The following is a 70026-nucleotide window of genomic DNA, read 5'->3' as shown; positions in this document are numbered from 1 at the left end:
CAGCCATAGTGTGATGCATCCTGTCTGTGCCCCCAGCAGAGCCGTCCCTTAGGTAGGGCAAATCACAGATGTGATTAGAGATCCTGGAATCATGGGAGGCTCCCAGTAGATTACAGAGAATCCAAAATCCTCCTGTCCAGTGATTCAACTCTTCACACCCTGTCTCCTTGCAGAGCCCCCTCCCTCCTAACGATTAGCCAGCTGAGCAACAGAAAAACTGCTTTTATAGAGACATCACTGGCCCCCCCAGGACTGTGTGTAGCTGCGGGGTGGGTGAGGACACCGCACACTTACTGAATGGCTGCTCGTCTTGTGCTGGTCTATCGGGGACTTTCCAAACCCCACACTGCTGGCCCCAAGGCCATGCAATGGCTAATACAATATTGCCAACTTCAAGAGATCAAATCTCATGAGATTGGCCCAACAATCATGACATTTTAAAAAGGATTCTATTGTGGTTTTTAGGCCAGTCTCTTGATTTTTGAACTCCCCTGGCCCCTCCCAAGGGTGTGCGCATGTGACAATTAGTGTTGTCCACTCTCCCACATGTACGATATAAGGTGATTTTGGCTCCTGCTGCAGGAGCTCTCACCGCCACATCTGCCCATCTCCTGCCCAGCAATTAATCCTGTTCCCCAGCCCCGCTCAGTTCTGTCCCCATCCAACCCCCTGCAATTCAGTCCCCCAGCCCCCATCATCACCCCCCATTAGTTCAGCACCCCTACCTCACCGCCCTCAGTTCACCCTCCCAGCACTCAATCTATCTGCTCAGAACCCACCATCAATACAGCCCCCCCAGCCCATCAGCCCCCTGCTCACTTCAGGCCCCCTGCAGCCCCCAGGCCATAATAAATCCCTCCCAGCCTCACCTTTGCTCCTCCTGGGGTTCTTCACCCTCCCTAGGCCTGGGGGCTACAGTGGGGTCCCCTCTCCCACTTCCCAGGGGAGCAGCCGCACTGGGGTGGTGACAGTGGGAGCTCCAGCCATGCCCAGGGCAGTTGACAGGATTTCTAAGTAAAATTAAGCCTCATTTTTGGAACTCTCAAATGTCGGGATTTTTTTTCAGACACAGCTCTATGGTGAGATCATGAGTGAGGCTTAATTTAAATTCTAATAGAGAAAAGAATCTACTTTTCTGTTTTTAGGAAAGATCTCTGTAGCCACCAGTAACACGGTGTTCAGCTCCTGTCAAATGCAAAATTGAAACAAAACCTGAACTACGGTGCTGCCAATGAGCCACCATGATTCATATGAAAGCTTTTGCTCCCTCTTTGATCCCAGAAATTTACCTTTCTCCACCCGCAGTCTCAACGACAGTGAGTCTAGAGGAAGAAAAGGGTGAAAAAGACAAAATGTTATGTTGTCATGGTTAGAGATATATTCATATTGTTAATGTTCTAACACAAAAGCAAAATGAAAAGAAAACAAACTTTATTCAGTTATAGTTAAGGAGGCCAAGTGCAATTCAGACCAATACAAACCATTACACACCTCACTAAAAAATAACCACAGGTGCTTAATTGCTGTGTAGACAAACCCTTTGAAAGCAACACATAATTCACAGACAGACCAATACACAGAAACCGTTTCACTCATTAGCATTCAATCAACTTTAAATCTGCCCCTGTACCACTAGTACAGGGGTCAGCAACCTACGGCACGCGTGCCAAACATGGCACGTGAGCCGATTTTGATTGGAACACTGCTGCCTGCCGCGGTCCCGGCCCCCAGCCCCACTCAGCCCCCCCGCCCACCGCTCTCCCCTGCGGGGGCAGGAGGCAGAAGCTTGGTCCTGCGGCAGCCAAGCTTCTCCCCTCCCCCACTTCTTCCCCCAGCGTGGTGCTTTCCTGCCCCTCCCCCCCTCCTCCCTCTCCCTGCTGCCGATCAGCTGATGGCCCTTGCGAGGGGGAGGGGGAGGAGCAGCAGCGTGCTCCCTGCTCCGTAGAGGAAGCAGAGAAGAGGTAGGGTCGGGGCCTTGGGGGAAAGGGATGGAACAGGGCATATCCCTTCCAGCGCCCTGCCATGAGCCGCTCAGGGCAGAGGGCAGGGGGCTGGGAGCACCCCAGCCCTCTGCCCTGACCCCCCCACACACACACCCAGCCTTCTGCCCTGCACCTCCACACACCCCCAGCCCTCTGCCCTGACCCCTGAACTCCCCCCCACACCCAGCCTTCTGCCCTGCACCCCCACGCCCCCCTGCCCTGACCCCTGAACTCCCCCCCACACCCAGCCTTCTGCCCTGCACCCCCACACCTCCCAGCCCTCTGCCCTGACCCCTGAACTCCCCCCCACACCCAGCCTTCTGCCCTGCACCCCCACACCTCCCAGCCCTCTGCCCTGACCCCTGAACTCCCCCCCAAACCCAGCCTTCTGCCCTGCAACCCCACAACCCCCAGCCCTCTGCCCTGACCCCTGAACCCCCCCCAGGTCTGTGGTCCCAGCTGCCAGCCCCTTGCCAGCCGGCGTCCTGGCCACAGGCCCCGTTCAGCCCGCTGCTGGCCTAGATAAACAGAACCCCAGGCTGGCAGCGAGCTGAGCAGGCTGGCGGTGTAAGATCTGCATTTTAATTTAATTTTAAATGAAGCTTCTTAAACATTTTGAAAACCTTGTTTACTTTACATACAACAATAGCTTAGTTATATAATATAGACTTAGAGAGAGAGACGTTCTAAAAAACGTTAACATGTATTACCGGCACACAAAACCTTAAATTAAAGTGAATAAATGAAGACTCGGCACACCACTTCTGAAAGGTTGCCTACCCCTGCACTAGTACTTAGTAAAACTGGCTCATCCTTCCTGACAGACCTGATGGTCTCATTATCTCCAGCTCAAGAGGATAAAAAGTGGAGAATCTCTAAAGCAGGGGTGGGAAACCTACGGCTCGCAGGTAAGATCCGGCCTGTTGCTCAATTTCATCTGACCCGCAGCACCGCTCCCCTCCCCCGCCGTGGGGTTGGAGCCGCGAGTGCTGACTCGCCCTGCCGCGTGGGCGGGGGGGAAGCCCTGAGCCTCTGCGCAGAGCCACGGAAACTAGGAATGTGGAGAGTGCTGCAGCAGCCCCAGGTTTTGCGCGGGGTCCCGGATGCTGGCCCCACCCCCAGCTGTGGTCTCAGCCCCCTTACCCCGTCCATGTCTTGCCCCTCCTCCCGGAACCACGGCCCAGTCTTGGCACCAGCTCTGGGGAGAGGGGGCACAGATGGGGTAATGGGGGGTGCCAGGTAGAAAGTTTGGGACCACTGGCTTTCAGCATCCCCACTGTAAAATTGTTACAGCTCCACTGCCTCCACACCCCCTATGGGGCTGGAGCTGCGAGCATCAGCTAGGCCTGCTGCGGGAGGAAGCCCCGAGCCCCCACGCCGCCTCTCTGTCCCACCTCGGGTGAGCGGCCCGTGATTGATTTTTTTCCGTGGGTCAATGGCCCATGATAGAGAAAAGGTTCCTCACTCCTGCTGTAAAGCAAGAGAGGGACTATGATGACACAGGAGGCCTTGCAGACAAAAAATCCAAACAAACATACTTCAGAAACAGGTAATACAGCAGGAAGCTCAAGCTCAGGTCAACGTTCATAGCTGCTAAGAAAGGAAACCCCCAGGGAGTGCGAATGTAGGCCCCAAACCCAGTGTGTATGTGCTGTATTGAGAGCTGAGGAGGGAATTCATAGGTTCCAAATGATTACCTGACTATCTCCATCCACAATCATTGTCCCTAAGAGGTTTCCCCAGCTCTGTCAATTATCAGTGTAACATATGTGAGAAAATTACCCGGGTGACTGTTTATTACCTTTGATTTTCTTCATTATGGTCTCCACAGAGGCATTTCTTTGAGAAGATTCCCAGATTCTCCATTTCAGTTCAGAAGAAAAGGCCACTGGGTTCTGAAACTTCTCCCTCTCGCATCTGAAGAACAACCCAGTGTTACTCGTTGTGGAGCTCGTTCATATTTGTGTTTTACTAAAACGTATTTTAATCTAGTGCAGGGATCGGCAACCTGTGGCATGCAGCCTGCCAGGGTAAGCACCCTGGCGGGCTGGGCCGGTTTATTTACCTGCTGCGTCCGCAAGTTCGGCCAGCTGAGGCCTCACAGTGACAAGAAGGGTGGAACAACGTCCTCCTGTGTCTTACATATGACACTCCTGTTAATACATCTGTGGTGGGGTGTTCACCCCACATCAGCCCCCAGAAAGTGTGAAGGAAGCTGAGACAGAGGAGATTAGTGAGACAGGCCACACACGAGGGGATTAGGCCAGAGAAGCAACCCCGGATTGGAAGATGAAGCTCAGCTGAGCAGGTGGGGGCTGGGCTAGTATAAAGCCAGGAAGCTGGCAACAGAAATGGTTACAGTGAGGAAGTATGTAGTCAGCTCCTGTGCATTAGAGAGGGAAGGAGGGAAATCCAAGGAAAGAGTAGGATGCCGGGAGCCTGGCCCTGAGGGAAGGGTGTACTGAGAAGAGAGAAGGTTTGAGAAGAGAGCCTGTGGGAGGCAAGTGGGAAGCACCCTAGGGAGAAAGCAGCAAACATTGGGGACTGAACAGACCTTGCCTGCATGTGGTAGGGTCCCTGGGGTGGAACCTGGACCAGTGAGCGGGCCCGAGTTCCCCTACCAGCCACTGATGGAGTGGCATTGCCTGGACAGTGAGACTAGGGAGACTCTATACCCCAGAAGGGGAAACCATTTGGTGATCTGGCTGGAGGCTGAGTCACGAAGAGCAAGCTGCAGCTCTTGGAGTGAGAGATGAGGCTGCAGAGTGAGAGAGAGACAACGGGGGAGAGACGGCAAGGGGAGGGGTTGGACCTGGAAGAGAGCTAATCCCCAGAACAGCCAGGAGGAGGCACCACCTGCGGTGAATATAGCAACCTGTGACAGTATCCCACAATTACATTTGCCTTTTTCACAAGAGCATCACACAGCTGACTTATTCAATGTGTGATCCACTTGAACTCCCAGATCTTTTTCTGCCGTGCTATTGACGATCCAATTATTCCCCATTTTGTAGTTGTACATTTGATTTTTCCTTCCAAAGTACAGCACTTTGTCTTTATTGAATGTCCCCTTACATTGATTTTAATCCTTCCTCACTCTGCCCTTTGTCTCTTGTGTCTATTTAGACTGTAAACTCCTTGGGGCAGGGACTGTCTCTTACTACGTGTCTGTGCAGCGCCCAGCATGTTGGGACCTGATTTTGTCTTGAGCCTCTAGGCACTGCCATAGTACTACTGATAATAGCACATTATAAACTCCCTAGAGCAGGGAATGTCTCTTCCATCATATCTCTTGCCATGCCCAGCACACTGATAGAGCTCACTGCATAATAAGAAACAACTAACAAACAGCTCATTGAACAGTCATCAGATGGCCCTGACTTTCCATCCCTACCAACCTCGGTCGAGTTTGGAGTCTATGACCTAGAAATGAAAAACGCATTCTCCATCCCCAATCTCCTGAGGTCTCCATTCCACCAGCTACACTATAAATAACACCCCTGTCTGTAGGTAAAAAACTCTTTTCTCAGGTTGCTCTATTCTGGAGTCTAGTCAAAATGACAAGAGCTTCAAGATTAGATTTATCAGTTGGAGATTGGGAACCAGCCCCACACTCTGCACTGCTGGACCATGGGGAGCCAGGTCTCATGTCCAAAATCCCTTCCCTGCACTGGGAAGTGAAAGGGAGAGTGAGAAGGAGCCACCTACCTGCTCAGGGTGCCTTTGATGTCCTAGAGGAGAAAGATAAAAGGAAATTCAGTCTCATTTATCACATACTGGGGATCCCTCCTGCTCTGGAGGGGACTCACTTTGTCTTCACAGTTTGAGGTTCAAAGTGAAATTATTTGTTATTTATTAACAGAAACAAAACCTTTGAATGTGTTGCCTTTGCTTCTTTGGAAAAAAGTTCTGTAAGTGCAGGATCTGGGCCCAGGAAGTTTGTACAGGGAGGCACAGTAGTTCTTTATGTAACAACATTTGAATAACCACCCAGCACATGGAATCAGAGGGCTCAGTCTTATGATATGTTGAACAAAGATCTCCCGAACATTCACAGGTGTGGGGAAGATCCCCTCCTGCAGACTCCAGTGGGTCCAGAGGGAGGGATGCCCCCATGCTGTGCTGCCCCCGTGCTGTAAACTCTCTCCCCCCTCTCCCACAAACATTTTGAAGGCCCGTCATGTGGACTTCTTGACATCCCACAGGAAGTTGGGGCTGGGGGAGAACAATGGGTTTGGGGTACAGAGTAACAGAGGGCCATTCACTATCCTAAGCCCCAGGAAACCTGAGGAGTGAAGAATGCTGCCCAAAGCAGATATTGGTCGCAACAGAGAATCTGACCCTAGATATCAGCTAGAGAAGTCCAGGATGCTACATTTTATTTCTCGCCTTCCTTCTTGTTTGCTACTTAGAGGCATTTTTGAAAATTAAAATCATTAGAAGGCTTTTGGAATTCTAACAACTACTAACACTTTCAGAGTAGCATAAATAATGAACAGCTTCCCTAACTAACTTCAGTTCTGGCAGAAAAAATCACCTCATGTATCAATTTGAAGGCAAAATTTTTCCCTTTTTGTGGTATGTAGGAAGAGTGGCAAAATAAGGCTTTAAATGGAAACTCAGCTTCAATCTTAGCTATTTCCATAATTAAAGACTGGTTCCATCTTTCATCTTTTGGAGTTAGTGTCTGGAACACAGGAAATGCCGGACTGGCTCAGACCTGAGGTCCATCTGGTCAGTATTCTGTCTCCAAAGGTGGACAGTGCCAGATGCTTCAGAGCAACATGTAAGATAATCTGCCCCCCACATTCTCATCCTGCTCTCTAACAGTTAGCGACTGGCTGAAGCAATGAAGCATGAGGTTTAATATCACTCTGCATATTCTTGTTATCCATATAAATATCCGATCACTTTTTGAGTTTTGCTAAATGCTTGGTCTCAACGACATCCGGTGGCAATGAGTTCCACAGTCCAATTACGTGACGTGTGAAAAAGCGTTCATTGCATCCGTTTTGAATTTGTCACCTTCTAATTTTCTTGAATGTCCCTTTGTTCTTGCATTATGAGACAGGGAGAACAGAATTTGGAGTTTGCCATTTTTGGAGGAGCCTTCCCCCACTAGAATTCAAAAGAAGAATTTTTTTCATTTAGTACTTGATCCTATGACCATTGTACTCAAGAAGTATATTTCCATTGACTTTAATGGGCATTTTATCAAGCCCTTAAGGAAAAATAATGTATATTTTAGCAATACTGTATGTTCTCCCTTTTACACTGTGATGCTCTGTACCTCAGGAGAACACCCTGCACCCCTATGTTCATCCTTATACTATGATTGTGTGGTATCCAATGCAAAGTTTGTCATGTCAGGTGTCTTTGGAAGGCTCATGATGCACTGAACATTGTTGTTATAGTGATGTTAGAGGCTGTAATTTCATGTATATAGTTATGAGGCTGAAAATGTGTCCTCCTGGCTTAAAACAAGCCCAGGCAAAACTCTCCAGGAGTAGAAGGGCAGTTCACACCTCATCAGGGCATGTGTGGGACAAACCCAGCCCAGCTGGACTCTCAAGTGAGTCACCCCCCTTCCCTTGGTCATTTTGGGACTATGATGAGGTAATGCTCACCTAACTCTGAAGGGGGGAGGGGGAGTGGCAAAGCCAAGAGGGAAGAAAGAACATGATAAAAGGGAGAGACGTTTGCCATGCCCGCTCTCTTCCACCTCCATCTACAGACACCACCACCAAGCGACTGGAGCGCTGATCAAAGGGGAGAGCCTGGCTGAAGGGCAACCAGCCAGCCTGTGGCGTGAAGCATCTAAGTTTGTAAGGGCACTGAAAGTGTTAAGATCAGCTTAGAATGCGATTTGCTTTTGTTTCATTTGACCAAATCTGATTTGTTGTGCTTTGACTTATAATCACTTAAAATCTATCATTTGTAGTTAATAAAGCTGTGTGTTTATTCTACCTGAAGCAGTGTGTTTGGTTTGAAGCGTGTCAGAGACTCCCCTGGGGATAACAAGCCTGGTACATATCAATTTCTTTGTTAAATTGACGAACTCATATAAGCTTGCAGCGTCCATTGGGCATAACTGGACAGTGCAAGACGGAAGTTCCTGGGGTTGTGTATGGGACCGGAGATATTGGCTAATGTCATTCAGTTGCGCAATCCAAGCAGCAGCTGGCCAAAAGTGCTCACTCGTGTAGCTGGGAGCAGCTTACATGACAGAGACTATGCGTGAACAGCCCAGGAGTGGGGGTTCTCACAGCAGAGCAGAGTAAGGCTGGCTCCCAGAGTTGAGGATCGGAGTGACCTAGCAGATCACAGGTCCAGATAACACCAGGGAATGTCACACACTCCTACACTCCAAAAGTGAAGGGCTTCTTGCCCTGTGAAAAGTTCTGGGGTGTTTCTAACACCATCTCACCTGCAGGAATTCACTCGCTGGCAGCTGGCACTTCTGCTCCATCTCAGTGATCAGGGAACTGAAAGAGGATAGTTCCTCAGATAGTTTGGCAACATACTCATCCCTCCTCTTTTCAATTTCCTGATTCAGCTCTTCCAGCTGGGCCAGCAGGAGTCGCTCTTGTCTCTTCAGAAACTGGTGTAGTCGCTGAAATTCAGAGACAATCTTTTGCCTCTCCCTTTTTAGCTGTTTCTGAAATGAAGCGATTCAAACAGAGAAAGCACAGGTCAAGAACAGGAACATGGAGTGAGTTATGGAACATTTTATAAAGCCTTATGTATGCACATGGGAGCATGTCATTGCAATCCCCTAGAATTTAACTCCTGATATTTTATGGAGAACAAACTCTATGCTCAGTAGACAAACGATTTTCCAGTGGATTTTCAAGAATCCTAACTGGTGTTTAGAATATGAATGTATCTTGCATTATTAGGATATTCTATTATCAGTGGTGTCTAGAAAACCAGATCCTTCAAATAACAGAAAGTACAGCAGGTGTGGGATCCAGAACTGGACAGGCAAGGATTACTTCTGGGGAGCAAACAGTAGAACCCAAAGTCAGAAGCGCTAGACTTGAATTGGGGAACAGATGCTCTCCACAAAATACACTTAGATGAATAGGGTCATGTTTCTAAAACAAGGTTTAAAATTAGAGCACCAGCAATTGCTCTGAGGAGTGTTAAATGCACAGTTTAGGATATATACATTTTGTCACATCATAAATCTCCAGTTTTAATCCACAGAGGGATTCTGAGCACAAATTGAGTGGCTGGCAAGACACGTATTTGCATATTCAAATCTGAGTTTGCAGAACACTTAGAAACGTGTGTATGTGAACCAGACAGAAGCCCACCAATTCATGCTCTTTCTGGAGCACTCTAGCTCCTAATACCCTAGGAGCAAGAAACTTACATCATATTTAGAACCCAAATCTTCTTCATGGCAATGTCAAGCAGCGATATCACTAGGGCCTGTTCCAAAGCTCACCACAATCAATAGGAGTCTTTCCAATGACTTCAGTAGGATTTGGTTCGGTGTTAAGTGACCAGCCGTCCCTGGGGCAGCAGATTTCTCTAGTGGCTGCCCGCACTATTCTGTTGTGGTTATTGTTAGAGGGCTTTCCCTTAGCCCCGCCCCTGGTTCTTGTCTCACAGACAGAAAGCAGAAGGCCAAAGTCTAAAGTGCAGGCAATGCGATTGTGATGCTGTACCCCATAAGGCTTTATGGGAATATGACATAACTGGAATATGTTTTGTGCTGCCTGTGCCATGTAACATATCTCTGTAAAGGTTTTGGTCTACTATATCTATTCATCCGATTTGTACATATATATCATTTTCTACTTGAGGTTACGAATATTGACTGTATACGTGCTTGATTTCTAAGTAAGCTTTGTGAGGCATTTGGTCAGCTTCTTTAGGAAGGAATTCGCAAGGTTAAGTACCCGATCAGGAAGCACTTGGGGAACAATGCATCTTGGAATGCTCCAATCCACATAAGAAGTCTTCCTGGAGACATACAAGATACCATGTGGGCAATGGCTTCGGACTGTAAAGACTGAGTCATGCAGGGACATGTGACTTGCCCAGGTGACTCCAGAACTCCATCTTGGAGCTGGACTTTGCATAGGAGTGAGTCTCCACCCACAAGAGAAAGTCTATTTAAACCCGTGGGAGAGCCCTCCATTTTGTCTTCAGCGGGCTAAAGCAGTGGTCCCCAACGCGGTGCCCGCGGGAGCCATGGCGCCCGCCGGGGCATCTATGTGCGCCCGCCTACTGGCCACCGGACAAGCAGCCGCCGAAAAGCGGCAACGTCAAGAAGCGCTGCCGCCGAAATGCGGCTGATTTTCGGCGGCATTTCGATGGTGACGCTTTTTGATGACGCTGCTTCCCGGCGGTGACGCTTCTTGGCGTTGCCAATTCTCGGCGACATTTCGGTGGCTTCTTGTCCGGCAGCCACGGTCCTCAGCAGCTAGTCGTCCAGCGCCCGCCACACGGAAAAGGTTGGGGACCACTGGGCTAAAGAGAAAGCCTCTCCATCCCGAAAGAGACCTGAAAGAAACTGCAAGGGGGTGAGTGATTGTTGGACCCGGACTAACAGGAGATTAGTCTGTAAAAGGGAGCATTCTGGAACTGGTGAGGATCTTATCGGTATTCAGTTTGATTAGACACAGATTTGCACATTTTATTTTATTTTGCTTGGTGATTTACTTGGTTCTGTCTGTTACTACTTTGAACCACTTAAATCCTACTGTCTGTATTTAATAAAATCACTTTTTACTTATTGATTAACTCAGAGTATGTATTAATACCTGGGGGAGCAAACAACTGTGCATATCTCTCTATCAGTGTTATAGAGGGCGAACAATTTATGAGTTTGCCCTGCATAAGCTTTATACAGAGTAAAATGGATTTATCTGGGTTTAGACCCCATTGGGAGTTGGGCTTCTGAGTGTTAAAGACAGGAACACTTCTGTGAGCTGCTTTCAGGTAAACCTGCAGCGTTGGGGCAAGTAATTCAGACCCTGGCTCTTTGTTGGAGCAGACGGGAGTGTCTGGCTCAGCAAGACAGGGTGCTGGGGCCCCGAGCCGGCAGGGAAGGCAGGGGTAGAAGTAGTCTTGGCACATCGGGTAGCAGCTCCCAAGAGGGTTTCTGTGATGCCAACCCGTCACAGCGATGTTTATTGGGGTTAGTTCCAAGCAAGCATATCCATAGCTCAACACGCCAGCACAGTCTGTTACGTAGTATCCCCCTTCCCAGTTCTGAGGACGCAAAGCCTTACTCCGGGTCCCCTTCTCCCCAGCCCTGATACCACAGAGCCTTGCCTGTGTCCCTGTTCCCCATTGCCATTTCCTCCTTCTAAGCAGATCCAAATATACCTGCAGTGCCCCTTACACCTTATGGCCATGTTCCGTTTTGGAGGGTCATGAGTTTGGGGTCTTTGTCTCTCCTCTTTTGTACCCCATGGGAGGGGTGAGGAGTCAGGTGGTGTTCTGGCCAAAGCCAGGCTTTTCTTTGGCTTTTAGTGTTTCTTATGCCTCCCCCACGCTCCCCATTCCCCCCTCTGCCCCTCCTAACTGGTTGCTTGACCTTGTCTTGAGAGAGGAGCCAGGAAGCCTTCCAGTGTATGCTCATATATTACACTCCCACCATACCCTGTAACACAGGGGTAGGCAACCTATGGCACGTGTGCCGAAGGCGGCACGCGAACTGATTTTCAGTGGCACTCACACTGCCCGGGTCCTGGCCACCGGTCCGGGGGGGCTCTGCATTTTAATTTAATTTTATATGAAGCTTCATAAACACTTTAAAAACCTTATATACTTTACATACAACAATAGTTTAGTTCTATATTATAGACTTATAGAAAGAGCCCTTCTAAAAACGTTAAAATGTATGACTGGCACGTGAAACCTTAAATTAGAGTGAATAAATGAAGACTTGGCACACCACTTCTGAAAAGTTGCCAACCCCTGCTGTAACACTTTATCTATTCCCATTATACTAACAAACCCATCTGGCCAGGCAGAAACCACACACCATGTCTTTGTCTTTGTTCTTCACACACATTAGTAAGGATGTAAGAGTATCAAAAGTCAAACCCAAAATTCTATCTCAGGTTAACAAACAGGCTTATATGCTAACAGTTCTGCCTGTTGAAAGACAAGCCAAAAAATGGGGGAGGAATTTGCAGAAAAAAAATAATTGAAATTTCAAAGTCGTTTCCATTTTTCAGTGTTCAAAATGGAACAACTTTTAATTTGTATGGAAAATATCCTGAAATAACTTGAAAAAAATTCACGTCTGTTTCCCCTTTTTTCTAAAATGTAATAAAATAATGTCCATTTCTATCACCACCCCATTGTTCCATTCTCTCTGGAACTCTTCAAAAGTTCTCCCATTTTAGAAAAACTGGCAAAAAGAAAAAGGAAAAACTAGGAGAAAAAACCTGGAAATTACTCATGTTATTGTACTCAGTAGCAAAAAGCAGTAAACTGGGAAACAAAGGGATAAAAAAATTGAAATTCTGAAAATTTTTCAGCTTTTTAAAACCAAAATGAAAACTTCAGTTTGAAATGAAAATAAACATTTTTGTTCATTCTGAAATTTCCTTCCAAAAACCTGATTTTTATTTATTATTTATTTATTTGCAAAAGACATTTTCCGATGGAAAAAAATTGTTTTCTACTAAATCCCATTTTGCTACAGGACATTTCTGTGGTTGAAAAATTTCAACCAGCTCTATTTGAAAGACCTAAAGAAGAAACTACTGTTAGCTAAACAAATTACACTCACATTATCAATTGAAATATATGGATTATTAAAACTCTTTCCTTAACATTCCGTTTTCCTGTTTTTACTCAATTCAACCAGAACAGTTATTCTTTACAATGAGAATAAATAACTATCTTTCATGGAAGGGAAGATGTTTCTCACTATTCTTCTTCTGTTAGACTAAGCAGAGTATCAACAATGTCCCTGTGCACATTTGCCTCTGAGTAAGAACAGCACCTACCAGTAGTTCCTGGCTTTTATGTTCCCCACTCGATTTAAATGATAGAATCTCTTCTCTCTCTTTCTTCAAACTCTCCAAATGGCTCTGAATTTGGTCCTAACAAAAGAAAAACTGGTTTAGTTTTGGTTGCTTTTGGAGGTTTTCCCCTCCATTTTATTTATATTTTCAAGAATATTAAATACATAGTAAAATGGGTGAGTGCTCTAACCACCTGGCTATAGAGTCATTCTCATGCTTGCGGCCTCTCTCTCTCTCTCCCACAAATGACTCTCTAAGTATTTATCCCCAGTGGAACAGCTACAACAGGAGAGATGGAGGGAGCCCTACCTCAGAATATCCCAGAGAGAGGTGGCAGATCCCCGTTCAGATCCCTTCTCCTCATCAGGTGGAGGGGAACTTGAACCTGTGGCCTCCTATATCACAGGTGAGTACTCTAAACACTGGGCTAAAAATCATGAGGGAGATCTTTCTGTGTGTGAACTCACCTGAGGGGCCCGAGGCCACCTACCAGATTAGGCCCCACACGAGTTAGGTGGACTAAGGCTGATCTTCCCGGGGTCATGAATCACTCTGGGGTTTAGCTGGGAGATAGGCATCTAGATGCCTTAAGTGAGGCAGCAGTGCACATGGCCAGAAGCAGAAACACAGGTGCTGTGGGAACTAGTTACTGAAAAATACAGATGCCGAGTGAGTTTAGGCACCTACAGGGCTCAGCCGGAGTTTTGTGAATTGCAGTGGAGGCTCCACCTGGGGTTTAGGCACCTAAGTAACTTCTAGCCACCATGGATGTAGAGGCTCTCTACACAAACATCCCACACACAGATAGAATACAAGCTGTCAGGAACAGTATCCCTGATGATGACACAGCACAACTTGTTGCTGAGCTCTGTGACTTTATCCTCACGCACAATTATTTCAAATTTGGTGACAATATATACCTCCAGACCAGTGGCACCGCCATGGGCACCCGCATGGCCCCACAATATGCCAACATTTTTATGGCTGACCTGGAACAACACTTCCTCAGCTCTCGTCCCCTAACGCCTCTACTTGCGCTACATTGATGACATCTTCATCATCTGGACCCATGGGAAGGAGACCCTGGAAGAATTCTCTCAACAGCTCTCTCATGCTCTCAACAGCTTCCACCCCACCATCAACCTCAGCCTGAGCCAATCTATACAGGAGGTCCACTTCCTAGACACCACATTACAAATAAGCGATGGTCACATTAACACCACCCTATACCGAAAACCCACCGACCGCTACACCTACCTTCATGTCTCCAGCTTCCACTCCGGACACACCACACGATCCATCGTCTACAGCCATGCGCTGAGGTACAACCGCATCTGCTCCAACCCCTCAGACAGAGACCAACACCTACAAGGTCTTCACCATACATTTTCAAAACTATGATACCCGCACGAGGAAATAAGGAAACAAATCAACAGAGCCAGACGTGTACCCAGAAGCCTCCTGCTACAAGACAAGCCCAAAAATGAAACCAACAGAACTCCACTGGCCACCACCTACAGTCCTCAGCTTAAACCTCTCCAACGCATCATCAGTGATCTACAACCCATCCTGGACAATGATCCCTCGCTTTCACAGACCTTGGGAGGCAGGCCAGTCCTCGCCCACAGACAACCCGCCAACCTTAAGCATATTCTCACCAGCAACCATGCACCGCATCATAACAACTCTAACTCAGGAACCAATCCATGCAACAAACCTCGATGCCAACTCTACCCACATATCTACACCAGCAACACCATCACAGGACCTAATCAGATCAGCTACAACATCACCAGTTCATTCACCTGCACGTTCACCAATGTGATATATGCCATCATGTGCCAGCAATGCCCCTCTGCTATGTACACTGGCCAAACTGGACAGTCACTACGCAAGAGGATAAATGGACACAAGTCAGATATCAGGAATGGCAATATACAAAAACCTGTAGGAGAACACTTCAACCTCCCTGGCCACACAATAGCAGATGTAAAGGTAGCCATCTTACAGCAAAAAAACTTCAGGACCAGACTCCAAAGGGAAACTGCTGAGCTCCATCTGAAGAGTCTTGCATCTGAAGAAGTGAGGTTCTTACCCACGAAAGCTTATGCTCCCAATACTTCTGTTAGTCTCAAAGGTGCCACAGGACTCTCTGTTGCTTTTTACAGATTCAGACTAACACGACTACCCCTCTGATGCTGAGCTCCAGTTCATTTGCAAATTTGACACCATCAGATCAGGATTAAACAAAGATTGTGAATGGCTATCCAACTACAAAAGCAGTTTCTCCTCTTGGTGTTCACACCTCAACTGCTAGCAGAGGACCTCACCCTCCCTGATTGAACTAACCTCGTTATCTCCATACTGATTCTTTCCTGCATATTTATACCTGCCTCTGGAAATGTCCATTACTTGCATCTGACCAAGTAGGTATTCACCCATGAAAGCTTATGCTCCAATACATCTGTTAGTCTTAAAGGTGCCACAGGACCCTCTGTTGCTAAGTAACTTCTGTGAGTCTAGGCTGCACTGACAGAGAAAGTGAGCTAAGGACGGGGCTGGACTGAGGCTTCACTTCCTCAGTGCGCACGTGTTCACACTCCGCTCATGCTCACTGCGAATTTTCTGAGCAGTCTCCGAACCACATTGTCATGCTGGGCACGTTTTGATATATCACCGGCTTGGGCATTTTTAAGTGGGCCTGAGAAATAATCTTCTTCCCTCCCACTAAGCACAACCAATTCCTGACCACCCCACCAAGCACTGGGATTGCCTGAGAATTTAGGGGAGAGTCAGTGAGATGATTCACTCGGACACTTTGCAAACAGATCTAACCCAATCATACACAGAAACTGTGGGCATGTGGCTTCTTTTAATTTCCCTATACCCCAGCTTCCTACCCAAAAAAGACAGCCGAGCTGCTTCGTCCTTGCAACCATAGTGCTGAATGTACATCAGTTACATTTTCAAGACTTCCTGCTATAAAAGATATCTAACGTGGCTTGGTTTTTATTTTGGAGAGGGCAGAGAGGGAGAAAGAGGGGTGTTGTTTGGCTGAGGAAAAGATGGCAAGGAATAGACATAATTCTTTCCCAGTTGCCAAAGCCTGTGTGTACACCTCCCTGATCCTCCACCCTCTTGCCTCCAGATAATGGGACCCTGGATCTTCATTTTGAAAATATGGTCACCCTACCCCTGCCTCTGCAGATTTCAAGAAATCTGTTGGAATGGGCCAGGCCTGCATCTGTAACTTTCACTCTATGCATCTGAAGAAGGGTTTTTTTTTACCCACGAAAGCTTATGCCCAAATAAATCAGTTAGTCTTTAAGGTGCCACGGGACTCCTTGTTATTGTCCATTCTGTCTGTGTGAGAAGCAAACCCTGCATCCCCCATCCTGCAACAATTCAGAGGAAACTGTAAGAGCTGGAACTTGTAGAGTTTCCTGTCCCCACCTGGATTTTTCCCTGCACAGGGGATGACCTTGCTCTAGGGCACACAAATCATACCCTGCTTTACATATCCCAGTACTATTAAAGCCATACAGCCCTACAAAAACTGTATGTAGAGCAGGCCTTAAAAACATGTCTCCTCAACGTTCTTCCTGTATAAAATCCCTTCTGTCTATCTTGTGATTGTAGGAAGCTAGTTCTATTACGTGGCTGGTTTTATATTTCTCAGATGCCTCTGTTCTGAATTGTTCGAGCATGCCTTGGCTGGGATGCGTCCCAAATGCAAAAATGACTAATTCTTACTTTATAATCCGTGGCAGCCTCCTCGATAGGAACCACAGAGTGTTCTTTGTGACTGCGGGACTCTCTGCACACCACACAGATGGGGGTTTGATCCACTTCACAGAAGAGTTTCAAAAGCTCCTCATGTTCTTCACACGCTTTCTTCCCCCTCGGCTCTGGGATGTTTTTCGCTATATCGACTATATTCCTCAGCTGCCAGTTGGGCTGGAATTCCCCTTCCCCGAACACTTCTCTGCACTGAGGGCAGGAATAGGAGGGGGAGGTTTTGGACTCCTTGCAGTACTGAATGATGCAGGCTCTGCAGAAGTTGTGCCCACACTTGAGAATCACCGGATCGTTAAAATAATCCAGGCAAATGGAACAGTTAACAGCCTCTTGGAGATCTTTTACCCGGTTTCTTGCAGCCATGGCACCTACAAGAAAGAGGAAAGTAACTTTCACTTTGCTCAGAAATGTGACTATCCCGGATTGAAACTGGCCAGCGCCCTTCCTACATCTGCCTGCCTTCTGCCTCGTTGCTGATCTGTTGTGAGTGTGTTCGCTGGGACCTGGGGTCCTTCAGGTCTGGAAAGGAGAAAATATAAGGAGATAGTGGAGTGGTATATAAAATAATTAATATATCGAGCTTCTACATTTGTACAGATTAGACTTTAAACAAATATTTTCCCAAACTGTCACAAACAATTAAATAAATCAAGTCACAAGAAAAGAGCCAATCATAATATCCCTCATTCCATGCCCATAAAAACTTTATAGAGGCCAACAGTATTGGCAGAATTATGTCAAAAATATGCCATTATACTTTCCTTCAACCATCATAGTTAGAAATAATTTTAAAAAATTTCCAAACAGGATCTGATGTGAATTAGAAACAGATCAGAGTTGCAATGTGAGTTTGATTGGGACTGGCACTTTGCCAAAGTTCTGGTGTTCTCGATCTAATCAGATCCATTTCTAATACAAATAATAACAGGTGTAATTGTATTATTACTGTATGTTGCAACATTTAAAAACTTGCTACCGGTTATCTAAACAATAAAATTAAAAAGCCAGAACTATAGAGTGCCATGTTAAATCCGCTTTTTAATGTATTTGAAACATTCATCTACATGGGGGGGTGGAGGGTGGAAGGAAATAAGCGAGAGCAGTTGCATAGGGTTGTCACCTCTGAGGTACAAAAAACTGGGACATCCAGGATGGTCATGATCTCCTAAAACAGGACAGCTGGCAGTGTGTGCTGAGCACCTGTACAGATTTCCCAGGACAGCTACCTCCAAAAAGGATAATTGAAAAACCTGGACAGGTGACAACCCAGCTGCATGAAATAACAGAGCATGGAGAAGCCTGTCACCCCCCTGTGACAGAAGGGTTTCTGTGATCCAACTCATCACCCCCCCCGATCCTCCCCCAGTCACTGTCCCAAGCCGAAGACACCACTGAATGACATTAAAACATGGATAATGAGGACTATTTTACTGCAGAAGAGAGAGGGTGACCAGAGAGCAAGTGTGAAAAATCGGGACGGGGTGGCAGGTAATAGGCGCCTATCTAAGAAAAAGCCCCAAATATTGGGACTGTTGGCATAAAATTGGGACATCTGGTCACCCTACGTGGAGGAATTCCCTGCTGTGACAAGGCAAATGATTCTGTGGTTCAAAACAAGAATTAGCCATGGTGTGAATTGGCTGTAGCTCCATTGGAGTCGATGAGGCCACATCCCAGCTGATGTGAACTGGCCTTAGCTCCATGGGTGAGGATCTGGTGCTATATCTGTAGTCAGAGGCGTCCAAAAATCATGAGAGTGGCTTAAAAATCATGAGCTTTTGAAAAAATGATAAATGTTGGGGGCTTCTGGGTTTTTGTGTTTTAGCTTTTTGAGCAGATCTTTTAGAAAAGCCTCCAAACTTGATTTAAAAATTGTCAGTGATGGAGAATCTGCCAACAGTCCTTGGTAAGTTCTTCCAATGGTTAATTGTTCTCACTGTTAAAAATGTCTGTCTTATTTCCACTCTGAATGTGCTTAGTTTTAGCTTCCAGACGTTGGATTGTGTTAGACCTTTCTCTGCTAGGTTAGTCATTGTGAGGGATATGGTTTTGTCATGGTAAAATTAAGCAAAATTCATGGAACAGTCATGGAGGGAAATGTACAAAATCAGGGCATGGCCACGGCAGGGCTGACAGCCGGAGGAGCCCACCGCAGGGAGCTGACGCTGAAGCAGTCATGGAGATCTGTTAAGATCACGGAATCCGTGACCAAATTGTATCGTTAGTCATTGTGATGGGGTGTGCTCCCCACACCGGCCCTGAGAGAGAGGGTGGGAAGTTTGTGCCAACGCTAAAGGCTCTCTAGGGCAGAAGAGAGCAGCACATGGCTTGTTCCTGATATTAATACTTAGCACTTACTGTGTCGAGTGCTTTCCATGTTCAGGACAGAGGGGTTGAAATAAGGGGGACACATTGGAGAATGTGGCTCCCCCTCTACAAAATCCTTCTCCATGTTTAGGGGGTACAACAGGGCAGCCACTCGCAGTGACACCAGTTATACCAAGATGACTGGCTGCACTAAGGCTTATCCCAGTACAGCTATGGTAGTAAAAAATCACCCTCAACCGACCTCCCAAACTCATACAAATTTTAAGAGTAGCTCAGGCCTGGTGTCACTGGGAGTGGCTGCCCTGTTGTACCCCCTAATGTCAAATATGGTGCTGCAGGCGCTCCATGCCTGTTTCGCCCTCCAAGGTGCATCCCCTCTGCCTTCCCCACATAGGTCAGGGATTGGTGAGGTGGCTTAGCCCTCTGGCCACGTTTAACCCCTTATCTCCAAGGCAGACCATGCTACAGCAGGTGAGACATTTATCTCTTTGAGACTGGATCCACACACTACATGGGGCAATGTCATCAGTCCATTGGGAAACGGAGACTAATGCAGAAGAGGGCAGCTTGCTCGCTAAGTGAGCGAAGGACCTCTCCAAATCTATGTCACAGCAATGCACTGGGATTGGCTCCGGCTGCCCATTGGTCTCCACTTGGAGTTTAAAGTGTTGTTTTTAACCTATTGTGCCCTAAATGGTATGGGGCCTGCTTAGCTGGGAGATGTCTCTCCCCTTTGCCATTCTGCTGGGTCTGCAATTTAAAAAAGAGGGCATCAAAATGGCCAACCCTAAACATTAAAAAATCATGAGATTGGCTGAAAAAAATGATATTTTTTTAAAATCGATGATAGTTTCTGTTTATTTGCCTCCTGGATTTTTTTTTAGCCTTTAAGAGTCACACGGTTTTTAGCTTTTCCCTACAACCATGAGGTCTGGTACTGTAATGAAAGCTAAAACTGAGGCTTTGTCTACATTAGCAAATGTTAAAGCATGGCTGTGGTTCTAAAACAAAACAAAACACCCCCAGGGCCATCCTTAGGATTTATGGGGCCCTATGCAGTATTTTGAACTGGTGCCCCTATGCCCGACGGCAGAGGAGGGACGATATTTTAGAGATGTGATTTTATAATCTTCAGCCACACACAAAAGAAATATTTTTAAAACAAATTTTAAACGAAGGTCCTGCAGACTGACATGTTCTGAGTAAATATGACAGTCATGCACCACTGTTTTTGTCAGGACATTCAGAAACTGACAGTATGTACTTGGGGATTGGCAAATGCCTGTTAAATGGCTCCATTACCCCTTCAATGGCTCCTTAACAGTTTGGATGTTGAGCTAATAGGTCTGTCGGGCTGGAGCCCTTTTCACTTTTAAGTTAAGTAGATCCCCGCCGGAGGAAGACTCACCAGGCTGCAGCAGTCACAGCAACAGGGATAGGAAGAGGCGGGTGGGTGGGTGGACTTGACCCAGCGGTGCCCCAGATTGTCGGGTGCCTGCGTATGGTGCCGATGCCTCCGGACAGCTCTGACCGCCCTGGGCGGCGAGTTCTATGGGCCCGGGGCCCCGGGCTCCACCGATGTTCGGGGCTGGGTCTAGGGTGACCAGATGTCCTGATTTTACAGGGACAGTCCCAATTTTTGGTTCTTTTTCTTATATAGGTCCTATTACCCCCCACCCCCGTCCCGATTTTTCACATTTGCTGTCTGGTCACCCTAGCTGGGTCTCTCCTGCGGCCCCGCCTGCCTCCCCGGGGCCTGGAGCATCCCCGCTTCTCCCCTGCAGCTCCCTGCTGGCTCCACTCAGCTGGCTTCCGGCATCCACTGCGGCCGCAGGGTCCTAGTGCCCCGCCCTGCTACCCCTGCCCCTGCCCTTCCCCCTCGGACCCTTCCCTTTTCCGGCAGGACCCCCACCAGCACAGGGCCCCCCTGCACGTAGGCACCGCTCCTGTCCCATGTGGGGCAAGGGGCAGCCCCCCCCCCAGTGAGGCTACGGTGAGGGACAGCAGCAGGGGAGGAGGCACCCACATGATGGCAGCCCCCCCCCACACCCACCACAGGGCAGGCGAGGGGGCTTCCTGGACCTGAGAGGGGCCCTAGGAGCACGTGCAGTGGCAGTGGTGCGAGGTGAGTGTGCTGCGGGGGGGGAGAAGTCTGCTTTCACCCCAAACTCGTCATCCCCAGCCCTGACCCACCCCAGAGCCCGCACCCCCAGCCAGAGCCCTCACCCCCCCTGCACCTCTACTCTCTGCCCCAGCTCTGAACCCCTCCTGCATCATGAACCCCTCATCTCCAGCCCCATCCCACAGCCCTCACCCGCCCCACATCCTAACCCTCTGCCCCAGCTCTGAACCCCTCCTGCATCATGAACCCCTCATCCCCAGCCCCACCCCACAGCCCTCACCCGCCCCACATCCTAACCCTCTGCCCCAGCCCTGAACCCCCTCCTGCCTCATGAACCCCTCATCCCCAGCCCCACCCCAGAGCCCTCACCCCCCACACACCCTAACCCTCTGCCTCAGCCCTGAACCCCTTCCTGCCTCATGAACCCCTCATCCCCAGCCCCACCCCAGAGCCCTCACCCCCCACACACCCTAACCCTCTGCCTCAGCCCTGAACCCCTTCCTGCCTCATGAACCCCTCTGCCCCAGCCCCACCCCAGAGCCCTCACATTTTTACATTATTTTAAAAAATATATATTGGCTTACAAGGCAGGTGGGGCGGGACTTGGACCTGTCCTGGGCACCACCAAAAACTATACAAACCTGCCACCCCTGCCCTCACGGGGGCCATAGCTAACAGCGCTGGGAGCACGGCTCACAGCACTGGGGCCTTAACTACACTGGCACTTCGGAGTGCTGAAACTTGCACAGCTCGGGTGTGGACTCAAGGGATCGGCGTTGTACCGGGCTTCCTCCTTACTTGGCGCCTTATCCGGACATCGGATGCCAGAGACCGCGTTGTAAATCAGCACGCTGAGCAGCAAACCCCTGGGGACTGTCATCCGGAAGCGCCCCGCCCGTGCGACCCCGTGCACGGGAGCCATAGCAGGGGATGAAAGAGCTGGAGTCCTTCACCTGGATAAACCGATCCTGGGACAGGAGAACAAGAAAAATCCCGTTAGATGTGAGAAGGAGCGTGAAAGGTTGGATGGAGCGAGACTGAACATAGAAATTGGACTTCTTACCGGAGAGAGCGAAACTCACAGAAAGCAAGCCAAGTTCCTGGGGGCCTTTAGTGGCGAAATGTTGATTGTAATGCAGATGATAAAGAAAATATAAAAGTATCATTTCCAGCTATGGGAAATTGAGTAACTCTAGATTTATGCCAGGGTAAATAAGATCAGAATCCAGCCCTGACTCAATTGACTGCAATGGGGTCACTCTGGGTTTACCGGGGGGGGGGTGTGTGTGTGTCCACAGAGTTAAGAATCCAGCCCTGGCCCCATGGACTGCAGTGGGGTCCCACTGGATTTACCCCAGCGTCATGGAGATCAAAATCCAGCCCTGACCCCCACTGACTGCCGTGGGGGTCGCGGTGGGTTCTACTTGCAGGATGGTTGACAATTTTCCATGACAACTATCTTTCAAGATTCAGAGTAACAGCCCTGTTAGTCTGTATCCGCAAAAAGAAGAACAGGAGTACTTGTGGCACCTTAGAGACTAACAAATTTATTATCATAATGGATTTTTGCGGTGTTTGCTTGCCCTGCAAATTTTTGACTTTTAATTCAGAAAAGCAAAATATTTTTAGTTGCCAAAAACAGATTCGCCTCCCCCGCCCTGCATTTTTGGGATTTTCAACAAAGTCAAAATTTCCCCCCACTTGCTCCTTTCTGCCCCCCCCCCTCGCTACGGCCCCAAGACCAGAGAATCCTCCAGCCCTGGGGCTGTGGCAGGGGGAGATTTCTCCGGGGTCCCTGGGCACGGGCCCCATGGGCCCGTACGGTAATCTGCCACTGCCCATCCTTTGCACTGTGCTTCCACCCCATGGCTCCCCACTTCCAGCTCCACACTTCACTACCTCCCAAGTGGTTCCCCCTAAGCTGCTTGTCCCGCCCTCTTCTTATGCCCACCCCATCCCTGGGGATGAAGGAGAGAAAATGAGTGTGGGACAGAGAATCAGGGGTCATTCGGTGACGGGGTCCCTTACCTGTGTTTAGTGCAGATGCCGGTGGTACGTCCAGATCCAGAGAGCTCCCTTGACTTTAATGTTCTGTGTTTGAACTGGGACGCTGAAAAGGGGCGGCTGCTTGTTGGCTAGTTTTTGGCTTGTAGCTAGTAGCTTATAGCTAGTTTTTGGCTTGTAGTTTGTTGCTTGTTTGGCTTGTAGCCTGTTGCTTCTTTTTTTTGATTGGCTTACAGCAAACAGGGGCAAGGGGGGCAAGCCGGGGCAAGGGGGGAGAGAGTCAGGGGTGCACAGCAGGTCCACCACAGCACGCGGTGTTGTGGTTCTTAGGGATTGGCTTGTTTTGAAATGGGATTAGCTTGATTTTTGGCTTGTTGTGAAAGTCGGGGTGCTTATTTACCGCATGAAAGTTGGCACCTGTGCTCTGGAGACACGTGGGGCCGAAGTGCGTGATGCCAGAGGCGGATCTTGTCAATGGAGGTGGCTGCAGTGTTCGGTCACCTGGGCACTCCCCTGGGCAGCTCCCTCGCTCCCACCCAGCCAGAGCGTGCAGAACCTGGGATTCTGCAGGTGGCTGGTGAGTTCCTGACCCACCTTCCCCAGGGCGGGTTCTCACTGAAGGGCCACTGGAGGCAGGGACAGAGACGGCTTTGTCAGAGCGGCCACCAGCAAGAGTTGGTGGCCACACTCTGAGGGCAGCAAAAAATCTGTTATGAGAACCCCTGACTATACCAGCAAACTTTCCTCGTTTAGACGCAACTGACACTGGCAAAAGACACTGGCTTTGCCAGTCGAGTCTATACCAGTGATATAAGCTATACCAGCAAAGGGACTTTTACACTGGTAGAACTGTGTCCACACTAGGGCATTTGCCAGTAGAAAAATGCTGTGAAACATTCACACACACACCCAACCGACATTATTATACTGGCCAAAGTGTTTAGTGTAGACCAGGCCTAAGGCTTTGTCTACACTGCAGACTTCTGCCGGCAAAGCTAATTCAGTCAGAGGGAGGTGGGTTTGTGACCGACCGAGCTGGGCTGGCAGAAGTCCCTAGTGTAGACAGAGCTAGATCGGCAAAACTGCACTTTAACCAGTACAGCTGGTTTTGCTCATGGTGGGTTGTTTTACTGGACTGATACCAAGAGTAGTTTGCTGCTATTAGCTGCGTCCATACCAGAAGCACGTTGCCAGTATAGCATCCTGGTATTCATACACCTAGAGAGAGCTGCTAATGTAGACATAGTCTAAGGCCTAGTCACTATACTAGGAAGGTTTTGCTGGCGTAGCTATACTGGTATAACTATACCTGTAGAACCCCACAGTGTGAATGCAGCGATACCAGTATCATTGTCCTTATGCCAGTGGAAGCACAGAGTGACTGGCCACTTTAAGACAAAATGGGGTCAGCTCTGCTTGTGTCATAATTAGCTGCCACCCACTTTAGGTTGAACTTTTGTTATCTTGGAAGGGGTTAAATGTGACCAGAGGGCTAAGCCACATCACCAATCTCTGACCTGTGTGGGGTAGGCAGAGGGGATGCACCTTGAAGGAGGAAATTGAGGCAGAGAGCACCTGCAGCACCACATTTGACCACTGGGGGTGCAACAGGGCAGCCTACACACTCTACATGGGGCAATGTCTTCAGTCCATTGGGAAACCGAGACTAAGGCAGAAGAGGGCAGCTTGCTTGTTAAGTGAGCGAAGGATCTCTCCACACATACACGACAGCACTGCACTGGGATCGGCTCCCGCTGCCCATTGGTCTTCAAAGGGTTGGTTTTGACCTATGAAGCCCTAAACGGTATGAGAGCTGCTTAGCCGGGAGACGCCTCTCCCCTTTGCCATGCTGCTGCGTCTGCAACTTAAAAAAGAGGCCATCAAAATGGCCAACCCTAAGCATTCAAAAATCATGAGATTGGCTGAAAAAAATCACAAGATTTTTTTTTTTAAATCGATGACAGTTTCTGTTTATTTGCCTCCTGGATTTTGAGCCTTTAAGAGTCACATGTTTTCAGCTTTTCCCCACAACCATGAGGCCTAGAGAGGTATTTTAATGAAAGCTAAGGCTGAGTCTCGCTTAATCCCATGAGTCCCCAGGAGCTGGGCTTTAAGAAAAACATCAAGTATTACAAAATTCATGCTGCTGCTAGTAGGATATTCACCTTTGTACCTGGGTCCTCACTTGGGCTGAAATAGCCCTGATCTGTTGACCACAATCTAGCTGTTAGTGAGATTTAACCCTAAAAATCACCAGGATTGGTTGGAATTACCCTAGGACTCGAAATCAGCCTCAGCGTCTATGTGCAGAGCAGATCGTTTTGAAGACGTTATGAAGCAGCATTTTTGATGTGGTTGGGGAGAAAGCGGGGTGGCGGGAGGACGAGAGGCGGACAGCTTTTGAGCACCAGAGCTCAGACAGGCTGGTGTTAACTCAGGCTGTGCGAATGAACTGGTCATGTGACTCTGCCAATGCTTAGAAAGCGTCACTGGCTGCACAGATGAGTCAGCGCCTGGCTGTGGACTCTCTCTCTCTCTCTCTCTCTGCAGTTGTAGGCCTGAAAGATGGAAAATAACAACGCAGTTATGATCTGCACTTACACAGCAGCCTTAGTTTGAAACGTTGCTCCCTGAAATCTGACTGCTGAGAAATTTCAGGCGTGTGGGTGTAGTTTGGGTAGGGTTACCATACGTCCTCTTTTTCCCGGACATGTCCGGCTTTTCGGCAATCAAACCCCCGTCCGGGGAGAATTGCCAAAAAGCCGAACATGTCCGGGAAAATGGCGGCTCTGCTCCTCCCCGACTCTTCGGCTCTGTTTAAGAGCCGGGCTGCCCGAGCGATACCGGCTTCGGGCAGCCCCTGTGCCTCCGGACCCTGTGCCGCCGGAGCCCGGTTGGGGAAGTGGCCGGCTGGGGGCGCAGGGTCCGGAGGCATAGGGTCTGCCCAAAGCCCGAGCGCTACCGGCTTCACGGTTTGCTGGGCAGCCTCCAGACCCTGCGCCCCCGGCTGGGCGCTTCCCCTCCCGGGCTCCAGCTTCGCTGGGGAAGCGCTGGCTGGGGGCGCAGGGTCTGGGGGCTGCCCGGCAAACCCTGAAGCCGGTAGCGCTGGGGAAGCCCTTTCCCCCTGGCTGGGAGTGGGAGGGAGGAGGGGGCAGAGTTAGGGCGGGGAAGGGTCGGAGTTGGGCGGGGCTAGGGGTGGGGAAATGGGCGGGGCCAGGGCCCGTGGAGGGTCCTCTTTTTTTATTTATGAGATATGGTAACCCTAAGTTTGGGCAAAAGTGAAGAGGGAAAAGGGGTGGCAGGGGGCATCATCAGACTGGCTGTGGAGAGGAAGGATAGTCCTTTGCTTCGCTTTGTGTAGTCCCTTGGTTCAATGATGACGGTTTCATACTACCTCTTTTTATGGATTCTGGAGTGACCCTGAAGTCCAAAGCGTGACGCGCAGGCTTGTGAGCAGATCGGGCAGACAGAGTCGTTGGTGAGCGTTTTGGTAGCTACAGCCGTAGTGTGAGACTTTTCCCTGGCAGCTAATAATCGATTATTTCTGTCCTCTCCAAAGGCTTGGAAAGCTCTGAGTGTTGTGTGCTGCCAGGCTGATCTATTTAACGCAGCCTTCTCGAAGTGTGTGCTGTTCCTGATGCTGTCCTTGTAACGCTTTCTGGGGCGGCCTTGATTCCGGTGTCCTTGTGCCAATTCTCCAGAGAACATTTTTCTGGGGAGTCGATGTTAAAGCGTCCGTGCCCAACCCAGCGTAGTTGGGTTTTATCAGCATGGCCTCGATGCTTATGGCGTTTGACTTTTGGAGAACCTCCAGATTGGTAATTTTGTCCTGCCAGCGGATCCCCATAATGGCACACAGAGACCACATATGGAGGCCTCTAGCTGTGTGATGTGTCATTTATCTGGTGTTCAAATCTCAGAGCCTAGAGGAGGGATGTGAGCACAAAAGCATTGTAAAGCATGAATCAACCTCACAGAAGGGTACTCCAGGGAGAGATAGTCCCTGCACCAGCTGAGATCAGGGCCCCGTTGTGTCGGGTGCTGCATAGACACACAGTGAGAGACAGGCCCTGCCCCAGCTGAGATCAGGGCCCCGTTGTGCCGGGTGCTGCACAGACACACAGCAAGAGACAGTCCCTGCCCCAACTGAGATCAGGGCCCTGTTGTGCTGGGCGCTGCACAGACACACAGCGAGAGACAGTCCCTGCCCCAGCTGAGATCGGGCCCCATTGTGCCAGGCGCGGCACAGACACACAGCGAGAGACAGTCCCTGCCCCAGCTGAGCTCAGGGCCCCGTTGTGCCGGGTGCTGCATAGACACACAGTGAGAGACAGTCCCTGACCCAGCTGAGATCAGGGCCCCATTACAAAATGACCTAAAATACAAAAAATGTTTCATCCATGGGTGGCGGGTGACCCGGCTGCCTGGGGAGGCTAGCCCCTGGCACCTCCCCTTGTGACTGAGGCCCTGTCCTTCCCCTTCTACCCACCCTCTCCCTCTCCCTTTCTGCCCCCGTCCCTCACAGACACACAGCCGGGGGGCAAGGACCTGGTGACAGTGCCCCCATCCCTGGGCGGCATGGCTGCAGTGCCCCCAGCCCCAGTGGTCTGAGCATCAGGTGAGTAGTGCCCCCAGCACCCGTATTCTGAGCACTGGGTGGGTAGCGTGGCCCCAGCAGCAGCTATCCGGAGTCCCTGGACCAGCTAGGGCAGAGTGCTGGGAACAGCAGGAGGGGGCCTGGCATGAGGGCGGAGCATGGGTGGGGCCATGGTTGGCTGTTTGGGGAGGCACAGCCTCCCCCAGCCTACAATGCCCGCTGCCCATAATTTCATACCACCAATTTTCAAAACCAAATGAAATCTCATTTTTTGACATTTACCAGGTTAGAAACAGAAATTTGTCAAAAAAATTGAAAATTATTTCATCATGCACATTATCAATTTTGTGTTGCATTTTTGCAATTATTTTAATGTATTCATTAAAAAAAAAAGATTTTGAAAGGCACAAAATTTAGGATTAAGATAACCAGTCAAAATTGGCAGTAGAAAATGAAAACACAAAGCAAATTTGCATAGAAAACTGGAAAATTTTGAGAAAAATCTAAATATTTTTGAAAAAAATTCCAGCTGTGAAAGACGGCCATTTTGGGTCAAATAATGTTTTCCTCTAAATAAATAAATAGGTTTGATTAATGGAATATGGGTAGACATGGACATCTACTGGTAGCAGAAGGATAGACAACTTGCTACAATGAGCAATAGTATTTGTAAATTAGGAACAAAGATATAGATGGATGAAACTTCTAATGGTAAGAAACAAAAAATTAATTACTAGGAGAACGAATGTTAAAATTATCTAACACCAGTTAAAGAAAGAGTGTCTATACATCTGGGCATAATGCTTAAATTATCCAAAAGTACAAAGTTTGATTTAAAAGTCCTAAAATACATATAGTTCATAATCTGCAATATCCCAAATTAAGGTTAATAAATTTAACGATAGTTTAGATATTAGCATCCAAATATTCGGGTACATCACTCATAAAAGGTTATACTAACAGTAGCTTGTGGAAAGCAAATATAGCAATGAGTGTAGATTGTCCCTCAGTAATTGAGAATTTAGGCTAGGTTGTCCCTCAGTAAATACAATCCATCAGGGAAGTATTTCAGTTACTTTCCTGACTTCCCTTCTCAATGGCACTCCTGCATCTCTCCTGGTATTGCTGATGTCCAGTGATGTGTTCTAAATAGATGTCCCTTGTCCGCCTGGTGGCGCCAGATACCCGAGTTGCGCATAGGCCAAGCATAGAGCTGACTAATTCTGCATTCCTGCAACACTCGCTTATTACTTCGATCCCCTCTAAAGCTCCGGGGCGGACAGAAATACCATTTCATGAAGGATGTAGAGGTTTTGACGTTTGTCTTCATTCCACTTAGGAACAAAACTTGTACATTTCAAAATTCTCAGTGAAGGATTTTTTTTTAATTGTTTGGCATTAATTGGAAGTGTTTCATTTCCACAAAATACTTTTATTTAGGAGAAAAATGAGGGGGAAATCTTTCAATGTCAAAACATCCCATTTTGACATTCTCAGAACGAAAGGTTTTGACGTTTTATTCTGAAATGACTTCATTTCAATTTTGTCTTTTTATTTTATATTGTATAACACAAAATGAAGAAAAAAAACAAAACGAAAAGTCTTTTGCAAAAAATGAAACATTGAAACTTTTCATTCAGAAAAATGTCAAAAGGGAACGATTTGAGATTGTTGGAAATTTTTCTCCCTGTCTTTTCTCCATAATGAAATGTCTGCCGTTCAACACTATTTTGTGTAGTGTTTCAACTTCTGTAGAAATGCTTTCTCTGGTGGAATATGGTTCTGCTGCAGTTTTTCAGCCAGCTGTAGTGTAACCCTTCTGCCAGGTGGTGTCAGCAGCGACAAGGGCTGGAGTCAATATCTAGGGCTTCCTCTTCACATTAAAAAACAAAACCAGCCTGAACCCCCACCCAGTAACCTGGGAAAACTAAACACCACCCCTGGTCAATACTTCCCCACTCGCAAGCACTGAGTCTGTGTTTAACGAAAGAAAACATTCATTAAAAAGAAGAGGGAGCTCAGCGTTAATTTGTGAAGAAACCGCAACAATGATTCAAAAGTTTGCAAATCGTAAGTAAACACCCGCCCCACAGTCGGTTGGGCAGTGCCCCCTGCCTCAGTTTCCCACTTTGCAGTGTGACAGGCTGACAGACAAATGTCCCTTTAACGCACCATTCCCCTTTCCTTCTGCTGCAAACCACTCACAATTGGTTGTCCAAAATCAGCAAAGTCCCAAAATAAAGGGGTGTGTTCCCGTGGGTTCCCGAGCTCATTTTGATATTGTTTTGATGAATCTATTTATAGAATAAACCATCAGTTTTGGGGGTGTATCGGCCCTGTCCTGAATTGGGCATTCTCAGTGGTGATTCATACCAGAGCAACAGTCACACCCGTAACAATTCTACTGTCAGCAAATTTAATAATATGAACATACACCATCCAAATATGCATTTATCCACATTTTAGAAAGACCACGTTGGGAGGAAAGTCAGATACAATACATTGATTACAGTAAAATCAGGGAGATTTCTAAAAGAAAAATGAGTTACATGAAGAACAAATATGGTAATTTTTATACACAGTTTGCACCTCATGAATACAACTCTGATGTGAGAGATGCTGGACATTTTAGTTTGAACTCAGTGCATCTCAAGGGGGTTTTCCATATGATCCATTCATTTTTATTTCATATTCCTGGTATTGCCAGAGTAATTCCCACCCTGACAGATTATTTACTTGACGGTATAACGGGGGTGGAAGAGAGGATCTAGCAGGAAATGTCGTGCATGATGGAATCCAGCATCATTCCTATATTTGTCATCAATCCTACATTTCTCATCTGTTTTTGCCTTGACATCCTATATTGGGCAGCGGACACAAGGGAACTGACTGGGCTTTCAGGTCTCTGTTCATTTTAAATTCATATGGAAACCAACCTTTTGTTTCTGTCTCAAAATACACCTCACACAGCAAACCAGCGCTTCCCAGAAAATTTTAATAGACAAATTGCCCTCTCAGGTCCATTTAATGGGGGACTTTAATAAGATGACTAGGAGAACAGAAGCAGTTTGCTTACATGGGGAAAATTCATTATTCTAGAAAAATATATTAACCCATTAAAACTAGCACAATGGTAAACATGACTTAGGTGCTTTTGAAAATCCCACCTGAAGTTACTTAGCAGCAAAGTTCCATTGAAAAGCAATTCGTTTTACGTCACTTCGGTTCTTTTGAAAATTCCAGCCTTCGCACCTCGTACACACACTTCGCCCCTCACACACACACACACACACACACACACACACACCCTGCTCCCCCCCAGCCTCTTCAGCCAGGCCTCCGCCCTGCTTTCCCCTCCCCCCAGTTGAGGGGTCTCTCCCTGGCCCCCGGCTTGGCCCCTCTCACAGGGGGCTCCCTCCGTCCTTGGTGGGACCCCCCCCCACTGCACACCGAGTTGGCCTCCTAGGAGCACAGAGACCCAGCCTAGAGCCTCACACAGACCTCCACAGCCATAGAGCTACGGGTAGAGAGTCACCCCCGTTCAGCCCTGTCTGTGCGGAGGGAGACTGGCTGAGTCCTCCAGGTCATAGAGATCAGGAGGGTGGGGGCTAGAGGAGCCTGTTTCGTGGGCACAGACAGGGCACCTCAGGGACACGCTGTGAGCCTCACACTAAGAGCATGGGCCCGGGAGAGAGGAAAAGGAAACGAAAAGCAACGGACCAGAGAAGAGCGAGCGGATTCTCTCCCCGGCGAAAGAGGCCGGCGGGAAAGTGAAGATCAGGTCCCCGGTACCAGCATCGAAAAACGCCACCTGCCCTCGTTCATAGTCCAGATAAACCCGGATCCTGCGGGGTGCCCGGCTCAGGGACAAGGGGCTGAGATCATCAGGGGATGTGAGAGCCCAGTACCGATCCTCATTGCACAGCACAGCCCAGATCCCCTGCTCAGGGTTGAAATCGATATCTCCCTTCCTGCTCACAGACTCTCTGGCCACGCCCACAATACAGACTTCACCTTCCTTTAGCTCTATCTCCCAGTAATGTCTGCCCGAGGTGAATCTCTCACAGCCCAGCACGCAGAGCTCAGTGTCAAATCTCTCAGGGTTGTCGGGCAGAGCCTGCCATGTGTCTCCCCTTCTCACACTTTTCCGATCCGCAGACAGGACCAGTTCGGGATGGGCCGTGTCTGGATCCAGAGTCACGTGCACTGCAGAGAGAAGATCAGAGCGTGAGGGGCAGAGCTCAGCCCTGGGGGAGGGTCTGATCGTGTCAGTGACAGAACCTGCCCCAGATGGGGAGTGAATCAGGCAACCTCCTGCCTCCAGGATTTACCCAGCTGTGCCTGGGGAGCAGCGCTGAGATCTCAGCCATGGGCAGGGGGGATTCACACCCCGACAGAGCCAGTTCAGGGACAGAGTGAAAGGATCAGCTCCGCTGAGCCAGGCCCCCAGACCCAGAGTCTGATTCTCAGTGATTCCATCCTTGTGCTTGGGGGAAAGACAAGGGGGGTTAGAGGGAGGTGGTTTTCAACCACCTTTGTCCTTCCTTTAGTCTCCCTGGCCCCTCGTTACAGGGGCCTCAGGGCTGCAAAGCAGAGAGCAGCCAGAGTGTGATGCCTCCTGTCTGTGCCCCCAGCAGAGCCGTCCCTTGAGGAGGGCAAATCAGGGCAACCACTCCAGGCCCCGCGCTTTTCGGGGGCCCTGCGGGCCAGTGCAATTGGCTGGCATACTTGGTACCAGAAGAAACTAATCCGTCATTTCCGCCCTGCACCCCCTAGGGATGGTCCTGGCCCCCCTGACAGTCAGGCCCATGGGATCTTTCCCCGTCTGCACCCACCTCTCCCCACAGATGTGATTAGAGACCCTGGCATCACAGGAGGCTCCCAGCAGATTACAGGGAATGCAACGTCCCCCTGTCCCATGATGCGACTCTGCACAGCCCGTCTCCTTGCAGAGCCCCCCTCCTAACGATCAGCCAGCTAAGCACTAGAAAACCTGCTTTTACAGAGACCCCCCTGGCCCCCCAGGACTGTGTGGAGCTGCGGGGGGGGGGGGGGGGGTGAGGACACCGCACAGTTACTGAACAGCTGCTCGGCTTGTGCTGGGCTATCGGGGACTTTCCAAACTCCACACTGCCGGCCCCAGGGCTATGCAATGGCTAATACAGTATTGCCGACTTCAAGAGATCAAATCTCATGAGATTGGCCCCAAAATCATGACATTTTAAAAAGGATTCTATTGTCGTTTTTAGGTCAGTCTCTTGATGTTTGAACTCCCCTGGCCCCTCCCCAGGGTGTGCGCATGTGACAATAAGTGTTGCCCACTCTCCCACATGCACTGGAGAAGGGGATTTTGACTCCTGCTGCAGGAGCTCTCACCCCCCATCTGCCTGTCTCCTGCCCAGCAATTAATCCTGTCCCCATCCAACCCCCCTCAATTCAATCTTGCAATCCCCATCATCACCCCCCATCAGTTCAGCACCCCTACCCCACTGCCCTCAGTTCACCCTCCCAGCACTCAACCTATCTGCTCAGAACCCACCAACAATACAGCCCCCCCAGCCCAGCAGCCCCCTGCTCATTTCAGGCCCCCTGCAGCCCCCAGGCCATAATAAAGCCCTCCCAGCCCCACCTCTGCTCCACCTGGGGTTCTTCACCCTCCCTAGGCCTGGGGGCTACAGTGGGGTCCCCTCTCCAACTTCCCAGGGGAGCAGCCACACTGGGGTGGTGACAGCGGGAGCCCCAGGCACACCCAGGGCAGCTGACACGATTTCTAAGTAAAATTAAGACTAATTTTTAGAACTCTCAAATGTCGGGATTTTTTTTCCAGCCACAGCTCTGTCGCGAGATCATGAGTGGGGCTTAATTTTACTCAGAAATCGCATCTTTCACGATCAATTTGTGAGAGTTGGCATGTCTGCTAATAGCTGATGTCTACCTAACCCCTTCTGACATTTTTAACATTTTTCTTTTGACTTATAAAGTAGAGAGATCAAACAGAAATGTCTATTTTTGTATGAAGAACAGGAGTACTTGTGGCACCTTAGAGACTAACAAATTTATTAGAGCATAAGCTTTCGTGGGCTACTGCATCCGAAGAAGTGGGCTGTAGCCCCACGAAAGCTTATGCTCTAATAAATTTGTTAGTCTCTAAGGTGCCACAAGTACTCCTGTTCTTTTTGCGGATACAGACTAACACGGCTGCTACTCTGAAACCTATTTTTGCATGTTAAATTCTCCCATTCTTCATTGTACCACTTGTGCATTTGCTAATAATAATAATATTGCCAGGGGATGTGATGTATGGGCATAAAGAGTTCTGCAAATGAGGTGAGATGTTCCTCTCTGATTTTCCTATAGGCTCATTTTTAAACTTTTAGATCTCTATGGAGATACACTGCTCGCCCCCTCTCCCCCACCCAAGCCCATCTGGTTAACCCAACCACTACTTAAAAATTCTAAAGTATAATAGAGAAAAGAATCTACTTTTCTGCTTTTAAGAAAGATCTGTGTAGCCATCAGTAATACAGTGTTCAGCTCCTGTCACATGCAAAATTGAAACAAAACCTGAACTATGGTGCTGCCAATGAGCCACCATAATTCATATGAAAGTTTTCACTCCCCCTTTGATCCCAGAAATTTACCTTTGTCCAACCGCTGTCTAGACGACAGTGAGTCTAGAGGAAGAAAAGGGTGAAAAAGGCAATGTCATGTTTAGGGATCTATTCACATTGTTCTAACACAAAAGCAAAATGAAAAGAAAACAAACTTTATTATGTTATAGTTAAGGAGGCTAAGTGCAATTCAGACCAATACAAGCCATTACACACATCACTACAAAATAACCACAAACATTAAAAACTAAGGACTCGGGCACTGGGGCTGTTTAATTGCTGTGTAGATGCTTTGGCTTGGGCAGAAACCTGGGCTTTGGGACCCTGTGATGGGAGAACAGGGGCCAGCCACAGGTGTTTAATTGCTGTGTAAACAAACCCTCTGAAACCAACACATCATTCACAGACAGACCAATACACAGACACTTTTTCACTGATTAGCATTCAATCAACTTTAAATCTGCCCCTGTACCACTAGTTCTCAGTAAAACTGGCTCATCCTTCCTGACAGACCTGGTGGTCTCATTATCTCCAGCTCAGGAGGATAAAAGGTGGAGAATCTCTAAAGCAGGGGTGGGGAACCAACAGCCACGGTCCGGACCCAGCCTGTTGCTCAATTTCATCTGACCGGCAGCACCACCACCCGTCCCCATCACCAGGGCCGGCTCCAGGCACCAGGCACCCAAGCACATGCTTGGGGCGGCACCTGGTAAGGGGCGGCGGGGGTAGTGCGGCGCGGCATTCCGTGGGGAGGGGGGGCGCTCCGGTGGCGCTGCAGTCGGTGGGGGGCGGGCTCTGGTGGCGCGGGGGGGGCGTTCCGGCGGCGCTCGGCGGGGGGCGGGGGCGGGCTCCGGCGGCGCTGCGCGGCTCTCGGCGGGGGGGGGCAGCACGGGGCTCGGCGCTCAGGGGGGGTTCTGGCGGCGCTCGGCACGGGGGGCCGGGCTCCAGCATGTGGCGCTCGGCGGGGGGGGCGGCGCGGGCGCGGCGCTGGGGGGGGGTTCCGGCGGCGCTCAGCAGGGGGCGGGGGCGGGCTCCGGCGGCGCGGCGCTCGGGGGAGGGTTCCGGCGGCACTCGGCGCAGGGGGAGGGGGCGGCCTCAGGCGCTCGGCGGGGGGGTGGCGCGGGGGGGGGGTGGCGGCGCTCTGGGGGGGGTTCTGGCGGCACTCGGGGGGGGGCGGCGCGGTGCTCGGCTGGGGGGCTCGGGAGGCAGCGCTCGACTGGGGGGCACGGGGGGCGGCGCTTTTTTTTGCTGCTTGGGGCAGCAAAAAAGCTAGAGCCAGCCCTGCCCATCACAGGGCTGGAGCCGCACGTGCTGACTCGCCCTCTCACTGGGGGGAAGCCCCGAGTCTCTGCAGAGAGCTGCGGGAACTAGGAGTGCGGAAGGTGCTGCAGCGCCCCCAGCTTTTGCGTTGGTCACAGCTGCTGGTTCCATAGGTTCCAAATGATTAGTTGACTATCTCCATCCACAATCATGGTCCCTCAGAGATTTCCCCAGCTCTGTCAATTATCAGTGTAACATGTGTGAGGCTAGGTCTACACTACCCGCCTGAATCGGTGGGTAGAAATCGACCTCTTGGGGATCGATTTATCGCGTCCCGTTGGGACGCGACAATCGATCCCCAAATCGGCGCTCTTACTCCACCAGCGGAGGTGGGAGTAAGCGCCGCCGACAGAAAGCCACAGAAGTCGATTTTGCCGCCGTCCTCACAGCAGGGTAAGTCAGCTGCGATACGTCAAATTCAGCTACGCTATTCACGTAGCTGAATTTGCGTATCTTAAATCGACTCCCCCCTGTAGTGTAGATGTACCCTGAGTAAATTCCCCAGGTGCCTGTTTATTACCTTTGAATTTCTTCATTATGGTCTCCACAGATGCATTTCTTTGAGACGATTCCCAGATTCTCCATTTCAGGTCAGAAGAAAAGGCCACTGGGTTCTGAAACTTCTCCCTCTCGCATCTGAAGAACAACCCAGTGTTACTCGTTGTGGAGTTCGGTCATATTTGTGTTTTACTAACGTGTTTTATTCTAATGAATGGTTGTAGCTCAGCAGACCCTGGAGGATTAAAGTCTCTATTGCCCCAGGAATAGGTCCAATCCCAGCTTGGACACTACAAGCTTCCCCTTCATTCTGGTGAGACCGATATTGGAAAACTGCCTCCAGTTCTGGTGTCCCCAGTTTAAAATGGACGTTGAGAAAGTGGAGACGGTGCAGGGAAGACCCACAAAAATTATCTGAGGGCTGGTAAAAATGCCTTGCACTGAGAGAACCACGGGGAAAACAGACTTTGTACTAAAGGGCTCCTCAGTTTAGCAAACAAAGGCACAACAAGGACCAATTGCTGGAAGCCGAAGCCAGAGAAATTCAAATGGGAAATCAGACAGATAAGAGTGCGGGTGGATTAACTATTGGAAGAAACTGCCAAGGGAAGTGGTGGATTCTCCATCTCTTGACAGGGGCACCAGAACAGAGGGGCTGTGGCCCCATCACTTTTAAAAGTGGGAGAGCTCTGCTCTCTGCCTTTGTACCTGCCTTAAAGGCAAGTGATGGGGGGAGGGGGCGGAGAGGAGCGAGCAGAGAGCAGGGGTAGGGACATGGTTTGGGCCCCACATTCTGCACTGCTGGACCATGGGGAGAAATGTCTCATGTTTAAAATCCCTTCCCTGCATTCGGAAGTGAAAGGGAGAGTGAGAAGGAGCCACCTACCTGCTCCAGGTGCCTGTGATGTCCTAGAGGGGAGAAATAAAAGGAAATTCAGTCTCATGTCTCATACTAAGGATCCCAGCTGGCACATGAAATCAGAGGGCTCAGTCTTGCAATGTGTTGAACAAAGATCTTCCGAACACTCACAGGTGTGGGGAAGATCCCCTCCTGCATGCTCCAGTGGGTCCAGAGGGAGGAATGTCCCCCATGCTGCGCTGCCCCCAAACTGTAAACTCTCTCCCCCCTCCCCACAAACATTCTGAAGGCCCGTCCTGTGGGCTTCTTGACACCCACAGGAAGTTGGGGCTGGGTGAGAACAATGGGTTTGGGGTTCAGAGTAACAGAGGGCCATTCACTATCCTACACCGCGGGTTCAATGCAGGAAACCTGAGGAGTGAAGAATGCTGCCCACAGCAGATACTGGTTGCAACAGAGAATTTGACTCTAGATATCAGCTACAGAAGTCCAGGATGCTATGTTTTATTTCTCACCTTTTTTTCGTTTTATTTGCTAGTTAGAGGGATTTTTTGGAAAATAAAATCATTACAAGGCTTTTGGAATTCTAATCACTACTTATACTTTCAGGCTACCATAAGTAACGAACAGCTTCCCTAACTAACTTCAGTTCTGGCAGACAAAATCACCACAGCCTCAGAGCTCATGTATCAATTTTAAGGCCTATATTTTCCCTTTTTGTGATAGGTAGGAAAAGTGGCAAAATCAGGCTTTAAATGGAATCTTAGCTTCAATCTTAGCTATTTCCATAATTAAAGACAGGTTCCATCTTTAATCTTTTGGAGTTAGTGTTTGGAACACAGGAAATGCCAGACTGGCTCAGATTGGAGGTCCATCTAATCAGTATTCTTCTCCAAAGGTGAACAGTGCCAGATGCTTCAGAGGAAGGTGTAAGATGATCTGCCCCCCACATTCTCATCCTTCTCTCTAATATTAGCAACTGGCTGAAGCAATGAAACATGAGGTTTAATATCACTCTGCATATTCTTGTTATCCATATAAATATCCGATCACTTTTTGAGTTTTGCTAAATGCTTGGTCTCAACGACATCCGGTGGCAATGAGTTCCACAGTCTAATTACGTGATGTGTGAAAAAGCGTTCATTGGATCAGTTTTGAATTTGTCACCTTCTAATTTTATTGAATGTCCCTTTGTTCTTGCATTATGAGACAGGGAAAACAGAGTTTGGAGTTTGCCATTTTTGGAGGAGTCTTCTCCCACTAGAATTCAAAAGAAGAATTGATTTTAATTTAGGGCTCGATCGAATGCTCATTGTACTCAAGAAGTATATTTCCATTGACTTTAATGGGCATTTTATCAAGCCCTTAAGGAAAAATAATGTATATTTTAGCAATACTGTATGTTCTGACCATTCACTCCTACACTCCAAAAGTGAAGAGTTAGGAGACTTTCTTGCCCTGTGAAAGGTTCTGGGGTGTTTCTAACACTGTCTCACCTGCAGGAATTCACTCGCTGGCTGCTGGCACTTCTGCTCCATCTCACTGATCAGGGAACTGAAAGAAGATATTTCCTCAGATAATCTGGCAACATATTCATCCCTCCTCTTTTCAATTTCCTGATTCAGCTCTTCCAACTGGGCCAGCAGGAGTCGCTCTTGTTCCACCAGAAACTGGCACAGTTGCTGAAATTCAGACACAATCTTCTGCTTTTCAGTTTCTAGCTCTTTCTGAAATGACAAGATACAAACAGGAAAAGCACAGGGCAAGGATAAGACTACGGAGTGAGTCATGGGACATTTTATGCATGTTGCAGCATGTCATTGCAACCCCACAGAATTTAACTGACCCGGAGTCTTTCCAATGACTTCCTTGTGCTTTGTTTTAGGCCCTAAGTGAGCCTCCTCCTCTGGGACAGCAGATTCCTAGAGCAGCCACACTGATTGTCCAGCTGTGGTTATCTCTGTTGAAAGTGCAACTGGCCAAAAAATGGGGGGGGGGGGGAATTTGCAAAAATAATTGAATTTCAAAGTTGTTTCCATTTCTCAGTTTTCAAAATGGAACTTCTTTGGATTTGTTTGAAAAATATCTTGAAGTAACTTTTGAAAATGTCACATTTTTCTTTCTCCCTTTTCCCAAAATGGAACATTTTTCGTTTTAGTACTTCCTCTCTGTAGCTCTTCAAAAGATCTCTCATTTTTGAAAAAGTGGCAAAAAGAAAAAGAAAAAATGAAGGGAAAAAAACCTAGAAATTATTCACGTTAGTGCACTCAGTGGGAAAAAAGGACTAAAAAGAGAAAGAGAGATAAAAAACAAACATATGAAAGTTTGAAAATTTTTCAGTTATTTAAAAGCAAAATGAAAATTTCAGTTTGAAATGACACAAAAATGTTTGTTTAATTTTGAAATTTCCTGTCAAAATAATTGAAAAATTTGTTGCAAATGACTTATTCCCATGAAAAAAGTTGTTTTCTACTAAACCCCGTTTATCTGCAGGAAGATTTTTTTGGTTGAAAATTTTCAACCAGCTTTAGTTGAAAGACTAAAGGAGAAACTACTGTTAAGTAAACAAATTACACTAGAATCATCAGTGAAAATATTTGGATTATTAAAACTCTCTCTTAAATGAAGCATTTTCCTGCTTACTCTCAATTAAAGCAGAACAGTTTTTGTTTACGATGAGAATAAATCAGTAATAATCTTTCACAGATGAGAATGTGTTACTCACTATTCCTCTTACGATACTCAGACTAAGCCATGTATTGATAATGTCCTTATGCACATTTGCTTCTGAGTAATAACGGCACCTACCAGTAGTTCCTGGCTTTTATGTTCGCCACTCAATTTAAATGACAGAATCTCTTCTCTCTCTTTCTTCAAAGTCTCCAAACGGCTCTGAATTTGGTCCTAAGAAAAGAAAAACTGGTTTAGTTTTGGTTGTTTTTGGAGGATTTTACCCCCATTTATTTATGTTTGCAAGAATATCAAATACATAATAAAATGGGTGGGTGCTCTAACCACATGACTATACAGTCACTCTCATGCTTTCTCTCTCTTTGGCCCAAATGACTCTTTATCCCCAGTGGAACAGCTTCTACAGGGGAGAGAGAGGGAGCCCCACATCACAATAGCCCATGGTTAGGGCACTCACCCAAGAGATGGCAGATCCCTGTTTGAATCTCTTCTTATCAGGTGGAAGAGGGACTTAAACTAGTGTTTCCTCCTACTAGTGTTTAGCACCCAACCCCAGAGCTAAACGTTAGGAGGGAGGGCTGCCTCTGTGTGTACTAGGTGGGTGGAGTAGAGGTCCTGCAAGGAGCTCTGTGCCTCGCTGGACAACCCTGATAGCAGGAGCCATGATGCTCTTCTCATGGAGACCGCAGAGGCCATAGATCTTGCAGCCGTATCCGCAGTGTCCGAGGCTTTGGTGGCAGCTGCGCCTTCCTCAACCAGAGCCTTAAACTCCTTCTTATCACGCTCCTGGAGAGAGTCCGCAAACTTTGTCATTGAGCCCCACAAGTTAAATTCATATCGGCCCAGCAGGGCTTGGTGGTTTGTCACCCACAGTTGGAAACTCGAGGACGAATAAATCTTTCTACCGAACAAGACTAGTCTCCTTGAGTCCTTATTCTTAGGCGTAGGAGCAGGTTGGCCCTGACGCTCCTTATGGTTGACTGCCTCGACCACTAGAGAGTTGGGGGCAGGGTGGGTATATAGATACTCAGGCCCCTTAGCAGGCAAGAAATACTTCCGTTCTGCCCTCTTAGAGATGGGGGGCAAGGAAGCCGGGGTCTGCCACAGGGCGTTTGAGATATTCGCCACCCCATCATGGAGGAGAAGAGCCACCCTGGCCGGTGCTGTAGCCGAGAGGACATTGAAGACGGAGTCCGAAGGTTCCTCCACCTCCTCAGTTTGTAGGTAGAGGCTTGATGCCACCCTTTTCAATAGGTCTTGGTGGGCTTTTGTGTCCTCCTGAGGGACAGGAGGAGGAGGTGCTGTGATGGCCTCATTGTGGGAGGATGGGGGTGCAGTGCTCTGTGTCCCCACCGGTGCCACGGGTCCCACCACTTGGTCCCCTTCTGAGCGTGGAACTGGTGAGAAGCGCTCCGCTGATCCCTTCCCGGGGGGCTGAGAGAGGGAGGCCAACGGTCTTTCTGAGGCTCCGGCCACTGAGCGAGTCACCACCGGGGGCTGCATTGGGGCCCACGGGACCCACTGGTGTCAGAGCGCTGGCCAGGGAGCCCAGTGCCACTGCACCTGCTGTGGCACCGTTGGCGCAGGCTGTCCCCCTTGACCCACCTGGCTCACCGACTGTTGACTCCGAAGGGAGGCTGGGCTGGCATACGATCTACTGCTATCCTGGGATGGGGACGAGTGGCGTCGTCACAAGCGGTGCCGAGCTCAAGACCGGGATCCCGGTGTGGAGGAGCGGGAGTACCATCTGTAGTGGCTGCTCCACGAACGGCTCTGATGAGCAGATCCGCGACGGCTGGATGCCAGCGATCTACGCCTGGGGCTGCGGGACCGGTGTCATGGTGGAGATCTCGACCGGGACGAAGAGCGTGAGCAGCGTCGGCATCGGCAGGGCCGGCTCCAGGGTTTTGGCCGCCCCAAGCAGCCAAACAAACAAAAAAAAAGCGGCGATCGCGATCTGTGGCAGCAATTCGGCGGAAGGTCCTTCACTCCAAGCAGGAGTGAGGGACCGTCCGCCGAATTGCTGCACGTGCCGCCCCTCTCCGGAGGGGCCGCCCCAAGCACCTGCTTGGTAAGCTGGTGCCTGGAGTCGGCCCTGGGCATCGGCACCACGAGGGGCTATGATAGCTTCTCAGAGTCAGTGACCTTCGGTGCCGTCTGTCCCAGTCCCGGCGGGGCAGGCTCTGATCGCAAGGTCTGCGCTCCCTCGAGGCAGAGCGGTGCCTGGATCCCTTGATGCTCGGCACCCAGCCAGGCAACCTGGTGGGGGTTGACAGGGACTGCTGCGGGCTGCACGTGGGATGGTCACCGAGCGGAGAGCGGCACTGGGAATCTTCCCTTGACTGTGAACGGTACCGTCCGGGCGGCGACTGTGGAGGACCAAGCACTGGCTTGCCTCTGGACTGGGGAGCTGCTGGTGCTGGTGCAACTGGTACCGGTAGAGACATAACGTCTCAAGCCGCCTGCAAGGCCTCCGGCATGGAGGACACCCGAATGTGGCCACTGGTGTCCAGGGAGATTGGCTCGGAGTGGGCCGGGCTACTCCGCTCGACCTGAGTCAGAGGCCGCAAGGTCGATGGGGATTGAGAGCTGCCCAAGGCGAGTCTAGTCTCGCCCCCAGCCTTGCCCTGATGCCTTGATGGAGAAGACCTCCTCTTCGTCTTTTTAGAGTGTCCCATGAACAGGGAGCGGTGCCGGCTGGTGGAAGGCACCTTTGGGTCACCACAGTGCTCAGTGCCGACTCGGAGTGGTGCAGCAGTGTCGAGGTCGGGGCCGACTCCATCAAAATAGCTTGGAGCTGTATGTCCCGCTCCTTCTTGGTCCGAGGCGTAAATGATCTGCAAATTTTGCAGCGGTCGCTGAGGTGGGTTTCCCCCAGACAGCATAAACAGTCAGCATGTGGATCACTCATGGGCATAGGTCTTATGCAAGTGTCGCATGACTTAAAGCCTAGGGCATGGAGCATGCCCCGACCCGGGCGCACATATCTAGTCTAACTATACTTCTTTTTTTTATTTTAACTACAGGTACTAACTAACTACAAACTAAACGAAGTCCAAAGAGGGAAGCTACAGCAGAGCTGGAGCATAGCAGTTCTGAAGCACCTTCACTGGCGGCAAGAAGGAAATGAGGGTGGGAGGAGCGCACAGCGCCCCTTATACCGCGCCATAGTGGCACCACTCCAGGGGTCACTACAGGTGCTCCCCTACGGGTACTGCTAAGGGAAAAACTTCCGGCACCGGTGTACGTGGTGAGCACGCACACCTATTGTGGAATACACATAAGCAATCACTTGAAGACGAACCTCTTTTTTAACTCCAAAAAGGACCCAGAACACACAGTTCTGAAGTGGCTCTTGGGACCAAAATGATACGTATAATACAACTACCTGAGAGTAAGGCTATCCCACATATAAGAGGGGTAGCTGTGTTAGTCTGTATCTACAAAAACAACGAGGAGTCCGGTGGCACCTTAAAGACTAACAGATTTATTTGGGCATAAGCTTTCGTGGGTAAAAAAACCACTTCTTAAGATGCATGGAGTGAAAATAGCAGATATAGGCATAAATATATATTGGCACATGAAGAGAAGGGAGTTACCTTACAAGTGGAGAACCAGGGTTGAAGGCCAATTCAGTCAGGGTGGATGTGGTCCACTCCCAATAATTGATGAAGAGGTGTCAATTGCAGGAGTGGGAAAATTGCTTTTGTAGTGAGCCAGCCACTCCCAGTCCCTATTCAAGCCCAAATTGATGGTGTTAAGATTGCAAATGAATTGTAGCTCTGCAGTTTCTCTTTGAAGTCTGTGTTTGAAGTTTTTTCGTTGAAGAATGTCTACTGTTAAATCTGTTTAAACAGTTGTTTGCCTCCTATTACCTGGCTTTAGTTAAAATGTCTGAGTCTCTCTTGATCCCTTTTGCTTTGCAGTTGATTTGCTGCCTCTCTCTGTGTACCTGTGTGTAAGCGCAAAAGCTTGTCTCCTCAACAGAAGTTGGTCCAATCAAAGATATTACCTCCCGCACCTTGTCTCTCTGCCCCCTGCAAGTCCATTTCCTTACTCTAATCTCACTCCTCTGTCACTGAGCACTTTCAGTGCTCACTCATATACCAGCTAAGATGTTACCACAGAAATGGGGTCAGGGAGCAGGCAATGAGGGGACAGTGTGGGTATTCCATGGGGGCGAATATTCGCTTTCTTGCTGCTTCAGAACGCATGTACCTGTGGGAACACCTGTTTCACCCCATTTTCACCTCTGCTCCACTACAGTAACCTTGATCTTCCCCCTGCACGTAGCTCTCAATCAGTGTCGAGAATGCAGAGAGCTGCTTAGAGGGCGTGGAAATCCCGTGTGTACAGTTGCATGGCACATAAGTAGGCTCAGAATAGGCCATTAACCTCCTAGGTCCCTATCATTGTTGCCAATCACTGAGCTGGGAGTGTGTGTTGCTTAAATGCAATACATTATTCTACTTTAACCATCCTCCTCTATCATCAGTTGCGTCTCGACAATTGTCCAGTTGGTGGTGTGTCTCCCCTTAACTCTAATCTGATTTGCACAGAAGATTTAACAAAACCTAAAGTTCACAGGTGCACAAGTACAATAAAATAGATTGTTTAGTCTTTTTTTTCCCTCCAGTATGTGTAGTTTAGTTTCTATGTATAAATTGGGACCACTTTCACTGCAAGAAGCACTGGATATTTTAAGAAATCCTATAAAAGACAAAATATCAACTCTTCCAGCTTCTAAGACAAAAAATGGACAGCTGCTTGCACACAGTTATGAAGGGAAAAAGGACAAAAAAGATGACTGGAGGTGTGATCAATACAAATGGGTCCACAGAGGAAGACATCTTTCCCTAACAGGGGATCCTCTGGTAAGGAAGAGATATTTCCGAAGACTGATCGATACAGATGAGGTTTTGTGTCACAGATACGGATATGAAGTTCTTGATGGAAATGTGGACAAAGTGATTGTTCGTTATTTGGGCCTAGATGAAACACCTGACACATGTGTGCCCTATAGGAATGAGAAAATATCCCTTGAGATCTCATGTTCATACATTGCCGTCTGTACTGTCAAAAGTCGTGGAGCAGAAACATTTAGGCCTCTCTAAAAATTACCAGTGAAAAATGGCAGACTCTAATGTCTCAGCTGCCCGTATGAGAGTGACTCTTCCCAAAAATACACAACAAATAAAAAATAACGTATGAAAAACAGAAAAGCAGAATCAGTCACAATGACTTATGTGGTGAGTATGACCTTCACTGTGCCCTGGAAGGGTTTGTGTGTCAGTACTGCCAGGGCCCTGAAATCTCTGTAAGTTTGGATCTTCCAGAAATTATTGGTATTTTTAAGAGGTGACAATATTGAAGCCAACTACACTTCTTTCATATGCCACGTTTCAACTAGGAGACTTTTCCTTTCCTCCTTAATGTGCCTTTTTTCAGGAAAATCCAGCAATTCCTGTGGCTGCACTGACACATGCACACAAAATGTTTTTTTCATTTCTAGCAGAATATGTGGCCCAGGTCAGCAACATTTCCACGTAATAGTTCTGTGCTATATGTGTAAATTTCACCCCCTGGGTCACATCGGAACTGACTTTTCTGGGTCCTTATTGGTGTTAAAAATGGTTCTGGGCCATTACAGGTTAATAACAGTGTGTTAGAAGTCTGTTCTCATGGCTAAAATATTGTTCTTAAGGGTCTCTAACAGTATCTGTTGTTTTTTGCAAAACTCTTTTTATTAAAATGCAGTTCCCGGCCGTTCCAGCTTTTACACCATCCCATGGTTTCTTACCTTGTAATCCTCAGCAGCCACCTCTATGGGAACCACAGTGTGTTCTCTGTGATCTCGGGACAGATGGCAAAGCAAACAAATGGGTGTTTGATCCTCTTGGCAGAAGACATCTAAAACCCTCTGGTGTTTTTCACAGACTGTCCCAACTTCTGGTTCTTTTGTTGACTCCCGTGTAAGTTTTCTGGAAGCTTCTACAATATTCCTTAGCTGTCGGTTTGGTTTGAAGTTTCTCTGGGAGAAGGTTTCTCTGCACTCAGGACAGGGGAAGTTTGTACTCAATGCCTCCCAGCACCGAGTGATGCAGGCTTGGCAGAAATTGTGCCCACAATCTAGACACACTGGATCTTTAAAATAATCTAGACACATCGAACAAGTCAGTTCACCTAGAAGCATTTTTGCTGGATTCGCAGCAGCCATGGCTGCTTCTGCAGGAAGAGACAAATTCAGTTTCCTTTTACTGTTCTCAGAAAGGGGCTGATCCTGGACTTTGCACACCAAACAGGCGTTTCCGACGTATACATTGCCTCATTACTCTTGGGAGGCTGGAAACTCCTTTTGGTCTGAGTTAGCCCCTGGAGGAAGCACCAGGACAGACTGTGGAGTGGCTGCAACTGATGCTGTTGGTCCCTGCAGTGGTGCAGCATGTCCACTCTGCCGAACAGTTGTTTGACAAACAGCACCTGCCACATCCACACCCAGCTCTATACAGCGTTTCTTCCCACCATCGCTGTGCCGCTGTGTTGTAGGACTCCAGAGGTACCTATAGCATCGCTCAGGGGTCTCAGACTCAAATGACCACGAGGGCCACATGAGGGCTAGTTCATTGGCCCGAGGGCCGTATCACTGACACCCCCCCTCGTTGCCCCCGGCCCTCCCCACACTCCACCTCTTCCCACCCCTTCCCTGCCCCCATTCCAACCCCTTCCCTGAAGTCCCCACCCCAAGTCCGCCCCCTCCCTGCCCCCAGAGGGTGCATGAGGGGTGTGGCGGGGGCTCAGGGCAGGGAGTTGAGGTGCAGCAGGGGGTTGGGGTGCAGGCAGGGGGCTCAGGGTGCAGAAGGGGTGTGGGATGCAGCAGGGGGCTCAGGGCAAGGGGTTGAGGTGTGGGGTGCAGCAGGGGGTTGGGGTACAGCAGGGGGCTCAGGGCAGGGGGTTGGGGTGCAGGAGGGGTGTGGAATGCAGCAGGGGGCTCAGGGCAGGGGGTTGGGGTGCAGGAGGGGTGTGGAATGCAGCAGGGGGCTCAGGGCAGGGGGTTGGGGTGTGGGGTGCAGCAGGGGGCTCAGGGCAGGGGGTTGAGGTGCAGGCAGGGCGCTCAGGGCAGGGAGTTGGGGAGCGGGGTGCAGGAGGGCTTCGGGCTCTGGGGTGGCAGCAGTGCACACTGGGGCCAGGGCAGACTGCCGACTCCAGCCCCACTTTGCTCCGGGAAGTAGCTGGAACCATGTCCCTGCGGCCCCTGGGGGAGGGGGACGCAGGGCTCTGCATGCCACCCCTCCAGGTACCTCCCCCGAAACTCCCATTGGCCGCGGTTCCCTGTTCCTGGCCAATGGGAACTGCGGGGGGGAAGTGCCTGGAAGCCAGGGCAACACACGGACGGAGACCTCTGCTTCTCCCCCCTCCCCACCCTGGCCGCAGGGACGTGATGCCAGCCGCTTCAGGGAGCGGCACGGAGCTCGAGGGGGGCAATCCACTGTAGTTTGCCCACCCCTGGCCTGGAGGTAGGCCAGGGGGGTGGGAGCAGGCCGCTTGGCAGGCCACAGGAAATAGTCCCGCGGGCCGCATGTTTGAGATCCCTGGCATAGCTCATGGCGCAGCTCTCTGCAGCAGGTGGTTCTGGGAAAATTTACAAAGTGCTGTGGGCTGCCAGTGGTATTCCAGCCTTTAGAAGGGGAGGATTCTGGAGTCATGCCCCTCCCCCTCAACCCAATAACTGTGACAGTAACCATCTTTTTTTCTGCTTAATATTTGCCCTCTGTGATGGATACAATAATTTCTAAATACCACCTTCTTAGCCATGTTCTCACAGGTCAGCAGGGGATATACAGATGGTCTGTGACTGAGGAAGAGGGAAAACAGGTGGCTGGAATAATGGGGCCGGAGTCACTGCCTGATTCTCATCAACTGCAGCATGAAAACATTTTGATATCTTGTGCCAAGGGCTTTGCATGGGGCACAGCTGGGCTTCTTAGCTTCCATCTAACTTCTGCAAAGCCCTGATCGGCAATGCTATTCCAAGTGACAAAAAGGCTGGTGGAACTGTGTTGCTTCCAGTGATGTATGCAATCAAATAGTTTTCACTGTGAGGGTTTTTTAACCCATTTCTCAGAAAATAACATGCAGATTCAGACCAAATTATCATTCTCCAGAGCAATGGGATTTATTTTTGGGGGACAAACACTGTCATCTCTGCTTGTGTATGAGCCACTGTCACTTGCCAAGGTAACAGAGGTATCTACCACTCTTTGGGTTATAACCTGTGAGTTGGAGTCTAATGAAATCCAGCTGGGAGAATTGGGTAGCAGAAGGATAGACAACTTGCTACAATGAGCAGTAGAATTTCTGCATTAGGAACAAAGATATAGATGGATGAAACTTCTAATGGTAAGAAACAGAAAATTAATTACTAGGAGAACTAATGTTAAAACGATCTAATACGCCGGTTAAAGAAAGAGTGTCTATACATCTGGGCATAATGCTTAAATTATCCAAAAGTACAAAGTTTGATTTAAAAGTCCTAAAATACATATAGTTCATAATCTGCAATATCCCAAATTAAGGTTAATAAATTTAACAATAGTTTAGATATTGGCATCCAAATATTTGGGTACATCACTCATAAAAGGTTATACTAACAGTAGCTTGTGGAAAGCAAATATAGCAATGAGTGTAGATTGTCCCTCAGTAATTGAGAATTTAGGCTAGGTTGTCCCTCAGTAAATACAATCCATCAGGGAAGTATTTCAGTTACTTTCCTGACTTCCCTTCTCAATGGCACTCGCGCATCTCTCCTGGTATTGCTGATGTCCGGTGATGTGTTCTAAATAGATGTCCCTTGTCCGCCTGGTGGCGCCAGATACCCGAGTTGCCGCATAGGCCAAGCATAGAGCTGACTAATTCTGCATTCCTGCAACATTCGCATATTACTGGGATCCCCTCTAAAGCTCCGGGGAGGACAGAAATACCATTTCATGAAGGATTTCGAGCTTTTGACGTTTGTCTTCATTCCAGTTAGGAACAAAACTTGTACATTTCAAATTCTCAGTGAAAGAATAAAAAAAAAATTGTTTGGCATTAATTGGAAGTGTTTCATTTCCACAAAATACTTTTATTTAGGAGAAAAACGAGAGGAAAATCTTTCAATGTCAAAACATCCCATTTTGACATTCTCAGAACGAAAGGTTTCGATGTTTTATTCTGAAATGAGCATTTTGATTTTGCCTTTTTATTTTATATTGTATAATACACAATGAAGAAAAATGTCAAAACGAAAAGTCTTTTGCAAAAAATTAAACATTGAAACTTTTCATTCAGAAAAATGTCAAAAGGGAACGATTTGACATGGTTGGAAATTTTTCTCTCGGTCTTTTCTCCATAATGAAATGTCTGCCCTTCGACACTATTTTGTGTTGTGTTTCAACTTCTGTAGAAATGCTCTCTCTGATGGAACATGGTTCTGCTGCAGTTTTTCAGCCACCTGTAGTGTAATCCTTCTGCCAGGTGGTGTCAGCAGCGACAAGAGCTGGAGTCAATATCTAGGGCAGAGGTGGGCAAACGGCGGCCCGCAGGCCGGATCCTGCTGCCCGGCCCATGAGGCTCGTCCCTGCCCCTCCCCCACTATCCCCCCTCCCCTGCAGTGTCAGCGTGCCGCACCTCCAGCGCAACGCTCTGGGTGGCGGGGCAGCGCAGTTGCAGAGCTGCAGCCTGACCCGGTGCTCTGGGTGGCGCGGCTGTAGCGCCGCCAGCCACCGGTGCTCCCGGCAGCGCGGTAAGGGGGCAGGGAGCAGGGGGGGTTGGATAGAGGGCAGGGGAGTTCAGGGTGGTGGTTGGGGCGGGGGTGTGGATAGGGGTCCAGGCAGTCAGAGGGCGGGGAACAGGGGGGTTGGATGGGGGCAGGGGCCCTGGGGGGGCAGTCAGGAAGGGGGGTTGGATGGTGTGGCAGGGGGCAGTCAGGGGCAGGGGTTCTGGGGGCGGACACAGGACAGGAAGAAGGGGTGGTTGGATGGGGCAGGGGTCCTGGGGGGCAAGTCAGGAATGAGGGGGGGGGGGAAGTATGGATGGGGCAGCAGGGGGCAGTCAGGGGTGGGAGGTCCGGGGACACGGAGCAGGGGGTGGTGGATGGGGCAGGAGTCCTGGGGGAGCCTTCAGGGAGCGAGAAGCGGGGGAGGGGGGGTCGGCTAGGAGGCGGGGGCCGGGCCACGCCTTGCTGTTTGGGGAGAGACAGCCTCCCCAAACTGTCTCTCCATACAATTTTGGAAACCCGATATGGTCCTCAGGCCAAAAAGTTTGCCTGCCCCTGATCTAGGGCTTCCTCTTCACATTAAAAAACAAAACCAGTCTGAACCCCCACCCAGTAACCTGGGAAAACTAAACACCACCCCTGGTCAATACTTCCCCACTCGCAAGTACTGAGTCTGTGTTTAACAAAAGAAAACTTTCATTAAAAAGAAGAGGGAGCTCAGCGTTAATTTGGGAAGAAATCGCAACAATGATTCAAAAGTTTGCAAACCATAAGTAAAAAACCGCCCCACAGTCGGTTGGGCAGTGTCCTTTGCCTCAGTTTCCCACTTTGCAGTGTGACAGTCTGACAGAGAAATGTCCCTTTAATGCACCATTCCCCTTTCCTTATGCTACAAACCACTTGCAATTGGTTGTCCAAAATCAGCAAAGTCCCCAAATAAAGGGGTGCATTCCCATGGATTCCCCTCTCACCCCTAAAGGGAGGGATTGAGCAATGCCTCAGACCGCTCAGGGGAGGGGGGGTGTCTCCATACTAATTTCCCCCTACTGTTACTCACACCTTCTTGTCAGCTGTTTGAAATGGGCCACCCTCATTACCACTACAAAAGTGATTTTTCCTCCATTGGTATTCCACTGTTAATTGAATGGTCTCATTAGACTGACCCCCCCACTTGGTAAGGCAACTCCCATCTTTTCACGTACTATGTATTTATACCTGCTCCTGTATTTTCCACTCCATGCATCAGACGAAGTGGGTTTTAGCCCACGAAAGCATATGCCCAAATAAATTTGTTAGTCTCTAAGGTGCCACGAGGATTCCTCACTGAGGAGGATTCCAAGGAGTCCTCCCAGAGCAGCAGTACCACGTCTGCCAGCAGCTCCCAGGAGGACCAGAACGGATCCCCCGAGCTCATCGCTGGGGAGTAGCAGAGTTGCAGGGGATACACCATGCCCTGGAGGTTGCTAGGAGCCGGGCAGGGAAGATGTTCCCAGAACCCCCGGCCAAGCTACATGTCCGACGAGGACAGGAACCAGTCCTACTGCCCTATCTGCTGCAAAGGCAAGGAGCTGCTGCTGTGTAGCAATGCCAGCTGCTGCAGGTGTTTCTGTGTCGAATGCTTGGAGGTCCGGGTAGGGCAAGGTACCTCGGCCAAGACAAAAGAGCAAGAACCCAGAAGTGCTATGGGGTGTTACAGCACTGACCAGACTGGAATGTACGGCTGCAAGACTTCTTCACCAGCGACAAAGGACAGGAAATATGATGCACCTAAAATCTAAAAAGGCCCGCACATTTCCCACAGTCACTACTCTTGATAACAGAACGTCAATGATTGCATTGGCTACTTGGATCACAGCAGTCCCACAGTCGACTTGCCCACAACAGCAGAAGCTATGGTGAGCTGAGCGGGCTCCATGCTTGCCATGGTATGGCGTCTGCATGGGTAACCCAGGAAAAAAGGCGCAAAACGACTGTCTGCCGTTGCTTTCACGGAGGGAGGGGCGACTGATGACATGTACCCAAAACCACCCGCAACAATGTTTTTGCCCCATCAGGCATTGGGAGCTTAACCCAGAATTCCAATGCGGGGAGGAGACTGCGGGAACTGTGGGATAGCTACCCACAGAGCACCGCTCCGTAAGTCGATGCTAGCCATGGTAGTGAAGACACTCTCCGCCGACTTAATGCGCTTAGTGGGGACATACGCAATCGACTGTATAAAATCGAATTCGAAAAATCGACTTCTATAAAATTGACCTAATTTCATAGTGTAGACATACCCTTAGATGATTTACTTGACGGTATAATGGGGGTGGAAGAGATGATCTAGCAGGAAATGTAGTGTATGATGGAATCCAGCATCATTCATATATTTGTCATCAATCCTTCATTTCTCATCTGTTTTTGCTTTTACATCCCATATTGGGCAGTGGACACAAGGGAACGGATTCGGTTTTCAGGGCTCTGTTCATCTTAAATAACTTTCGGTAAAATTCATATGGAAACCAACCTTTTGTTTCTGTCTCAAAATTCACCTCACACAGCAAACCAGTGCTTTCCAGTGCTTTCCAGAAAGTTTTAAACAGACAAATTTCCCTCTCAGGTCCATTTACGGAGGGACTTTAATAAGGTTAAGGTGCTTTCCATGATTTAGGTGCTTTTGAAAATCCCCTGAAGTTACTTAGCAGCACAAGTTCCATTGAAATCAATGAGTCTTAGGTCACTTTGGTTCTTTTCAAAATTCTAGCCATCGCACTTCGTATACACACTAACAGCTGTATTTAAATATATATTAGCTGGTTGTGGCCAAATAACAATCAACTAAAATGATTTTAAACACCCCCATTCCCCCCCCCCACCAGCTTCTTCAGCCAGGCCTCCTCCCTGCTCTCCCCATCCCCCGTTGAGGGGTCTCTCCCTGGCCCCCGGCTTGGTCCCTCCCACAGGGGCTCCATCCTTCCTTAGTGGGACCCCCCCACCCCACACAGAGTTGGCTCATAGGAGCATAGAGACCCAGCCTAGAGCCTCACACAGACCTCCACAGCCATAGAGCTATGGGTAGAGTCACCCCCGTTCAGCCCTGTCTGTGCGGAGGGAGACTGGCTGAGTCCTCCAGGTCCTAGAGATCAGGAGGGTGGGGGCTAGAGGAGCCTGTTTCATGGGGACAGACAGGGCACCTCAGGGACACAGGGTGAGCCGCACAGTACCAAGAACCCCAAAGAGCGGGACACTAACACCAGCCTGGAAGAACGGGCGGATTCTCTCCCCGGCGAAAGAGGCTGGCGGGAAAGTGAAGATCGGATCCTCTTTACCAGCATCGAAAAATGCCACCTCCCCCCGTTCATAGTCCAGATAAACCCGGATCCTGGGGGGTGCCCGGCTCAGGGACAAACAGATGCGCTGCTCAGGGGACGTGAGAGCCCAGTACTGATCCCCCCAGCCCTCCACAGCCCAGATCCCCTGCTCAGGGTTAACCTGGATCCCTCCCTTCCTGCTCACAGACTCTCTGGCCACCCCCACAGCACAGACTCCCCTCCCCTCCATCTCCACCTCCCAGTAATGTCGGCCGGAGGTGAATCCTTCACAGCCCAGCACACAGGGCGCAGTGTCAAATCTCTCAGGGTTGTTGGGCAGATCCTGCTGTGTGCATCCCCTTCTCACACTTCTCCGATCAGCAGACACGGTGAGGTCGGGATGGGCCGTGTCTGGATCCAGAGTCACGTTCGCTGCAGAGAGAGAATCAGAGCGTGAGGGGCAGAGCTCAGCCCTGGGGGATGGTCTGATCCTGTCAGTGACAGAACCTGCCCCAGCTGGGGAGTGAGTCAGAGAATCTCCCCCCTCCAGGATTTACCCAGCTCTGCCTGGGGAGCAGCGCTGAGATCTCAGCCATGGGCAGGGGGATTCACACCCTGACAGAGCCAGTTCAGTGACAGGGTGAAAGGATCAGCTCCGCTGAGCCAGGCCCCGAGACCCAGAGTCTGAGTCTCAGTTATTCCATCTTTGTGCTTGGGGGAAAGACAAGGGGAGTTAGAGGGAGGTGGTTTTAAGCCACTTTGTCCTTCCTTTAGTCTACCTGACCCCTAGTTACAGGGGCCTCAGCGCTGCAAAGCAGACACCAGCCAGAGTGTGATGCATCCTGTCTATGCCCCCAGCAGAGCCGTCCCTTGGGTAGGGCGAATTGGGGTGACTGCGCCAGGCCCCGCGCTTTGGGGGGCCCCTTGGGCTAGAGCGATTGGCCAGCGCAGTCTGTCCCAGAAGAAACAAATCCATCACTTCCACCCTGGACCCCGCATCCTCCTAGGGACGGCTCTGGCCCCCAATATGCCCCCAACCCACTGCTACAATAACAACTGGGAGCAGAGTTGCTGTGGAGCCCCAGTGCCAACTTCACACGGACGGGGATAGCTCCCTTGCACCGGAGCTATTTTCTGGGGACTGTTTCCAGGCACATTAAGGCCCCTTTGCTCTGACAGAGCAGCATAAAAGGGCCTGACAATCAGGCCCTGGAATCTTTCCCCACCTGCATCCACCTCTCCCCACAGATGTGATTAGAGACCCTGGCATCATAGGAGGCTCCCAGCAGATTACAGGGAATCCAAAGTCCTCCTGTCCAGTGATTCAACTCTTCACACCCCGTCTCCTTGCAGAGCCCCCCACTCCTAACGATCAGCCAGCTGAGCACTAGAAAACCTGCTTTTACAGAGACCCCACTGGCCCCCCAGGACTGTGTGTAGCTGTGGGGTGGGTGAGGACACCGCACACTTACTGAACGGCTGCTCGACTTGTGCTGGTCTATCGGGGACTTTCCAAACTCCACACTGCTGGCCCCAAGGCTATGCAATGGCTAATACAGTATTGCCAACTTCAACAAATCAGATCTCATGAGATTGGCCCAACAATAATGACATGTTTAAAAGGATTCTATTGTCATTTTTAGTTCAGTCTCTGGATGTTTGAACTCCCCTGGCCCCTCCCCAGGGTGTGCGCATGTGACAATCAGTGTTGCCCACTCTCCCACGTGTCCTGGAGAAGGTGATTTTGGCTCCTGCTACAGGAGCTCTCACCCCCCATCTGCCCGTCTCCTGCCCAGCAATTAATCCTGTCCCCCAGCCCCCATCAGTTCTGTCCCCATCCAACCCCCCGCAATTCAGTCCCCCAGCCCCCATCATCACTCCATCAGTTCAGCACCCCTACCCCACTGCCCTCAGTTCACCCTGCCAGCACTCACCCTATCTGCTCAGAACCCACCAGCAATACAGCCCCTCCCAGTCCATCAGCTCCATACTCACTTCAGGCCCCCTGCAGCCCCCGGGCCATAATAAAGCCTCACCTCTGCTCCTCCTAGGGTTCTTCACCCTCCCTAGGCCTGGGGGCTACAGTGGGGTCCCCTCTCCCACTTCCCAGGCTGGCAGGGAAGGAGCCACACTGGGGTGGCTGACAGCGGGAGTCCCAGCCGCACCAAGGGCAGCTGACAGGATTTCTAAGTAAAATTAAGTCTCATTTGTAGAACTCTCAAATATCGGGATTTTTTATCAGCTACAGTTCTATCGCGAGATCATGAGTAAGGCTTAATTCTAAATTCTAAGAGAGAAAAGAATCTACTTTTCTGTTTTTAGGAAAGATCTCTGTAGCCACCAGTAATACGGTGTTCAGCTCCTGTCAAATGCAAAATTGAAACAAAACCTGAACTACGGTGCTGCCAATGAGCCACCATGATTCATATGAAAGTTTTCACTCCCCCTTTGATCTGAGAAACTTACCTTCGTCCAACCGCTGTCTAGATGACAGTGAGTCTAGAGGAAGAAAAGGGTGCAAAAGACGAAATGTCATGTTGTCATGTTGAGGAATATATTCACATTGTTAATGTTCTAACACAAAAGCAAAATGAAAGCAAAACAAACTTTATGAAGTTATAGTTAAGGAGATTAAGTGCAATTCAGACACATACAAACCATTACACACCTCACTAAAAAATAACCACAAAAATTAAAAACTAAGGACATGACCTAAGGTTACATGACAGATCCAGAGATGTTTTACCAGCAATTAAACACCTGTGGCTGGCCCATGACTTAGGGTTACCATATTTCAACAATCAAAAAAGAGGACAGGAGGAGCCCCGCCCTCGCCCCGCCCCTGTCCTGCCCTAGCCCCACCCCTTCCACTCCCTCCCACTTCCTGCCCCCTCAGAATCCCCAACCCTCCCCCCACGCCTTGTCCCCTGACTGCCCCCTCCTGAGACCTTCCCCACATCCTAACTGGCCCCCTAGGACTCTACCCCCTACCTGTCCCCTGACTGCCCCAACCCTTATCCACACCCCCACCCCCAGACAGACCCCTGGGACTCCCACGCCCCATCCAACCACTCCCCAACCCCTGACAGCCCCCCCCAAAACTCCCGACCCATCTAAACCCCTCTGCTCCCTGTCCCCTGACTGCTCCGATCCCTCTCCCCACTCCTGCCCCCTGACAGCCCCCCCCAGAACTCCCAAACACCCCCCTCGCTCCTTGTCCCCTGACTGCCCCCTCCTGGGACCCCTGCTCCTAACTGCCCTCCAGAACCCCACCCCCTACCTAAGCCTCCCTGTGCCTTGTCCCCTAACTGCCCCCTCCTGAGACCCCCCCCACCTGTACTCTGCCCAAAACCTTACATCCCCAACCCCCAGACAGCCTCCCCCCCCAAACTCCTGACCCATCCAACCCTCCCCCCTGCTCCCTGTCTCTTGACTACCCCCCCCAGAACCTCCCTGCCGCTTCTCTGACCCCCGGCCCCCTTACTGTGCTGCAGAGCAGCGCGCTCGACAGCGGGGGAGGGGAGCAGGGTCGGAGCTCCAGACTGCCGGAGGCCGAGGCGATGGCCGGCGATCTGTGAATGCAGGGCAGGGGGAGGGAGGGAGAGGAGGGGAGTGGTGTCAAGTTGCAGGGGAGAGGAGGGGGGAAGTGAAGGAAGGGCTTTGGCTGCCAGAGCCCGTGCGAGTGGCACCATCCGGCTGGCTGCCCTGTAAGCCTCGCACGCTCTGCATGGGGGGCGGGGGAAGTCCGGACATTGACAAATTCCCCCCGGATGCTATTTTTAACTGAAAAAAGCCGGACATGTCCGGGGGAATCCGGACGAATGGTAACCCTACCATGACTAGTACTCAGTTAAACTAGCTCATCCTTCCTGACAGACCTGGTGGTCTCATTATCTCCAGCTCAGGAGGATAAAAGGTGGAGAATCTCTAAAGCAGGGGTGAGGAACCTATGGCCTGTGGTCCAGATCCAGCCTGTTGCTAAATTTCATCCAGCCCGCAGCACCCACTCCCCACCGCAGGGTTGGAGCCGCGAGTGCCGACTAGCCCTACTCGGGGGGGGGGGGGGGGAAGACCTGAGTCTCTGCACAGAGCCACGGGAACTAGGAGTGCGGAGGGTGCTGCTCTAGGAGGCCCTGGTTTTGCACGGGCTTTAGGACGCTCAGGTTTTGCGCAGGGTCCCAGCCGCCGGCCCCACGCCCAGGGTCCCAGCTGGCTGCCGGATCCCCGCCCGGCGCTCTGCCCCCAGCACCACACGCAGGGTCTTGTCTGGTGGCCCTGCACCTGGGCCTCTCCTCCTGCCCCCAGCTGTGGTTCCAGCCTCAGCCACCTTACCCCTGTCCTGCCCCCCGTCCCGGAGCCATAGCCCAGTCTTGGCACCAGCTCTGGGGAGAGGGGGCACAGACAGGGGTAAGGGGGGGTGCCAGGTAAAAAGTTTGGGGACCACTGGATTTCAGCACCCCCGCTGTAAAGATTGTTCTAGTGCCACTTCCTCTGCACCCTCCGCGGGGCTGGAGCCGTGAGTGCCAGCTCGGCCTCCTGCGGGGGGAAGCCCTGAGCCTCCACACTCCCTCTTTATCCCCTCGTGGGTGAGTGGCCCGTCATTGTTCTTTTTCTGTGGGTCAATGGCTCGTGATGGAACAAAAGTTCCCCACGCCACCCGCTCTAAAGCAAGAGGGGGACTATGATGACACAGGAGGACTTGAGAGAAAAAATCCAAACAAACATACTTCAAAAACTATGAATTCAGCAGGAAGCTCAAGCTAAGGTTAACATTCATAGCTGCTAAGAAAGGAAACCCCCAAGGGAGTCCGAATCTAGGCCCCGAACCCAGTGTGTATGTGCTGTACTGGGAGCTGAGTAGGGAATTCATAGGTTCCAAATGATTAGTTGACTATCTCCATCCACAGTTATTTTCCCTCAGAGATTGCCCCAGCTCTGTCAATTATCAGTGTAACATATGTGAGAAAATTCCCCGGGTGACTGTTTATTACCTTTGAATTTCTTCACTATGGTCAGCAGAACTGCAGAGTTTTGAGAAGATTCCCAGATTCTCCATTTCAGTTCAGAAGAAAAGGCCACTGGGTTCTGAAACTTCTCCCTCTCGCATCTGAAGAACAACCCAGTGTTACTCGTTGGGGAGTTTGTTCATGTTTGTGTTTTACTAAAATGTATTTTACTCCACTGAATGGTTGTAGCTCAGCAGACCCTGGAGGATTAAAGTCTCTGTGGCTCCAGGAATAGGTCCAATCCCAGCTTGGACACTACAAGCTTCCCCTTCATTTTGGTGAGACCGATATTGGAAAACTGCCTCCAGTTCCGGTGTCCCCATTTTAAAATGGATGTTGAAAAAGTGGAGACGGTGCAGAGAAGACCCACAAAAATGATTTGAGGGCTGGTAAAAATGCCTTGCACTGAGAGAACCCTGGCACTTGAGTGTGGGGTATAAATACCGTCATGGGGAGAACAGACTCGGTACTAAAGGGCTCCTCAGTTTAGCAAACAAAGGCACAACAAGGACCAATTGCTGGAAGCTGAAGCCAGAGAAATTCAAATGGGAAATCAGACAGACATTTTAAAGAGTGCGGGTGGATTAACTACTGGAAGAAACTGCCAAGGGAAGTGGTGGATTCTCCATCTCTTGACAGGGACACCAGAACACTGGGGCCGTGGCCCCATCACTTTTAAAAGTGGGAGAGCTCTGCTCTCTGCCTTTGTACCTGCCTTAAAGGCAAGTGATGGGGGAGGGGGCAGAGAGGAGGGAGCAGGGGGAGGGATCTCTGGGGAAGAGGCAGAGCAGGGATGGGTCCATGGTTTGGGCACCGGTGGCCCCTCCACTTCTAGGGAGCTTCAAGCGTTACTGTCTGTTGATGTCTTCAAATCTAGACTGACTGGCTTTCTGGAAGGCGCTTTTGTCAACACACGTTAGGATTTAGTCAAATACAAGTTATTGGGCTGAACACAAGAATAATTGGGTGAGATTTAAGGACCTGCGATACATAGGCACTGACTCCATGGGTGCTCTGGGGCCGGACCACACACGGAAAAAAAATAGTGGGTGCTCAGCACCCACCGGCAGCCCCACAGATCAGCTTCCCTCCCTACCCACCAATGCTTCCTGCCCATTAGCTGGCCCTGCTGATCAGCTCCTCTCCCTGCCTCGCAGCACCTCCCACCCACCAGGGATAAGCTGTTCAGCAGTGAGCAGGATGTGCTGGGGGGCGAGGGGGTGGGGCAGGGAAGGAAAATGCTGGGCAGGGCAGGAAGAGGCGGGGGGCCTTGCGGGAAGGGGTGGAGTTGGGGCAGGACCCGGGGCCGAGTGGGGGGGGGGGTCGAACACCCCCAGGGGAATGAGAAAGTCAGTGCCAGTATTTCCTTTTCTCAGCGTTACACTAGTTGCCTTTCAGTTACACTGAATGTCCCCTTGTTCTTGTATTGTGAGTGTGGGTAAGCAGGATCCCCTGATTTATATCCACACCATTTAAGGGAGATAATGAGCAACAATTCTTGTGGTGAGGTAGATACCCATTGTACCAGGACCTGGATTGAGACCCATTAACCCATTTCAAAGATAATTTATGTTCTTATTTAGCTCTTTGGATACATACAATGGTCAGTCCACTAGCACAGGGGTTCTCAGCTTACAAAGGCCAGTGTGTCTCCACTCCACACTGAGGGACGGCAAACTGCTTAATGAACCTGCACTGCCCAAGGGAGCGTTGAGCAGTGTGAGTCGGTGCAGTTCGGGGGGCAGGGCTGGAGCTGGGTGGAACTGGCTGGCGCCTTCTATTGCTGGTTCATCAATGTCTGGGAGCTGAGTCATGTAACACAGCTGGGCGGGTCCCTGCCCATAGGTATCTGTCAGTGCAGCGTCTGTCAGGCTTGTAGCTTGACATCAGCATCACGGGGTGAGAGGCAGCCCACGTTGGGGATTTGGAGGGCTCAGCAGTCCCGCAGTCCAGGCTGCGCCCCGGGAACCCGTCACACTGATGTACATCTCCCTTGTGGCCAATTAAACAGATTACTCCTTGTTCTGCCCTCAGGGGACTTGAAGAACAACTGATCATCACTCTCTGTAGAACAGCCTCAGACATATTTGAAGACTTATCAGGTCCTCCCTGAGTCTTCTCTTCTCTAGACTAAACACACCTATTTATTTGAACCTTTCCTCACAGCTCATCCATTCTAAACCTCTGATCATTTTTATTGCTCTCCTCTGAACTCTCTCCAATTTTTCCACATCTTTCTTACAGTGCGGTGCCCAAAACTGGACACAGGATTCCAGCTGAGGCCTCACCGTGGCAAGACGGGTGGAACAACATCCTCCTGTGTCTTACATACGACACTCCTGTTAATACATCTGTGGTGGAGTGTTCACCCCGTACCAGCTCCCAAAGAGTGAGGGAAGCTGAGACAGAGGAGATTAGTGAGACAGGCCACACATGAGCAGTTTAGGCCAGAGAAGCAGCCCCTGATTGGAAGATGAAGCTCAGCTGAGCAGGTGTGGGCTGGACTAGTATAAAGCCAGGAAGTTGGCAACTGAACTCTGCTGCAGTGGGAAAGTCTGCAGCCACCCTGTGTGCATTCGAAAGGGAAAGAGGGAACCCAGGGAAACAACAGTATGCTAGGAGCCAGGCACTGAAGGAAGGGAATACTTAGAATTATAGGGCTAGAAGGGACCGCCAGGGTCATCTAGTAGCACATTATAACTTCTTAGAGCAGGGATCGTCTCTTCCATCATATCTCTTGCCATGCCAAGCACACTGATAGAGCTCACTGCATAATAAGAAACAATTAATAAACAGCTAATTGAATAGTCATCAGATGGCCCTGACTGTCCATTCCTACTAACCTAGGTGGAGTTTGGAGTCTATGACCTGGAAATGAAAAACGCATTCTCCATCCCCAATCCCCTGAGGTCTTCATTCCACCAGCTACACTATAAATAACACCCCTGTCTGTAGGTAAATCACTCTTTTCTCAGGCTGGTCTATTCTGGAGTCTAGTCAAAATGACTAGAACTCCAAGATTAGATTTAATGGAGGGAGACTGGGAACCAGCCCCACACTCTGCACTGATGGACCATGGGGAGCCAGGTCTCATGTCCAAAATCCCTTCTCTGCACTGGAAAGTGAAAGGGAGAGTGAGAAGGCGCCACGTACCTGCTCACGGTGCCTTTGATGTCCTAGAGGAGAAAGATAAAAGGAAATTCAGTCCTATACCTCATACTTAGGATCCCTCCTGCTCTGGAGGGTCTCACTTGGTCTTCACAGTTTGAGGTTCAAAGTTAAAATATGTGTTATTTATCAATGAAAACAAAAACATTAAATGTGCTGCCTTTGCTCTTTTGGATAAGTGCTCTGACTGCAGGATTTGGGCCCAGGAAGTTTGTATAGTAGGCACACCAACTCTTCACGTAATGACATTGGGATAACCAGCTGGCACATGGAATCAGAGGGCTCAGTATTGAACAAGGATCTTCCGAACACTCACAGGTGTGGGGAAGATCCCCTCCTGCATGCTCCAGTGGGTCCAGAGAGAGGGATGCCTCCATACTGTGCTGCCCCCATGCTGTAAACTCTCTCCCCACTCGCCCACAAGCATTCTGAAGTCCCGTCCTGTGGACTTCTTGACATCCCACAGGAAGTTGGGGCTGGGTGAGAACAATGGGTTTGGGGTACAGAGTAACACTGGGCCATTCACTATCCTACACCCCAGGATCAATGCACGAAACCTGAGGGGTGAAGAATGCTGCCCACAGCAGATATTGGTTGCAACAGAGAATTTGACCGTAGATATCGGCCTCAGAAGTCCAGTAGGATTTGTTTTATTTCTCACCTTTTTTTCCTTTTCCCTAGTTAGAGGCATTTTTTGAAAATTAAAGTCACTAGAAGGCTTTTGGAATTCTAATCACTACTTACACTTTCAGGGTACCATAAATAATGAACAGCTTCCCTAACTAACTTCAGTTCTGGCGGCAAAAAAAAATCACTACTGTCTCAGAGCTCATGTATCAATGTTAAGGCCTATATTTTCCCTTTTTGTGATATGTAGGAAGATCGGCAAAATGAGGCTTTAAATGGAAACTCCGCTTCAATCTTAGCTATTTCCATAATTAATGACAGGTTCCATCTTAGATCTTCAGAAGTTAGTGTTTGGAACACAGAAAATGCCAGAATGGATCAGACCGGAGGTCCATCTGGTCAGTATTCTGTCTCCAAAAGTGGACAATATCAGATGCTTCAGAGGAAGGTGTAAAATAATCTGCCTCCCACATTCTCATCTTTCTCTCTAATAGTTAGCAACTAGTTGAAGCAATGAAACATGAGGTTTAATATCACTCTGCATATTCTTGTTATCCATATAAATATCTGATCACTTTGAGTTTTGCTAAGTGCTTGGTCTCAAGGACATCCGGTGGTAATGAGTTCCACAGTCTATTTACGTAATGTGTAAAAAAGCGTTCATTGGATCAGTTTTGAATTTGTGACCTTCTAATTTTATTGAATGTCCCTTTGTTCTTGCATTATGAGACAGGGAGAACAGAGTTTGGAGTTTGCCATTTTTGGAGGAGTCTTCTCCCACTAGAATTCAAAAGAAGAATTTATTTTCATTTAGGGCTCGATCCAATGCTTATTGTACTCAAGAAGTATATTTCCATTGACTTTAATGGGCATTTTATCAAGCCCTTAAGGAAAAATAATGTATATTTTAGCAATACTGTATGTTCTGACCATTCACTCCTACACTCCAAAAGTGAAGAGTGAGGAGACTTTCTTTAACTGTGAAAGGTTCTGGGGTGTTTCTAACACTGTCTCACCTGCAGGAATTCCCTTGCTGGCAGCTGGCACTTCTGCTCCATCTCCTGGATCAGGGAGCTGAAAGCAGATATTTCCTCAGATAATTTGGCAACATATTCAGCCCTCCTCTTTTTAATTTCTTTATTCAGATCTTCCAGCTGGGCCAGCCAGAGTCGCTTTTGTTCCTTCAAAAACTGGCTCAATTGCTGAAATTCAAACACAATCTTCCGCTTCTCAGTTTCTAGCTGTTTCTGAAATGATGAGATACAAACAGGAAAAGCACAGGTCAAGGACAAGAATACGGAGTGAGTCATGGGACATTTTATAAAGCCATGGGACATTTTATGCACATGGTAGCACGTCATTGCAACCCCACAGAATTTAACTTCTGATATTTTATGGAGAACATACTCTATGCTATGCAGAGAGAAGATTTTCCAATAGATTTTCAAGAGTCCTAACTGGTGTTTAGAATATGAATTTTTCTTGCATGATTCGGATAGTCTGTGATCAGTGGCTTCTAGAAAACCAAATCCTTCTAAGAACAGGAAGCACAGCAGGTGTGGGATTCAGAACTGGACTGGCAAGGATTATCTTAGTAGAGGAAACAGTAGAACCCAAACTAAGAAGCACTAGACTTGAACTGGGGAACACATACTGTTGACAAAATACATATAGATATAAAGGGCCTTTAAAAAAAAGGTACTGAAATTTGAGCTCTATCATTTGCTCTCATGAGTTCTGAAATCAGTTTTGGATACATAAAATTTGGCACACCATAAATCTTGGATTTTAAGCCACACAGCGACCTTGAGCACAAATTGGGCTGCTGGGAAGACCCCTTTTTGCACATGCAAATCAGTTTGCAGGTTGCTTAGGAATGAGTGCATGTGAACTGGACAGAAGTCCATCAATTCATGCTGTTTCTGGAGCACTCTCTGGCCCCTGAGGAGCAAGGAAATCAGACCAGATTTTGAACCCAGGCCTTCTTCATGGCAATGTCTAGCAGCGATACCATTAAGGGCCTGTTCCAAAGCTCACCAAACTGACCTGGAGTCTTTCCAATGACTTCATTGTGCTTTGTTTTAGGCCTTAAGTGACCAGCCTCCTCTGGGGCAACAGATTCCTAGTGCAGCTGCACTGATTGTCCTGTTGTGGTTATTTCAGTGGAAAGTAAAGTTGGCCAAAAAATTGGGGTGTGGGGCGAATTTGCAAAAATAATTGAAATTTCAAAGTTGTTTCCATTTCTCAGTGTTCAAAATGCAACTAGTTTTAATTTCTTTAAAAAATACCTTAAAATAACTTTTGAAAAATTTCACATTTTTGTTTCTCCCTTTCTCTCCCTTTTCCCAAAATGCAACAAAATAATGTTAATTCCCCCCTTTTTTTCTTTTTATTCATTTTTCTCTGTACCCCTTCAAAATTCTCCCATTTTCCAAAAAGTGACAAAAATAAAAACTAGGTAAAAAAAACCATGGAATGTATTCATTTTCATGTACTCATTGGCTAAAAGGAGTGAATAAAAAGGGAAAGGAAAGGATTTTTAAAAAATCTGAAATTTTGAAAGTTTGTCAACTTTTTAAAACCAAAATTAAAATTTCAGAATGAAATGACACCAAAATGTTTCCTTCATTTTGAAGTTGCCTGTCAAAAAATGAAAATTTTGTTGCAAATGATTTTTTTCCATGAAAAAAATCGTTTTCTACTAAACCCCATTTATCTACAGGAAGGTTTTTTGGTTGAAAACTTTTGACCAGACACAGCTGAAAAACTAAAGGAGAAACTACTGTTAAGTAAACAAATTACACTCACATTATCAGTGAAAATATTTGGATTATTAAAGCTCTCTCTTTAATGCTCCATTTTTCATAAACCAGAAATTTCTCTTTACAATGACAATAAATAAGTAACACTTTCACAAAAGTCATAAATCGACCGCCGAGTGCTCTCCCGTCAACTCTGGTAGCCCAACAGGGCGAGAGGAGCAGGCGAAGTCAATGGGAGAGCGTCAACTGTCGACTTAACGCAGTGAATGGTAAGTAGATTTAAGTATGTTGACTTCAGCTATGTTATTCACGTAGCTGAAGTTGTGTAACTTAGATCAATCCCCCACCCAGTGTAGACCAGGCCTGAGACTAAGCAGTGTAGTGATAATGTCCCTGTGCACATTTGCTTCTCAGTAATAATGGCACCTACCAGCAGTTCCCGGCTTTTACTTTCCCCGTTAAATTTAAATGACCGAATCTCTTCTCTCTCTTTCTTCAAAATCTCCAAACGGCTCTGAATTTGGTCCTAAAAAAAGAAAAAGTCGTTTAATTTTGGTGCTTTTGGAGGGTTTTCCCACATTTTTTATATTTTAAAGAATATTAAATACATAATAAAATGGGTGAGTGCTCTAATCACCTGGCTATACAGTTAGTCTCATGCTTGTGGTCTCCCTCTCTGGTCCAAATGACTTTTTAATCTCCAGTGGAACAGCTTTGACAGGGGAGATGGAGGGAGCCCCAGATCACAATATCCCATAGTCCATGGTTAGGGCACTCACCTGAGAGGTGGCTGATCCTCATTTGAATCCTTCCCATCAGGTAGAGGAGGGACTTGAACCAGTGTTTCCTACATATCAGGTGAGCACCTCAAACCCTGGCCTAAAAGTTAGAAGGGCAAGGCTGATCCGGTAGGTGTGCTTAGAGGCCACCTGCCAGGTCAGACCCCACACTCTACCTAGGCAGCCGAACATCTGTCTTCCTCCAGATTGTGAATCGCTCTGGGGCTTAAGTGAGAAATAGGCATCTGGATACCTAGAAAGAGACAGCAGCGTGCATGCCCAGAGGCAGAAATATAGGGATGGTGATGGTGTAAAAGCTGGAACGAGCCAGTAATGCCCAGAATGGCATTTTAATCAATAAAATTATTGCAAAACCCAGCAGGTACTGTTACAGACAGTTAAGAGAACAGACTCATAACAAATTATGATTACCCTGTTTTGGCCCAGAACCATATTTTAAACACCAAAAAACACCTTGAGGACAATATCTTACCAATGAGAACTGATTTTTAGCACCCTGTCATCAACCCATTCCAGCCCAGAACCATTTTTTAAACACCAAATAGGATCTGGAACACACGGTGCTAAAGTAACCCAGAGGATTAAATTTATACATCTAGCATATTACCTTGAGGACAATATTTTAGGAATGAGAACTGATTAGTAGCACACGCTTATTAACCCATTCCAGCCCAGAACCACTTTCTAATACTGTCAAAAGTTGTGGAGCAGAAACATTTAGGCCTATCTAAAAGTTACCAGTGAAAAATAACAGACTCTCAGGTCTCACCTCCATATATGAGAGTGACTCTTCCCAAAAATACACAACAAATAAAAAAATAACATGAAAAATAGAAAAGCAGAATCAGTCACAATGACTTATGTGGTGTGACAAAGTTCCTCTCTATCTTGGTGGGTCCTGCGCTTATTGGTGGATTTTCTTGCCTCAGAGATTCACCATGTGGGTTGGGGAACAGCCCAGAGACCTTCCCCTCTGGAAGAACCCACAGTCCAGGTCAATTGGGAGGTTTGGGGGGAACCCGGGCCTGCCCTCTACTCTGGGTTCCAGCCCAGGGCCCTGTGGACTGCAGCTGTCTATAGTTCCTCGTGTAACAGCTGCATGACAGCTACAACTCCCTGGGCTACTTCCCCATGGCCTCCTCCAACACCTTCCTTATTCTCACCACAGGACCTTCCTCCTGGTGTCTGATAACACTTGTGCTCCTCAGTCCTCCAGCAGCACACCCTCTCCCTCTCCCTCTCAGCTCCTTACACCTCTTGCTCCCAGCTCCTCACACTCACACCACAAACTGAAGTGAGCTCCTTTTTAAAACCCAGGTGCCCTGATTAGCCTGCCTTAATTGATTCTAGCAGCTTCTTCTTAATTGGCTCCAGGTGTCCTAATTAGCCTGCCTGCCTTAACTGGTTCTAGCAGGTTCCTGATTACTCTAGTGCAGCCCCTGCTCTGGTCACTCAGGGAACAGAAAACTACTCATCCAGTGACCAGTATATTTGCCCTCTACCAGACTCCTGTACCCCACTGGTCTGGGTCTGTCACAGTGGTGAGTAGGACCTTCACTCTGCCCTGAAAGGATTTGTATGTCAATACACCCAGGGCCCTGAAATCTCTGTAAGTTTGGATCTTTCAGAAGTTATTGGTATGGGTGACAATATTGAAGCCATTACACTTGTTCATATGCCACGTTTCAACTAGGAGACTTTTACTCTCCCCCTTCATGTGCCTTTTTTGGAGGAAAATCCAGCAATACCCGTGGCTGCATTGATTCATGACACGAGCCCAACATATGCACACAAGATGAGGGTTGCCAACCTTCCAGGATTAATTAAAGATTAGGCTATGAAACCTCCAGGAATACTTCCAACCGAAATTGGCAACTATATAAAAGCTGTATTTTTAATTTCTAGCAAAATATGTGTCCCAGGTCAAGAGCAGTTCCCCTATAATAGTATTGTGCTACGTTAATAATTTCAGCCCTGGGCCAATTCAGAACTGACTTTTCTGAGTCCTTATTGGTGTTAAAAATGGTTTGGGGCCAGAACAAATTAATAACAGTGTGTTATAAGTCTGTTCTCATTGCTAAAATATTGTTAAGGGTCTCTAACACTATCCGCTCTTTTTTGCAATCATTTTTTAATTAAAATATCGATCCTGGCCATTCCAGCTTTTACACTGTCCCATAATTTCTTACCTTGTAATCCTTGGCAGCATCCTCTATGGGAACCACGGTGTGTTCTCTGTGATCTCCAGGCAGTTGGTAAACCACACAAATGGGTATTTGATCTTCTTGGCAGAAGACATCTAAAGTCCTCTTGCGTTTTAAACCCACTCTCTCAACTTCTGGTTCTTTTGTTGACTCCAATGTAAATGTTCTGGAGGCTTCTACAATATTCCTCAGCTGTCTGTTTGGTTTGAAGTTTCTCTGGGCGAAGGTTTCTCTACACTCAGGACAGCGGAAGTTTGTACTCAATCCCTCCCACCACCGAGTGATGCAGGCCTGGCAGAAATTGTGCCCACAATCTAGACACACTGGATCTTTAAAATAATCTGTACACACTGAACAAGTCAGTTCAGCTAGGAGCTCTTCTGCCGGATTCGCAGCAGCCATGGCTGCTTCTGCAGAGAAGAGACAAATTTAGTTTCATTTTCCTGTTCTCAGAAATGGGCTGATTCTGAGCGTTGCATACTAAACAGGCACTTCCTGTATATTCATTGTCTCATGTTACTCTTGTAAGTCCAGAAACACCTTGTCGTTTCAGTTGGCAAAAAGAGGCTCTATCATGACAGACTGTGGAGAGGCAGCACCTGACGCTGTTGGTCCCTGCAATGGTGCAGCACGGCCACTCTGCAGAACAGCTGATTGAAAAACAGCCCCTGCCACACCCACACCCAGCTCTATACAGCATTTCTTCTCCACCATCGCTGTGTCACTGTATTGTGGGACTCCAGAGGTACCTACAGCCTAGCTCATGGCACAACTCTCTGCAGCAGGTGGTTCTGGGAAAATTTTAAGTACTGTGGGCTGCCAGTGGTATTCCAGCCTTTAGAAGGGGAGGATCCTAGAGTCATGCCCCTCCCCCTCAACCCAATAACTGTGGAAGTAACCATCTTTATTTATGCTTAATGTTTGCCTTCTGCGATTGATACAATAATTTCTAAATACTGTCTTCCTAGCCATGTTCTCACAGGTCAGCAGGGGATATACACATGGTCTGCAATGGAGGAAGAGGGAAAACAGGTGGCTGGAACAATGGGGCCGGAGTCACTGCCTGATTCTCACCAACTGCAGCATGAAAACATTTTGATATCTTGTGCCAAGGGCTTTGCATGGGGCACAGCTGGGCTTCTTAGCCTCCAACTAACTTCTGCAAAGTCCTGATCAGCAAAGCTATTCCAAGTGACAAAAGGCCTGGTGGATCTGTGTTGCTTCCAATGACATATGAAATCAAGTAGTTTTCACTGTGTGGGGGTTTTAAGCCATTTCTCAGACAATAACATGCAGATTCAGACCAAATTTTCAGATTCCAGAGCAGTGGACTTATCTATGGGGGACAAACGCTGTCATCTTTGCTTGAATATGAGCCACTGTCACTTGCCAAGGGAGTGGAAGTTCCTACTGCCCTTTGGGTTATAACCCGTGAGTTAGATTCTAATAAAATCCAACTGGGAGACATTGGGCCTATTATCAGAAGAGATTTAGGGCAAGAAAATGACCAATAGGCCCTTGGTAAAGACATTTTTTGACAGTAAAAATCTTCTCAGTTCTTGCCCTATTATCTCCTTTTTAAGGGAAAGTTCATCAAGAATCTTTTGTCCAGGTCACTCTAGTGCTAGTTGGGGGAACCTCCGATTTCCTTGACTCCTGTCAGTCTGGTTGTTAGCCAGCGTGTGGCACACAAACTACATTGCTACAGGACCTTCTCCAGATCAGGGGTGAAGATCAAGTCAATCACGCTGACTCTTCTACATCTGTCAGACGTCTTTGATATACTGACTATGGTGAATTGTAACGTATAGCGCTACAGTTGCGTGGCTTTGTCTTTTTCTTTCTAGGAGGATCCCATAGGTAGTGCTTTGCAATTTTCTGTCTGCCCTGAGGACTTTTTTACGCAGGCTGCCACAGGCTTCTATTCTTAAGTTAAGGAGAGAGGTCTATGAGCTACTCTTCCAACTTTTAAAACAAGCCTTTCAATTTTGCACTTTGTGTTGGGAGGTTTCATTCTGAGAATAGAGCTACTACGATCAGTAACCATCATAGTGCGTGGCAAGAGTTCCTGGGCCTAATAATTTCATCTCACCGCATCACGGCTAATCTGAAGTCTGAAGTCCAGCCTATCCCTGTTCTTGGAGAAGGGTGAGTCTATAATTTATGGGAAATTAAAAACAGCATTAGGAAGTCCTGTGCTCTGATTGTGGAAATTTAATGTGGATAAATGTAAAGTAATGCACATTGGAAAAAAATAACCCCAACTATACATACTATATGATGGGGGCTAATTTAGCTACAATGAGTCAGGAAAAAGATCTTGGAGTCATCGTGGATAGTTCTCTGAAGATGTCCACGCAGTGTGCAGAGGCAATCAAAAAAGCAAATAGGATGTTAGGAATCATTAAAAAGGGGATAGAGAATAAGAAGGACAATATATTATTGCCCTTATATAAATCAATGGTACGCCCACATCTCGAATACTGCTTACAGATGTGGTCTCCTCATCTCAAAAAAGATATATTGGCACTAGAAAAGGTTCAGAGAAGGGCAACTAAAATGATTAGGGGTTTGGAACGGGTCCCATATGAGGAGAGATTAA

At 48.8% G+C, this 70026-nt stretch overlaps 3 protein-coding genes across 4 annotated transcripts in view; all 3 read right to left on the bottom strand.

Moving 5' to 3' along the window:
- LOC101949726 (E3 ubiquitin-protein ligase TRIM41-like) overlaps positions 1-20925 on the bottom strand; it is a 22420-nt gene extending 1495 nt beyond the window's left edge. The window contains exons 1-7 of one of the 2 annotated variants that reach the window (XM_065564165.1): positions 20517-20925; positions 16736-17299; positions 12965-13060; positions 8410-8640; positions 5691-5713; positions 3784-3899; positions 1290-1322 (exon numbers count right to left, since the gene is read on the bottom strand). In XM_065564165.1, the coding sequence (XP_065420237.1) occupies positions 1290-1322; positions 3784-3899; positions 5691-5713; positions 8410-8640; positions 12965-13060; positions 16736-17143 (907 nt within the window). In that variant the 5' untranslated portion in view covers positions 17144-17299; positions 20517-20925. The remainder of the gene's footprint in view (positions 1-1289; positions 1323-3783; positions 3900-5690; positions 5714-8409; positions 8641-12964; positions 13061-16735; positions 17300-20516) is intronic. The other variant, XM_065564166.1, reaches the window with a different exon arrangement.
- Positions 20926-31415: 10490 nt separating this feature from the next.
- On the bottom strand, positions 31416-46063 carry LOC122173173 (zinc finger protein RFP-like). The gene is made up of 7 exons (XM_065564168.1): positions 45611-46063; positions 39928-40023; positions 38616-38846; positions 37147-37169; positions 36283-36398; positions 34473-34505; positions 31416-32037 (listed from the first exon to the last, which is right to left on the bottom strand). Exons 1-7 carry the CDS (start codon positions 46025-46027, stop codon positions 31502-31504), a joined length of 1452 nt encoding a protein of 483 aa, XP_065420240.1. The 5' UTR covers positions 46028-46063; the 3' UTR covers positions 31416-31501.
- A 6099-nt stretch (positions 46064-52162) lies between these two features.
- On the bottom strand, positions 52163-68285 carry LOC101936993 (zinc finger protein RFP-like). The gene is made up of 7 exons (XM_065564167.1): positions 67410-68285; positions 64851-64946; positions 62675-62905; positions 61017-61039; positions 57849-57964; positions 55324-55356; positions 52163-53289 (listed from the first exon to the last, which is right to left on the bottom strand). Exons 1-7 carry the CDS (start codon positions 67824-67826, stop codon positions 52742-52744), a joined length of 1464 nt encoding a protein of 487 aa, XP_065420239.1. The 5' UTR covers positions 67827-68285; the 3' UTR covers positions 52163-52741.
- Between the last annotated feature and the right edge of the window lie 1741 nt (positions 68286-70026).

The sequence above is a fragment of the Chrysemys picta genome, chromosome 12 (assembly GCF_011386835.1).
Source record: "Chrysemys picta bellii isolate R12L10 chromosome 12, ASM1138683v2, whole genome shotgun sequence".
Taxonomy (NCBI): Eukaryota; Metazoa; Chordata; order Testudines; family Emydidae; genus Chrysemys; species Chrysemys picta.
Note: the sequence above shows the minus strand (reverse complement) of the source record. Positions and strands in the feature narration are given on the sequence as shown.

What these genes read in the sequence shown, in the direction of transcription:
- LOC122173173 (XM_065564168.1), bottom strand. Translation starts at nt 46,027, where the DNA reads ATGGCTGCTGCGAATCCAGCAAAAATGCTTCTAGGTGAACTGACTTGT. An exon ending in ATAAAAGCCAGGAACTACTG is followed by an intron (nt 38,847 to 39,927) that starts GTAGGTGCCGTT and finishes TTGTCATTTCAG; the next exon opens with AAAGAGCTAGAAACTGAAAA. An exon ending in ATCACAGGCACCTGGAGCAG is followed by an intron (nt 36,399 to 37,146) that starts GTAGGTGGCTCC and finishes GTTGTTCTTCAG; the next exon opens with ATGCGAGAGGGAGAAGTTTC.
- LOC101936993 (XM_065564167.1), bottom strand. Translation starts at nt 67,826, where the DNA reads ATGGCTGCTGCGAATCCGGCAGAAGAGCTCCTAGCTGAACTGACTTGT. An exon ending in GTAAAAGCCGGGAACTGCTG is followed by an intron (nt 62,906 to 64,850) that starts GTAGGTGCCATT and finishes TCATCATTTCAG; the next exon opens with AAACAGCTAGAAACTGAGAA. An exon ending in CAGCAAGGGAATTCCTGCAG is followed by an intron (nt 61,040 to 62,674) that starts GTGAGACAGTGT and finishes TTTCTCCTCTAG; the next exon opens with GACATCAAAGGCACCGTGAG.